The sequence below is a fragment of the Eschscholzia californica genome, unplaced genomic scaffold (genome assembly GCF_041429995.1).
Source record: "Eschscholzia californica isolate CP2 unplaced genomic scaffold, dmEscCali1.0.p SCAF_2, whole genome shotgun sequence".
Lineage (NCBI taxonomy): Eukaryota > Viridiplantae > Streptophyta > Magnoliopsida > Ranunculales > Papaveraceae > Eschscholzia > Eschscholzia californica.
The window spans coordinates 12,699,299-12,770,821 of NW_028238309.1; the positions used below are offsets into that span (position 1 = coordinate 12,699,299).

Sequence of the window (71,523 nt, forward strand, 5' to 3'; positions counted from 1 at the left end):
GTTTTGTACTTTTAAGTACAAAAATGGAGTATCCCTAATATCCAATTAAAAAAGGGGGTATCCCTAATTAGACATTAGAGATGAGGGGGTATCGCTAAATCGATTTTTTTTTACGAAAATCATTTCTTCTAGAGTATCGGGGTTTCCCTCAAAATCTTTATTTTTCCCATAATTCATCCTTTCCCAAAAAAAATTTCTCGCAACCTATTTTCCATCGAGAAATGTTTTTTTTCGTTTTTTCGATAAGCAAAATTTGTTGAAATTTTTCTCGGCGAAAATCGATTTATTTCCCCAAAACAGTTTTTTTCCTTGGAGAAACATTCTCCCCAAAATATAATTTTTCTCCCAAAACTGTTTTTTCTCGCAGACCTTTTTTCTCCGGAAACTCTTTCTTTTCCTTTAACCAAAATTTCATGAAAAACGCATTCCTAAAGCATCGTTTTTGTATTCCGATAACCAAAATTTCCTAAAAATCTTTTGTCTCATGTAGACAATTCTTTTTCTAAAATCCTTTGTTTGAAATGAGAAATGGTTTCAAAAAAAGAAAATCGTGAAAAAAGTAGTTTGCAGGAAATTTCAATTTTCAAAAGAATAATATTGTTTCAAGAAAAAGAACTTTCTAACAAAATTTTACATTTTTTATTACCTTTGTTGAACTAAAAACATGAATGTATTTTTTTAAACAATGGTCTACTCCATAACAAAAAGATAACTAGAAGGCACTAATAGTTAGGGAGCGTCTATAGGCGCCTCCAGAAAATGCTTTACGCGCCTCCCCTCTATAGGTGCATCATTACGCACAACACGCCCCCCACCCCACGCGCCCATTCTTTTCTTCTTCAGCTTCTTTCTCTCTCTACTTTTTCTCTCCATTTCGATCTTCAAATCTGAAAACCAAAAAACAGAGATTGAACAAAAAAAAATGCATTGATCTATCAAAAAGATTAAACCAAGAAGAAGAAATATCCAAATCTCTATATCTAAAATTTAAACGAAAAAAAAAGAGAAATGGTGAGTTTTGATTGATTTTAAAAGTAACATGATTGGTATTGAATCAAAATGCTTTCTGAGTTCTTAATGGTGGGTTACGAATTGAATCAAGATTCAATGAGTTCTTAAGATTTGTAAGAGTTTCAGTTACTTTACGACTAAGTTTCTGTATCTTTTTCGCCATTAATGAAGATTGAAGAAGATTCTTTTCCAACTCCATTCACGTGTTGCTGCCATTGTTGAACCAGCAAAAACAGAGAAGGAAGGAAGCTTCAAAAACTTCAGCGGTTAATGGTTTTTTTAGTGAGGTAGTAATGATAGTGTTAATGGTGATGGTTAGATTTGTTGTATTGTTGTGTATTTTCTAGAGAGAGATGGTGACAGTTAATATCAAGTTCTCAAAAACCAGTTGGTGGTGTTTTAGGTTTAATCTTCACTATCGGACTGGACAATCCGAAGCAAAGCTTTGGTCCTGGGATTGGTCAGTCCGAGTGGGGGGCGCCTACAGCTGTCGGGTGTTTACTATGGTCAAACAGCTACTTGGAGGCCCCTATAGCCATTTTGGCTGGCGCCTTTAGAGGCACCCTAATAGTTACACTAGTGACCCGTACTAGTGCACTATTAGGGGTGTCAACGGGTCGGTTCCGGTTCAGGTATTTAACTATCCAGAACCGGAACCTATAAATCGTAACGGTTTCGGTTCTTGACGGTTCCGGTACCGGTACCTCAATCAAAGGATCCAGAACCGGAACCTTTAAAATTCTCGGGTACCCATCGGGTATCGGGTACCCATTGGGTATTCACAAAAGTATATCAAATATTTCTTAAAGTAGAAGAATTTGCATGAATCTAGTGAAAAGAAATATCATAAACGACATAGATCCTTAAATAAGCAAATATCTCGGGTACAATAATTGATGAGTATAAGAGATTAGAGATTAGGGGAATCAAGAAAGAAGAAATGAACCTTTATGTTATATTAACTCGCTCACTTTTGTGTTTTATAAATTAGTTTTCAACCAAGGAAAAGAGGATTTGAGAAATTTCATAACTTGGTGAGTTGGTAACTTGGTGAGAAAAACCCTGACGTACAAGAATACTATATAATCTAGGGTATTTTTTCGTATTATCTCGGGTACCCATTACCCGTCGGGTACCCGGCGGATATACCCGATAAGGACCCGCCTCCTAGTCGGGTCCTTTCGGGTATACCCATTTAAGACCCGATTTCCTTAATGGATCTAAAACCTATACCCAGTACCTACCCATTAAGACTCGGGGTCGGTTCGGTTCTCGGGTAAACGGGTACCCATTGCCACCCCTATGCACTATATACATTCTATCATTTTGCAAAGACTCGCCTATATTAATAATCCTAAACCCACCATAAATGGTTTCCAATTACAAATAGTTTTATGCCAATTTGTGAAGTTTATCAAGATGCCTATATTGTCGAAGAAAAATCAATACTCAAGTATGTCCTCCGCTTATGTTTTTATGCAAGAAATCTTCATCCGTACTCTATATAAGTATCTATATAAATTCGGAAAAGAACTTTTACAAAAATTAATGCATGTTAAATAAAAAAGTCAAGTCCATGTTATTTGAATTATTTGCAACAAATAAAATGTTAGTACTTTTAATTAGGTTTATAAAGGGGATTTAGAGAGATAGTGGTGCCAGAAGTGTAAAGCTTTGGAATTTTTAGATTGAGCCACGAAGAAATATTTAACATTCTTAAAAATTTTGGGAATACCAAAGAACTTTTTAAAGTAAAACAACATTATTGTCTCTCTAGCCCTTTCTTCAAATTATCCTCCCTTCCCAAAAGGCATTAATGGTTCAGGTAAATCTACAACATTTCTTTGAAGGATAAAAATTCCGCTTTTATTCTACTCAATCAAGTTACTTTTCAGAAAAGACACATGTTTACTTAGTTAACTAAGTCTAATGAGAGTTGACTACTATGTACTAGTATCTATTTTCGACAAAAGAGATATAGTACATGTTCGACAAAAGCCAATGAGGTAGGTCACAGACATGTCAGCTCGAGAGACTAAGAGAGAGGTCTCAACTTGTCATTCCGAATGATCTCGTACTACACCCATCCGACACTTGTCTTCATCTGTCTTAGAAATTTTCGTTTTTTATCTTTCGATTTGTAATTTGATGAAATGTGTTGATATTTGTTATAAAGTCTAATCTTGATCCAAAGAGAGACAAAGTTGAGAGAAAGATCGATCTATCTTGAGATCTTTTAGGTTTCTTGAGGTCCTTGAAAGATGGGTAATCTTGATCGAACACTTCGCACGCAAGATTGATCTTTGAAGAGAACGATAATTTTCTGTGTAATCTTTATTGAGTGATCTTTAAATGAGGTAGATCTCAGAAATAGATTTAAGAACAAGAAAACGACTTTGAAAAATGAGAAAATTGAGAGAAAACGAATAAAGAGAGGGTGCTCGAGCAAGTTTTGAAGGACCGCCCTGAACGCGAAGTAACCTCGAAAACAAATTTATATTAAATACAGAGTAGAAAAAAAGTTATCTCTTCAAATAAAAGTTTAATTGTCTTAAAAAAATCAAATAAAAGTTTAAAGGAAACAAACTTCAAATAGTACATAGATAGCATTGTTATTTGAATAATGTTTAATCCAATATTGACTAAAAGCAAGCTAAAAAAATAGCACTCCACTACATTATAACCTTTTTTTTTTTTTTGTTGAAAGTAGATTCATATATTAAACGATAAAGTTATTACAGTACTTCTTAACCAACATAAAAGGTACATTCTTCCATAACTTAGAAGCTTTAGCCTTTCTTGCCCATTTAGCCAATTTGTCTGCACTAGAATTGCCGTCTCTTCTGGTATGCTTGAAAATTACTTCTTCAAATTCGTGAGTAGTATCTTGAATTTTCTTTATGTGCATCAGAGATTGCCAGTTTGTTGATTGATTCAAGTTGCGAAGGTGGTTAATGATATTGATGTTGTCGCATTCTATTATGATTTTTTTGAGATTGCTATTTTTTGCCCATTCTATACCTTGAAGTATTGCCATTGCCTCTCCTTCCTCGCTGTTTCTAGCTCTGGTGGATTTAACTTTAGCTGCTATGAATTTGGATTCTGCGTTATGAGCGATAAGACTGATACCAACATTGGCTGTGAGGTCAATAAAAGATGCATCAACATTAATTTTTATGAAATTTTGTGCCGGCGGCTGCCAAGTAGTGTTATGTTTGTGATGGTGATTTCCTTGTTTTTTCGTGTGTTTGGGGTAATTTTCTATCATTCTGATAACTGTTTTAACGTCATTGATCTCGTGTTGGAAGCAGTGATCACATCTAACTTTCCATAGGATCCAAAGAATGATCGCAAAGTGAATGTTCTCTATAGTGTAACAAGATTTTTCATTGGCCTCCCACGAGAAAATCCATTCGGCTACCGACTGGATGTTCTCGGAGATGATATTGTATTTAAACCAAATATTCTTGGCTAAAGCACAGTGAAGTAACGCATGTTCAATCGATTCTGTATTATTACAGTTCGGGCAAGAGATATTATTGTCAATGTATTTCCCAATTCTTGCTCTGACAGGCAAAGCTTTAGTGCAAATTTTCCACAGGAAGAGCTTTATTCGCGGGATAGCTTGAATAGACCAGATAAAGTTCCAGTTGTATTCTGAAGTTTCCATGTTCATCTGGTTAGAGCTGAGATAATGATACATAGAATTCACTGTGAATTTACCTGATTTTGTAAGTTTCCATCTACGTTGATCTTTCCCTTCGCCGTTAACTGGGATCGCATAAATGAGGTTTTGAGTATTAGTGTCAAAATTCGCTCTGATAATATCAGTGTTCCAGGTGTTATTAGTTATAAGTTGCGAAACTTTCGTAAGTTGTGATTGATTGTGGTTAGTGATGGTGCTGTTGATCCCAGGGATCCAATTATCCGTCCATATATTGATATCATCACCTGATTTCACTTCCCATTCAGTTAAGTTTTCAATGTGGTTATAATTTTTCCGGATGTTTTTCCAGATCCACGAATGTTGGGCTTTTGCGGGGTCCGGGGTACTGGAAAGGGGAAAATATTTGGCTTTAAGCAGTTTGACCCACATTGCATCTGGTTCTGTGTTAATGCGCCACGCCATCTTGGTGAGGAAAGCTGTATTGTCCAAATCCGGCATGTGAAGCCCTAGTACTCCTTGGTTTTTAGGTTTGCAAATGTCTGACCATGCTCTGGTACAAATGCCCTTTGACTTACCCCACCAGAAGTTCCGCTGAGCGGCCTTGATGCTTTTGCAAATTCCTTTAGGGATAGCAAAGCACTGCATCTGGTATCGGGGTACGGCCGCCGCTATGGCCGATATGACCACCGTTCGACCAGCTTGGGATAATAAGGAGTTGTTCCATTTACCTAGCTTCTCCTTGATTTGGTCTAGGATGTCTTTAAAGACTTTGGTTTTCTGAGCGCCAATGAATAGCTGGGCCCCAAGATATTTTTCTGAGGTAGAAGCGTACCTGACTTTGAGAGCCCTCATGATCATTCGTTTGAACTTGGGGTGCGAATTCTTGGAGTAGAAAATGTTAGACTTCGCATAATTAATCATCTGGCCAGATTGCTTGCAAAAGTCCTGAAGAATCTCCTTTAGGTTATGCACATTCTCCATTGTGTTCTTACCAAAGATAATACAATCATCTGCAAAAAGAAGGTGTGAAATCTCAAATTCCGCATGGTTAGTAGGAAATCCCATGAATCTGTCTTGATTATAGGTATTAGTAAGAATACGACTTAAACCCTCCATCGCTAAAGTAAATAGGAAAGGGGACAGCGGATCTCCTTGCCTAATACCTCTCGTCGGATGGAAAATATTACCCGGCCGACCATTAATCAGAACTGACATCGAGGAGGTGGAGATGCAAGTATAAATCATTTTTATCCAGTGGTCCGAATACCCCAGTCTCTTCATTATGTTAGTGAGGAAATTCCATTCAATCCTATCGAAAGCTTTAGACATGTCCAATTTTAGCCCAAAGTAGCCTGTGGAGCCTTTCGTATTCTTGAAGGAGTGGATAATTTCTTGACCCATGATTATGTTGTCTGTGATTTGTCTGCCCGGGATGTAAGCAGCTTGAAAGGGCGAGATGACCTGTTGTAAAGTATGTTTGAGTCTGTCCGCTAAAATTTTGGTTATGATCTTGTAGGTTGTATTTAGGAGACTAATGGGACGGAAGTCTGCTGGGGATTGGGGGACTGACGTCTTAGGGATGAGACAGATGTGTGTGTGATTTATATCAGGAGGAAGTTCAGCAGTGATGAAGAAGTTTTGCACCAGATTAAGAATATCTGCATTGACTGTCTCCCAGTTAGATTGAAAAAAGAATGGGGGGTATCCATCTGGGCCCGGGGCTGCTTCTGTCTTGAGATTATGGATAGCCAATTCAATTTCCTCTCGACCTGGAATAGAAAGCAAAACATTATTCTGATGCTGGGTAATAGTAGGATTAAAAAGGTTAAGAGTTTCCTGATTTTTATTCGGGTTGACGGAAGTGTTGATGGAGAGGAGATGAGCCGTGAAAATATCTTGAATAGTATTGGCGTCCTCTTGCCAGTCCCCATTCCTATCTTTAATCGCTGTAATTCTGTTGGAGCGATTTCGTTGTATAGCTTGAGCATGAAAGTACTTCGTGTTTTTGTCTCCTAGTGTGATGAAGTTATTTCTCGACTTCTCCTTCCATAGGCTCTCTTGCTGCCTATAGAGTTCTTCTAGTGCAAGGGAAAGACTTTGTTCCTCTTCTTTCGTGTTGCATTTCTTTATCCTATCTATGATATTGTTTATATTGTTCTCAATGTTGCCGAAGACCCTTTTGTTCCAGTTAGTCAGTTGTTTACTTAGCTTCTGGAGGTCCTGTTGAATGTGGTTTGAGTTCTGTTGTTTTTTGATGTTATGCCAATTGTCTTCAATGAATTTAAAGCAGTCCGGGTGCTTCATCCACGTACGGATAAACTTGAAAGGTTTGGGGGTGATTTGGCAAGGCTCTTTGTTGTCCAGAAATATAGGCGAGTGGTCCGATCCAACCGCTTCTAGATGATTGACCCCAAAAGAGTGAAATTGCTGAAGCCAGTTAAGATTCGCCAACGCCCTATCCAGCCGCTCCTGAATCAAGTGCTCCCCTAGCTGTTTATTACTCCAAGTAAAGGGATTACCTTGATAACCCAAGTCAGTGAGACCTAATTCATTAATTACTTCCATGATCCTAGGCGCCATAGAGTTGGAGGATTGGTTACCCCCGCTTTTCTCCTTAGCGTCGAGGATACAATTCAGATCTCCGATGAGAACCCAGGGGTTGTCTCTGTGGAGGTTAATTTGATGCAAAATTTTCCATGGTTTGTATTTGTTCTTGTGATATGGGGTGCCGTAAAAGCCTGTAATGGTGATGGGGGCCGGCCCACCAACACTATTTAAATCAGCCTGGATCAAGTTGCTGTCCGAATAGCTAATATTAATGTTAAGGTGGTGCTTCCAGTAAAGTGCCAGGCCCCCTGCTTTATTGATGGGTTCGACAAAGTGACTCGAATATGTTTTTCCTAAAGGTATCATTTTCTTCATGTTGTGAGAATTGTTCTTCGTTTCCGAGAGGAAGATAATATCCGGTTGTTTTTTCAAGATGATATTGACTATGTGCTTTTTGGTGATAAAGGAACCGGCGCCCCTCACATTCCAACTGAGTATCGATGGGCTGTCCATACTACGACCCAACAACTAACACTCACAAGCCTGGCAAGGGAAATAAATATGAAGGCACCACTCAAACCAGGCCCTATCGGGAAGGGACAGGCCAGGAACTAAAAACCCAGAAGGCACCCTCACAGGCACCCTCACAGGCTAAAGCTGCAGGCACCTCCGGGAACAAACTTTAACTAACTCAAAACAAAAAGGAAATGAACGAGAAGTATGGCTGACACCAATTGTTATTTACAAGTCTAAAGATTTTCTCTCAACAACAAAAGAGTTTAAGTTCAACAAAAAAAAAAACAACAAAAGAGTTCAATGATTTTTTCCATAAAAAAAAAGAAGATCAATAATTTCTTTTTATAATTTTGCTGTAAAAATACCCTTATTATATAGGATAAGGGAGTTTACACACCCTAAATTTTTTACTTTTGTTTCTTATTTTCTTTCTTTTTTTCGAAACTGCTTTCACCGTAACAACATTTTTCGTTTTTATTTTTCTTCCGAACTTATTTTCTTCAAATAAGATTTTTATGTAGTTCTCGCTTTGGTCATGACTTTTCTTGTTGTTAGGTCCTGATCGAAATAAAATTGTTATTTTTGTTATATCAGTAGTAACCATGGACCATGCATTATTTGTGTACATTATTAGCATTAAAAGTCGTTAACACTTTTAGAAGAAGAGAATATCTTGAATTTAATGTATTAAATTAATGGGTTATTTCTCAAATGACTCCCAACTTTGTGAACAGCTTCCTGCCTAGCCTCCTACTTTAGGTAAATACCCATGTGATCTCCTTTTTTCAGTTACTGTTGACTGTCCGTTACTCTCTCTCCTCTATCTCATCTCTTCTCTCTGCCACCTCATCTTCTCGCCACCTCATCATCTTCTCCAACAAAGGTCGCCGGCCGGTGACCTTCAAATAAAAATAAATAAATAAATAAATAATTATTTTCTCTCTCTTCTCTCTTTCTAAATTTTTTTTCTCTCTCCTTTCTTTCTCTCTCTTGATCTCGCTCTTCAAGAAACCAGATCACGACCTTCTTGAAGGTCTGTTTCAGACCTTCTTAAGGTCCAGATCTGGTTCTTGAAGAGCCAGATCTAGAGAGAGAAAGAAATGAGAGAGAAATTTTTTTTTAGAGAGAACATATAATACAGTTTAGACTCCCATAATCTTTAAATCTATATTCGCAAGTAGACCCAAATCCTTAATGAATTAAAATTCCATCACAACTTGTTATCGACTCTATCACACCTCCAATTGGTTTGAGATCCCTCGACTAATGTCGGTGTAGGCAATAACCTTCAACTATACTCTAAAACCACAAATCATTAAATAGGTTGTCACCATTTTCATATCTAATATGTCAGATCAAGGTTTTGTCAAAAATGACTATAGTCGATCTTTAAGATAGTCTGACACAATGGTCATGAAGTTTGAAATGATGTACTCTCCCAAAAATCTCCCTCCATACAATATTTCGCCTTTAGAAGTATATTCCAAGTAGGTCGTAAATACAAAAATCAATTGGAAGTTGAAAGAAAGATAACAAAAGTATAATGAAAAACCAATTAGAAGTTGTAGTCAATGCATAAAAGAAAATAACGGTATGCCTGACACCAGTCCCGGTTGAATTCCGACTGGCTGACGTGTCGGGTTTTCTCTCTCTAGATTCAGGCCACCCACGTAAGTCCGTCGGGATTCGGCCGAGACTGACGTTGGGCATAGCATCATGGCTGATACATAAAACATTTCACCCTTTTTCTTAGCCTTCCATCCCTTATGAATCTAGTCGAAGCACTCCGTTATAAATAATATGAAATGAGGGGTCGAAATGCAATTCATTATTAAATCATGAAAAAGACCGTCCAAAACTAACTCTCAACGTAGCACAAAAAATATTTTTTTGAAATAGGCCACAAAAATATTTGTCTTTGGGTCCACTGACCCGCAACCAGAACCTTCTAATATTTGTTGGTTTTGTTGGCATTTTAAAGAAAGCAAATAAGGGAAGGATCTGTTAGTTTGTCTTATTATGGAAAAGACAAACAAGAGACGTAGTAAAGGGAGATCTGAGAGAAAAAAGTTGTATTTTAGTTGTGGTTGAGTAGAGAAAACACTATAGTAGAAGTGATTTGGTTTCCAATGATTTTTTTTATTTTATTTTGCTCCAAAAAAACACTATAGTAGAAGTGATTTGGACTCCATTATGTAATTTCTGTTGTAAATTGTCGGTCTACTTTCTCCTTTGTGTCTTGATATTTGCATGCAACTTAATGGAATTAAGAGAAGGAGGAGAGATATAGGTAATGAGCTATACTAAAACAAAAGAGATAAACTTGAACCAAACTTTATTAGATGAATTCTTTCCAAACCTTTTCCATCTCTTACCAACTCATACAAACAATACACCAAGTACGTCTATTTATAGGGTGGGAGAAGTAATAGGAAGTTGACACATACCCCATGTGTTGTCACTTGCATGGTGTGTTGTCACCACCAAGACGACACTTTGCATATGGAGTTGTAGAATGGTGACACATAACCTCATGTGTTGTCACTTGCATGATGTGTTGTCATAACCAAGATGACACTTTGCATATGGAGCTCCCGTGTAGTGACACCACATATAGGTGGTTATATGAAAATGGTGGGCATCCATAGTATTTGTTTGGTAAGAGAAAGGTAATCTTAAAAGCACCCAAGACATATGCTTATATCAATACTTTTATGGGCATCCACATCCCTTATAACACTCCCCCTATGACCATCACTCGAAATAATTGTCTCATTAAAACCTTGTCAGAAAAATCCAGTGGGACAAAATTTGATGAAGGAAAAAGAGTACAAAGGATAGATCGAGTAACGACGGATACGCAAAATACTGCCTCGTTAAAACCTTGCCAGAAAAACCCATTGGAACAAAAACCGGACGAAAGAAAAAGAGTACAGAGCGTAGATAGCGATACATGAACCTGCACATGATAATAGACTCCCCCTGATGAATATCATATCTTGGACCGATGTAGTCTTACATCATCAGGCTATTCAAGCGTCGCATTCCGATGCCATCTACCAGTTTTCTGAACGTCGTAGTAGACAGAGACTTGGTGAACAAGTCAGCATAATTCTCACACGATTGTATCTTCTGGATATCAATCTCATTATTCTTCTGGAGATGATGTGAGTAAAACAACTTAGGGGATATGTGCTTAGTCCTATTGTCTTTGATGTATCCTAATCTGATCTGAGCGATGCAAGCCGAATTATCTTCGTGAATGACTGTGGGAGATTTTGTGAATGAATCAGGACCACTTGAGCTTCTAATGTGTGCAATAATGGATCTAAGCCATACACATTCTCTTGTTGCTTCATGGAGAGCAATAATTTCTGCATTGTTAGATGAGGTAGCGGGCATACTTTGTTTACTAGATCGCCATGAGAAAGTTGTACCTCCACTTGTGAATACATAACCTGTCTGAGAAATCCCTTTGTGCGGATCAGAAGGCATCTGTGTATCCTTTTACTTGAGAATCACCGGATAAGTTCTTTGAATAAAACAATCCCATGTCAGTTGTTCCTCTCAGTTGTTCCTCTCAGATGTGTTCCTCTCAGGTTATGTGTCACCTTTGTGCGGATCAGAAATATAACCGGCATCTGTGTATCCTTTTACTTGAGAACACGCTTCTGGCATGATATACTCGAGGTGATATATAAATATTCTTTATCATTCTCAGATCCAGTCTCGACGTGATACCCATTCAAACGAATGTCTTTGAAACTCAATAGATTCTTCAGGGATCTAGTCGAGTACAACGCATCCTCAATAATTATTTTCGTACCACGGGGCAATATTATAGTAGCTCTTCCGGAGCCTTCTATAAGCCTTGAAGAGCCAGCGATAGTAATCGCATTTGCCTCACATAATTTTAAGGTCGAGAAATATTTTGTATTTCGAAGTATCGAATTTGTGGTCCCACTGTCTGTTAGACAGCTATCTTCATCACCTTTAGATATGTTTCTTCTGGAATCCATACCTTTCATAATATAATATAAGATTCAAACCACAACTATTTATATTTATAACATAAACAAAACTATTACAGGTACATATAATATACTATCTAATATCTAATAGACAAAAGTTATTTTACATTATAATATAGCAGTATAATAGTTATAAAAGTTAGTACACTAAATATAAAACATATCATCAGTTTGATTTTCTCCTTCAGGGAGATAATCTCCAACACACAATGGTGGATCAAGTTCCATATGGTTCATCTCTGGTGCAGCTTTAGATTTCAGAGATGCTTGGTATAGGTCCACCAAATGTCTCGCCGTACGACAGGTACGGGACCAATGACCTTCCATACCACAACGGTAACAAGCTTCTTCACGAGATTTGGGAGGGGTATTATTTTTACCCTTTACTTTATCAGGCTTTCTCGCTGCATAAATCTTTAAATTTTCTCCCTTTTCCCACTTCCGGTGGTAAGGGGTTTGTCTGTTTCTCTCCCATTTGTTCGTGCGGGATCTATGTTGGTGGTTTCTTCCGGAACCACGTTTCCCTTTGTAATTTTGTTTCCTACCATGATCATTTGACAATATCGCATGTGCTTCAGGCACAGGTACGGACCCAGTGGGTCGAGATTCATGGTTATGCAATAACAACTGGTTATTCTGTTCATTGACCAAAAGACAAGTCAGTAACTGGGAGAATTTAGAGAAACGTCGCTCTCGGTATTGTGACTGCAGGACAATATCCGAGGCATGGAACGTACTCAATGTTTTATCTATCATTTGTTCATCAGTGATAATATCACCTCCCACTTTTAGTCTTGAAACAATTTTACAAAGGCTGGAATTATAAGCAGAAATGGAAGAAAAATCTTGTAGTCAAAGATTTATAAAATCATTTCGAGCTTTTGGAAGGATGACCATCTTCAGGTGATCATATCTATCTTTTAAGATATTCCATAAAGCCAAGGGATCTTCCACATACAAATACTCTAACTTAAGGTCATCATGTATGTGACGTCTCAAAAAGCTTAAAGCATGAGCCCGTAACATTTCATCTGCATTATTCCCTTCAACAATAGTGTTCAGGAGATTTTTGTATTTTAAAGTCAGTCGAGCTTCGACTGCCCATTCCATGTAATTCTTACCTGTTATATCTAGTGCTGCAAATTCAAGTCTAGCAAGGTTAGACATTATGAAAATATGAATGAAAATATTATACCTTTCACCAGACGGAGTAGCGGCTTAGTTTGTTCGATATTCCACCGATATTGACTTCGGCAACTGAGTAGAGTAACGGCTTCTTTCAACTGGCTAGAGACTCGTGCTGATAACGTGTTATATATTGTCGGTCTATTTTCTCCTTTGTGTCTTGATATTTGCATGCAACTTAATGGAATTAAGAGAAGGGGGAGAGATATAGGTAATGAGATATACTAAAACAAAAGAGATAAACTTGAGCCAAACTTTATTAGAGGAATTCTTTCCAAACCTTTTCCATCTCTTACCAACTCATCTCTTACAAACTCATACAAACAATACACCAAGTACATCTATTTATAGGGTGGGAGAAGTAATAGGAAGTTGACACATACGCCATGTGTTGTCACTTGCATGGTGTGTTGTCACTACCAAGACGACACTTTGCATATGGAGTTGTAGAATGGTGACACATAACCTCATGTGTTGTCACTTGCATGATGTGTTGTCATAACCAAGATGACACTTTGCATATGGAGCTCCCATGTAGTGACAACACATATAGGTGGTTATATGAAAATGGTGGGCATCCATAGTATTTGTTTGGTAAGAGAAAGGTATTCTTAAAAGCACCCAAGACATATGCTTATATCAATAATTTTATGGGCATCCACATCCCTTATAACAATTTCTACATTTTTTTGTATTGTTAGTATTTTCAAAATTTTTTCTTTTAACAAAAAAATATTTTCAAGAAATAAATGTAGAAAATATATAGAGTCTACTCTAAACCCCTTATACTATATAATAAGCAGGGTTTTTATCTAAAATTTTAGGGACATCACATCAAGCCCTAAGTGCAAAGTAGGACAAAAAGATATAAAAATAAAGGAAATTTTGTGTTAGTTCACTACTTAGGGCAAGTCCAATGTGGGGTTCGGGCTCCCAAATTTGGGAGCCCCTGAATTTTGGAGTCTCGGGGCTTTTCTCAATTCCAACGTCGGACTCCCATATCAAAATAATATATGTGTGCGAAGTACGTGTGCGAAATTTTGATTTTATATTTCGACTATAAATTATTAGATTTCGACTATGAATTAAAATGTGATATTATCCGAGAGAGATAATTTCAAAAAGATAAACACAAAAAAATAAAAAAAAAATAGAGAAAAATACTTAAAAAAGAAGTATTTAAAAAACTAGATTAAAAAAATTAGTTTTACAAAAAAATTTTACAAAATTAGTTTTATAAAATAAAGTGGGGTGGATCCCCTAAACCAACGGCCATATTTTGAGAGTTGGGAGCCCCCAGTCCGGGCTCCCGGCCCTACCGGGAGCCAAGCCCTGGGCTCCCGGGTAGGATGCAAGGGGCTTCCAAATTTGAATTGGGAGCCCCAACCCCCATCACATTGGACATACCTTAAGAACAAAGCTAGACACACTTGGTTGGAAATGATCTGAAATGAGGGAGGTTTAATAAAATTGCTAGAAAAATTGTTCCTCTGTGGACCCCACCACCAAGAAAGTGGTGGATGCCAGTAGAGAGAAAAGACAAGGAAGCTGACGGGCGTCAATAGAGAGAGGAAAAAAGACGAAAGTTGATGGAAGTGGCGTCGGTATTGTGAGAACAAGAGAAGGAGGGTAATGGACGTTGGTAGAAGAGAGAAAAATGGAAGGGGAAGTTGGAACGTGGAACAGACAGGTACGTTGTACCCACATGGAACAAAAAAAAATGATTCCCCTTATATCTCTCTTTACGACACCTCTTGATGTTTATTTATTTTATACTAGGTATGGCCCGTGCCTCCAGCACGACGAAATCCATTAAACATGTAATCCAGATGAATTTGCGTGACGGTAGAATATATTTTGATGGTCTATTTTCATGAATTTTAGTTGGCAACTAAACTTTAATTAACTTTGAACGTACAGAAACTTCTTTTTAGAAAGTAAAAAGTATGGTCTTAACAAAATTTTCAAATTTGTCTGATTAAATTTGTCAAAATTGAAGAACTTAGGGAGCGATATGGCGAGAGGTAAATTAAAGTAAGAGAGATTAAAATGATGATTAAGTTCAAAGATAATAGTCGAATCATTACAAATTAGATAGATAAAGAAATGCATCTAGTTCGATTAAACAAAAAATAAAAGAAAATTTATCTGAAATACAAAAGTCTAAGGGAGAAAAGGTTATAAAATTATTCATGTAAATATAACATCACACAATAAACAAGAATTAACTTCAAAAAATTCTTGTTACCACTTTATAACTTATTTGTTATTGGAGGAGTAAAGGAGATTTTAAAAACCATTAGAATTTTGTGAGAACACTTATGGGGGTTTATGGAGGAGAAGTTGTTAGCTGGAGTTCCATTATATTGAATAGGTTAAGGAATGGCATTAGTTGGGAGAATTATGGAATGCCATTACATCTAAGCAATTATGGGGGTTAAATACAAAGTGATGTTTGAGTGTTAAATACAAAGTATCATCTTCCAATCTAGTTGGTAAGTTTTCTTTTTGTTTTTGTCCTAGTCACAACCAATGTGTTTTGTAATATAGATAGAATAGATATATAAACAATAGCCTTGGATTAATCCCTTTTACAAACCCAGACTTCATATTTATCTTGAATTGTTTTGGTATATCAAACTATTAAGTTGGGTTTGGATATGATTTAAAGAGACTGGGTCTAACATGGATTGATCTGATTATGGTAGTTCTTTTTATTGTCACCGTGAGATTTCTAAATTAAAATTGTCATGCAATTATTTAACATGGTCTTTCTAAATCTCATTTAATGTAAAAAGAAAATCTTATGAATGCAACAATACCATCCACGTGGTCATGATTGATTAAATAGATACAATCCGGTTATGATAATTGTTAAGACATATTGTTTGGCAATTGATATATCATATGTTCGTATATAGACATGATATTGATGATGTGTCAAACTACATGAACATAAGGACTAGTTCATGGATGGATATAAATCGTCATTTAAAGTTGAACTTGTGACATAATTATGTGCAATTATTTATGGATGGTAAGTTGACATGTCATATATTTGGCTGAAGACATGATACTAAGGTATGCCAAATTGCACGAGAAATCGTTCACGAATATGGAAACATTGTCATTTATTTTGGACATTGCATGTTTTTTGAGTAGCCATAGCATCTTAAAACATGTAGATGTGCGATAATAAAATTTATTTATTCGTCGCATCAAGTTAATGACACTTCCAATTGCGATGTAATTTTTATAAATAATTACTTTGCCCCACAGGGAGGTAATTATTCTGTAAAGTTATATTGGAATAGGATAGAAGAATAAAATATTAGATGTGAATTTTCTATGCCCACATGTATGAAAATTTCATGGATTTAATATTTTATTTTTACTAGTCTTATTAATACAATATAGTAAATTCTTATGTGGTTGTAGCCTCTACCCACAGGAAGGTTAGAATTTACTACTAAATTGACGTTGCTTGATTTAGAATAAAGGTATATGTTTCATCGCTTTGAGTAAGCTCGTGATTTCTCTGATTAAAACAAAAATTACTCTTTACATCAAGGTGTATAAATTTGAATTCGACGTTTCATGCGGATATACCGCATGCCCCTATGAAATAAAGTACGCCTCAAGAAATGTTGGACTATGAGCGGTGGTAGTGATTTAATCGCCTAAGTTTGATGCTCATTTGATCCCGCGTGAACAAGAGTATTCGGGGTTCCATACCTGATTGTCCTCACGAAAAAGTATTTCTTAAGTAGTTGAGGAACAATTTGTTCGCTCAAATAAAACACAATCCAACACCGTAATGAAGAGTTTCTCCGGATGAATTTTTTTACCATACTAAGGCGTGCGTAAGCACATTATGGAAATCAGAGAACTTTTACTCAACATTTGTTGAGATTATGGAATTATTCTTGGTTTATTTGGTACTTAATCCTCTTCCAAAGGAATATGGATTTTTTCAAAATCTCCCACAACACACATAAGGAAAATTGGTCACCCTATGAACTTCTGACCATGTGTGTTCAAAAGGAAGAGAGTATAAAACGTGAGAAACTTGAAAGTACCCACTTTGTTTCTCATACTAAGGGAAGTACCAGGAAACACAACTATGTCAACTGTGAAGAAGGAAACAACTAAGCCAATAAAGTATCATGGCATTCAAGAATATTTCTTCTCCAAAAGGGTCGAACATCAAAAGAAAGATTGATTCTATCACTATTTTGTTTGCAAGCTCAAGAAATCTATGCATAAACTAAAATTTGCATCCGACTAATGGTATTAAAGTTTAATTTATATACCTTGAGGTTAGTGGGAGCAAGTATACATTATAGTCTTATATGTAGATGATATATACTTGCAAATAGTGATTTGAGTTTGCTACCTCATACGCTATGAAGCAATGACACAAGTAATACAGTTGAGAAGTTTCGTTTCTCGTCTCAAAATCGTCGATACTATAGAGAGACATTTATAGGTCCTTTGTGATGATTCTACTACGGTTTTCCTCTAATAAGGTGATAAGAGTGGGAATAGAAATAAATATATCGACATAAAGTATCTCTTGTCAAAGGAAAGTTAAAGAACATAAAGTGGCCACTAAGCATACAAGTAATAAGTTAATGATATTGCATTCCTATAACTAAGACATTGCCGGCACAATTGTTTTTAGATCATGTGGTGCAGAAGGATCTTAACTTATGTAATGCTTGACTATGTACTTTCTTTGACAATTTGAGATGTTTGGTTATTATGGACAGATCACCATATTTGTGCACGTGAAGAATAACCATCTCATATCCACTGTGATATTAAAGGAGGACCTGAGTAATTTTGTCAGAAATTACTCATTCAGAAGTTATGCTCATCAAGTGCTTAGTTAGAGAGCATATTACATTGTAACACATGGAAGGGAGCATTCACTTATCAAAATGTGACCGCTACGATTCGTGTGACATGTGGGCCAAGTGAGAGAATCTTGGACACGTCTCTTTTGGAGACTAAGGGTAGCCCACATTCCTAACTTCCCTCTGACTTGGTTTGACCAATTACTGATTTGAATTCAGTAATTCGTACATGTGTAGTGGGAATAATAATTTGGGAGATAAAGTTGGTTACAATAACCAACTCACTACCCCCTTCTTCGATGGAAAAGAAATGAGAGTAGTTACAATAACTGAAGGTCCCTAACCCCTCCTATTTTACTGCTTGTGTCTCTCCATCAAGGCATAGCAACAAATTTCCGGAGAGGATTGGGGTTAGAAGATCTTCAGTATCTTGCAGTTCCTATTTTTCTACTTAATCAACAATGGCTGAAGGTATGTAACTTCCGCACATATTAGAATTTAATTTTCTAACAGCAAAATGATAGGCAAATCAATATGTAAGAAAATGTTAACCTTTTGATGATTTCACCGAGGCACTTTTCGTAGAAGAGAGATTGATTCGTTTTGTAGAGGTAATATAAGGATTGAGGGATGTTTTTTTTTTAGGAAGGGAAAAGAGAGGAATACTGATTTTGGCCTCGAGGATTTAGGAATTTAAGATTACGTGTAACGTAACTTATCATTATGATTTAGGACTTTAGAAATATTGCCTTTGAGGTTATGGAGCATTCACCCTTGAGCATTTAGAACGACCAAGTAATTGTCATATTCTTCAACAAAAAAATGTTATAAGGGATGTGGCTGCCCATAAAATCATTGGTGATGCAAGGGACTTGGGTGCCTTTAATTTACCTTTTTCTTATCCAACTTATATCTATAGCAACCCACCATTTCTACCATACCACCTTGATGTGGTGTCACCTTATGGTAGCTCTATATGAGAAGTGTCACCTTATGGTAGCTCCATATGACAAGCGTTTGTGGTTAAGTGACACCACATCATGCAAGTGACAACACATGAGGTTATGTGTCACCATTCTACAACTCCATATGCAAAGTGTCATCTTGGTGGTGACAACACACCATGCAAGTGACAACACACCATGCAAGTGACAACACATAGGGTATGTGTCAACTTCCTATTACTTCTCCCACCCTATAAATAGATGTACTTGGTGTATTGTTTGTATGAGTTTGTAAGAGATGAGTTGGTAAGAGATGGAAAAGGTTTGGAAAGAATTCATCTAATAAAGTTTGGTTCAAGTTTATCTCTTTTATTTTAGTATAGCTCATTACCTATATCTCTTCCCCTTCTCTTAATTCCATTAAGTTGCATGCAAATATCGATACACATCGAAGTAAATAGACCGACAATTTACAACAAAAAAGTAATTGTCATATTAGTTCAACCAAAAAAAAAAATTTGTTATATTAGGCTACGGATGCACAAAGACTTCAGGCTATTGGCGCACCACAATGATTAGTGCTGAATATAAACGGTTAATATGCATTAATTCAACCTACTTAATGACTGATTTAGTGCTAAATCCAACGGTTGATATTAGTGTTGATCTGAGACGGACGGTCGGACTTGTCTCTTGGTTTGTCCTAGTCAGTATGTTTCAACCTGTTTTATTATATAGATATTTATCTATCTGTCTTTAAATCGACCGTGCTTTTGAACTAACTTTTCCATAAGAATAATCTACTAGGATGGATGACATCTATGGACCGGATGGAGTTTACTCAATTCTCATGCGCACCGACATTTTGAGAGACTATCTAGTGGTTATACATGAATGCTATTGAGTACTTTCCCGAAGGGGTAAGAGTCCAACTCAGGGCGTCTGATTCCTGCCCATGAATGTTTATAGTTTGAATTAAGTTTGCTACTTGGTGATTCAAAGTGTTATGCTATAGTTGAATGTCCCAAATCTTGATTTCCAATTAACCTGTCAAGTTTCTCTCATCTTCTTAAGTTCCATTTCAATAAAACATAAAAAGATTAGGAGACCTAGGACAAGGTCAAGATTTCATTATCAGTAATAGTTTTCAATGGTTTTTTCGTTTTACTTTGACTAAAAATCAGTTTATTTAACTATCAATTCTTCAATTAATTAATCAAAAACATTATCTAAGCATTTTTTGAACTTTAATCTAACTAATTACCATCACATTCTTGAGTCAATGAAAACAAACCACTAATGGTATTCAATTTTTTAGGATTATATTCATGTTTATTTGACTTATTTAAATGTTTATAAAAGTTGTTTACTTATAAGTTAAACCAATTGAGTAAGCAACCTTTGGTCATTCAAGAAGAACCTAGTCTTTTACTTTCATTTTCTTTTGATCAAGGTACAATTTTATTATAAGTTCGAAATAAAATAATGACCCGGTGATTCTTCAACCGTTAACAAGTGGACATCTATCGGGCATACATAAGCCTATCTTGAGGAGTCCATCTTGAGTTTGAATTTTGCCTAGACACGCCACCTACGAAAAGAAAATGAAAGTTTTAGGAATACTTTTTTCCATAAATCTTTCTAAGAAACGTTCGACAAATTTTTGTATTTTTAGTTTTCAACATTATAAATAACTTGGTGCCAAAAATTTAATCAAATATCTAGTATGTAAATTTTCGTAGCCATGACTTTCAACCAATCTGTTCTTCTTCCTCACCTTCTTGCAATACTTCCATTCTTCTTTCACTTTTACATATCCCATTGTTGTTATGAGTATGAAAGAACTAGTCTCTTGAGCTTTAAATCACTACTTAGTGATCCGTCAGGTCGTCTGTCGTCATGGCATGGCAGAAATTGTTGTTCTTGGCATGGAATCCATTGTTCTACTTCCTCTCATGTTGTTAAACTTGATCTTCGAAACCCATTTCCAGACACTTATATGAGAAACTACTACTCGGTAATCGTTAATATTTCCTCTAAATCAACTACACTTAATGGTACAATCTCTCCTTCGCTCTTTAATCTTACTCGTCTTGAATATCTTGATCTAAGCTACAACAATTTTCACTTCTCTGAAATCCCTCATAAGTTTTCCAATTTTAAGAGTCTAACTTATCTAAACCTTTCGAATTCAATATTTTCAGGCTCTGTTACAACACAATTTTCAAACCTTTCTTCATTAAGGTACCTCGATATTTCGTGTTCTATGCAAATAGTTGACTACTCATCTTTTTCCTATAACCTCAAAACTTTCCAAATTACACAATTATATACATTTTGTTATTTGTCTACTAGTAGTCTTTCTTCAAGAAATATAGATTGGGTAAGAGGGTTAGTCAATCTTAAGGTACTGTCTTTGGTTGGTGTTGATTTATCTCATTTGGTGTCTTCGACTTTGAAATGGGCTGCACCAATTTCTTCTCTTTCCGATCTTAGGGAGTTATACCTTTCTGATTGTCGTGTAACAAGTCTCATTCCTATAAATGAATTCCTTAACCTTTCACATTTATCTGTTCTTGCTATGGACTCTAACTTCCTAAACACCTCAATACCAATTCAACTTGCAAACTTTACTTCTCTTACATCCATTGACTTGAGCAATTCTCACTTGAAAGGTTCAATTCCTTATATTCCTCAACTTATGCGGCTTAACGTGAATTTCAACCCTGACCTCATTGTTGATCTTGCTCAAATGTTTGATCACCCATGGCCTAGACTCAAACATCTTTCCATATGTTCCACTCAAGTTATTGGACCAATTCCTAATTCTATTTTAAAAGCACCATTGTTGGTTTCTCTTTTGGCATCTAGTTGTTCAATACAAGGACCTTTACCTACTTCAATTACAAGTCTTTCACAATTGGAACATTTAGACCTCTCTCTCAACAACATAACAGGTTATCTTCCTTCTACAATCTCCAAACTACAAAATCTCAAAGTTCTTTATTTGCTGCAAAATAAGTTCCAAGGACCCATACCCAAATCGTTATGCGAAATTTTGTCTCTTCAAGTGCTTCTTTTAGGAAGTAATCGCTTAACAAAAACAATCCCAAGTTGCATCAATAAGCTTCGAAATCTCACTATGTTGGATGTTGCTGATAACTCTGTTGAAGGAACTTTCGAATTGAACTCTTTGATCAATGACTTAAACCTCCATTCCATAATGCTTAGTTCAAACAGGATAACTATAGATATAAACAGAAAGTGGCTTCCAACGAAATTTAAATTACAGACATTGGAGTTAGGATCTTGTAATATGACAGGAAATATCCCGTCTTTCATTTGTAACATGACTTCACTTACTAGATTACGGTTGTCTGGTAACAATCTAGTTGGATCTATCCCTCCCTGTCTCTTCAAACTACCAAATCTCTCTTATTTAGATCTCTCTAACAATAGCCTACAAGGTACGCTACCGCGTTCTCTTCACATTTCTATGTTTTATCCATCTCCAACACTTAATTTAGCAAACAACGACCTTGAAGGTCGTCTTCCTCTTCCCCCACAAAACATTGGAAGTTTTGATTTATCACAAAACAAATTTAGTGGTGGAATCTCAAATGAGGTAGGAGAAAGACTATCTAATGCTGGCTTCGTTTCATTATCTAGTAATGAACTTTCGGGTTCAATACCCTTCTCTTTGTGTTCAAAAGTAAATTTTTTGATGCATCTTGATCTCTCGAACAATACACTCTCGGAAACGATACCTTCTAGTCTACAACATTGCACTTCTTTGTTATCTTTAAACCTTGGCAAAAACAATCTCAATGGCAACGTTCCGAAAGCGTTGCAAAAATTGAGAAAACTCAAATATTTGCAACTAAACGAGAATAATTTCAGCGGTTCTTTTCCTAGTTTTGTAAAACAACTTCATGATCTGCAAGTTCTCAACCTTGAAAGCAACAATTTTGAGGGTAGTATACCAACTTTCATTTGCTCACATCAGAATCTTAAGATCATATCCTTGAGGTCAAACAAATTCAGTGGATCAATCCCATATGAGATTACTCATTTGCAAAACCTTCAAATCTTAGACTTGTCCATGAATAAACTCTCTGGTCTAATTCCTAAGAACATGGGAAATTTGAAGATGCTAACCAGTAGACCGAACACGAAATTCATTCTTGGAGATGTTGTCTCATTTATGTATTCAGGGGTGCAGCTCCAAATGGTAACCAAAGGAAACTTGCAACACTTTGAATCTGTACACAACTACAATTCGGGGATTGATCTTTCGTCCAACTATCTAGAAGGAAACATACCACAAGAGATGGGTTTATTGAAAGGACTAGCAATGCTAAACTTATCGCGTAATCATATTTCGGGTAAAATACCGACAAGTTTAGGAAACATGAGAGGCTTAGAGTCTTTAGATCTTAGCTTCAACAAATTAGATGGAGATATACCATTGTCTTTAACATCAATAGACTCTCTTGGTGCATTGAACTTATCTTATAATAACTTGAATGGTGTAGTTCCAAGAGGGCAACATTTTGATACGTTAAGTGTCGATGGTTCGGCTTACATTGGTAATCCACTCTTATGTGGGTACCCGACGAAGAAAATATGTGATAAGAGTAATGATTCTAATACGAATAATGAAGAAGAAGAAGATGATGATGAAGATTCAAGAGACAAATGGTTGTTTTATGGTGTTGTTGTTATAGGCTTTGGAGTTGGGTTTTGGGGCTTGTTCTTGGTTTTGCTTATAAGGAAAGAGAAATGGTGGTCTGGGTATTGGAGAGGGGTTGATAGTTTGTCATTAAGAATGTTTAGATGTATTTCAAAAAGAAATGGGAGAACCTAGGTCTTGTATAGGTATTGTTACCATTGTATTTTTGGCCATTCAATTAAATTTTTAGAGGCTCTTTTGTAGAATTTACTTGTTGTTAAAAAGAAAACATACACCAACGACTCCGTGGCCCAATGGATAAGGCGCTGGTCTACGAAACCAGAGATTCTGGGTTCGATCCCCAGCGGAGTCGCCTCTTTCGTATCATTTTTGGTCAATTTTTTGTGCTTTTCTGTATTGTGATCTTCTTGGTGTCTATGGTTTTGGGGTATCACGACAACATTATAACAAAACCTAACTCTTAAGTTAGATCACAAGTTTCATCTATATCTTATTGGTTCAGTCCTTAGTTTGGCGCAATTTTTAACTGAAAATTTAACTTTCTAATCATCAATTCATCGTTTATGAACAGTCAGATCACAAATTAGGTCAAGTTGGTGCACTAGATCTAATATAATCATACCCTACTTAGCTTGCTCATTCATTGCATTAACAACTAACTCAATAATTCATCAACATAATTTTTCTTTCCGTATTCATAGTAATTGTTGTCAGCTTGTCCAGATCGATTTTCATTGAATCCAAACTTAAGTTATAAACTCTCGAATGTACTTCCTTATGCCATTTTTTTTCAGATAATTGGAGTACATTTACTTATCTAATATTTCGAGATAATGACAATTTAATTACTAAAAATTTATATTCGATTTTCGAACATAATCACCCTTAAATTTTTTTTTTACATTTTTACACCCATCATTAATTCAAACTCACCAAAATCAACTTTTCCATCAAAATTCAAATCAACAGCTTGAATCATCTTCTCAAATTGACCCATATCCCATCCTTTAGCTAACCCTAAACATTCAAGAACTCTTTTAATTTCACTTGCTTCTATAAACCCATCTCCATCTTCATCAAAAACTGTAAAAGCATGTTTTAAAAGCTCAACTCTCTTTATCCCATCTTGATCATCCATTCCATCAACAATTTCTTCAACTTTAAGTTCTTGATCTTCTTCATTACTACCTGGAAGTTCAAATCCATTTCCATCTCTTGTAGTACCACCTATTAAACCTAAATTTTCGACCACTAGACGTGCCTTTTCTTTCTTTATTCTTCCCTCTGAATTCATTCCAAAAACAGTTGTTAATGCTTCAGCTGCTAAATCATCAAATTGTGTTGTGTTTAGTGGCTTGGAAGCCTGTTTTTTAGGTGACTCTTCGTAGTCAATCCTCGGTGATCTGAACGATTGTAGCGCACCACCGATAAACTGTGAGCACGCTCCGACGATACCAACCATTTTAGAAAGTACAACTAGATTAAAATTATGAAAAAAAATAAACAAGAGGAAATTAATGAAGACTAGCAAACAAGGAAAAGAAAAACTAGCTAGGTTTTTGTTTATGTTTGTAGTATTTTGAGCATTTATATAGATAAGGAGAAGACAATTTAAATATTGTATTATTAGGCCCAATAAGAAGATTTTATTTATATTTTTAATCATGTGGTTGTGCATGCATCGTGTACGTGTTTCCAAAATCTACAAAACGTAAAAATTGGAGTACTTGGATTAATTTAGCAGAATTCTGATGTGCAATAATTGCGTATGCCAACGACTGCTTGGCCAGTTAGTTGTGCATCTACTTCGAAAATCCGAAAGTCACAGGTTCAATAAAGGTAAGGTAGGAATGAACTTTCATGCTTCTAGATCAAATAGCCTTAAAGATCTTTACATGATTTTTAGGACCAAGATGTATTTCATGATAGTAATATCAGACTTATTCAATTCATGTATCTACTCCTGATGTGTATGTTCTATATTGAATGTAATGACTCTTCCTACAGAAAAATAATAATAACGGGTATTAGTAGTACATTTAACCACTAAACTAGTAAAATGTCCTTTTAGATAAACTAATGCAAAAGATGCTAGTTGCTCATACAATACTCAATATCAAGGCCCGAAAAATAAATATATTATTAGTTTTTATATCTTTTAAATCTTCAATTTGAATATATTAAATATAATTTTTCGGATCTGGTGTATGACATAACTTAATCTTGATGTGCGCAAGCCACTCACTAAAGTTATTTTTCTGCTCCACGATATTATTGGTCTAACTAAGACTAATTAAATTCCAATGACACTAGATCCCACTTTCTCAAGACAGCCTAGCTGTGGCTAGTATTATTGAACCAAGCAGCAATAACAATATGGTTCCTGGCAGATTCGTGATTCGGTGTTTATTTTGTACAGTGATAGAAATGTAATTTTGGTACTTTTTTTTATAAGATTGAGTAATTTACACATCGGTTTTGTCATTAGGGAAATTTGACCAAAACTCACTAAAAAATTTGAGTTTTGGTTAAAAAGGATTTATCAACTTTTTATAGGCTTCAGCTCCCTATGACATTTTTGTAAACAATCTAATATAGGGAAAAGACGAAACTGACCTTATTGCAAACCAGTTTGCAAACGAGATTGCAAACCAGTTTGCAAAGCTCTGCAAACCAGATTGCAAAGCTTTGCAAGACAAATCAAATTGCAAAGTAGTGCAAACTAGTTTGCAAAGCTCTGCAAACCAGATTGCAAAGTGTGTGCAAAGTCATTGCAAGGCAAACCAGATTGCAAAGCAAAGAAAACGGGATTGCAAAGCTCTGCACACCAGATTGCAAAGCAGTGCAAACCAGTTTGCAAAGCTCTGTAAACCAGATTGCAAAGCAGTGCAAACCAGTTTGCAAAGCTCTGTAAACCAGATTGCAAAAGCAGTGCAAACCAGTTTGCAAAGCTTCACAAGCTAAGATTCTAATGGCAATTTCAGAGTGCTTTTAGAATTGTCTTTCAAGACTATTTCCAAACTACATGTGGGGCCTAAAAAGACAAAAAAATAACTTGTCTTTCTGACAAAAAAAAACATGAAATTGGGCCTCCGGCCCAATTTCCTGTTGTCATTACAACGTAACTTTTTTAATACTATCCATTAAATTTTACAGATTTTAAATAGGTTTTGTGATACACCAATTTAATTAGTATTTAAATAATTAATATGAAAATATAATCTATATAAGATAGAATATAATGAAATTATCCATGAAATATAGCATAGAGTAGGGAGAAAGGGTCAAAGGGATACAAGATAAAGAGATGAGATAGAGGAAGAAGAGTAAGAGCGAGAGAAGAAAAAGACAAAAGAATAGAGAAAGGAAAAGAGAGGGAATAAAGAAACAAATGGAAACTTGAAAGAAAGAAAGAGATAGAGAGAGAAAGGGGGAGAAAGAGAGATAAGGGAAAGAAGGATGAAGAAAGAGGAGAAAAACTAATTATGTTGTAATGTGTGATATTCGACGTTCGAACCCGAACATTAGTTAGCTTTGACCAGTCAAAAAGTCAACAGATTGACATGAGCAACACGTATTGGCCTCATCAGCATGTACAACAGACAAGCCTTTAATAAAGTAAACAGAGAGGTGGATCCAATCAAGCTCTACCACCTGATCTCTAATCTAACCGGGGATATCATAGGGGCCCAATACGAGTGTCCTGGGCATTTGAAATCTGACAAAGAATGAAGACAAATAGAGAGGTGGATATGAGTAATGCATGTGCCTGCTTTGACCAAAGAGACGAAGCAGTAGGTTTGTAGAAGTAAGCTTGGCACCTTGAGCTTCGCTCCAAAAAAATACGGTTGCGCAAAAGACCAGATCACACCAAATATATACTTTCGAAATTGGAATTGTTACTGACAAATATACGACTGTGCCACATGGTTATCCGTTGATTGTGAATTGATGTCGTCTTACAAACCTATAAGTATAACACAACTTTGCTTTGAAAATTGAGTTGAATTCAATCTGAACAATTTCATTAATATTGTGCCTGCACAGTACTGAAATGACTTGAGCATCGGCGTGTCCTTGCAGGTATCCCCATCCGAAGTCTCCATAAGTGGACGAATAAGTAATCAATCAAGAATTATCTGGTTATATTTTTTATGTGATATCCGAAAAACTACTTTTCTACATCACTAATACATATTGTTTTATCTAACTCCAATGAACCTATTAGTAGTTTAATGGTAGATTAAAGAGTTATTTAGTCCATACATCTGCAAAAAAGTATTTTTGAGATAACACAAATTACAACCCCAGTAGACCTCATGAGTTTGCTATTACCCTCTTTAGTAAGAATCTTATTCCTCTTCAAATGTGACCCATAAGAATCACATTGGATTCTTGTGTGCCAAATCCAAGGGGCACTTCATAAATTGGGGGGCCATATTCATATAGAATTCATGTGGCTTGTCCAATTTTTATGGTGGAAGGGGCACTAAATACTTAAGTATTAGTGCATGGTATCCATCAATTACAATAATACAATTAAGCTTACTACAGAGAATATACAGGATGTGAGGACATATCCTGCAAATACCAGCTATATTAATTTGGTATTTTTCAATTATTAAATAATAATATATTTAATTTAATGCAATTAATATGGAATAATATGCTTGATCCAACCCTACATTATTGCCCACTTGACCATTTATGCCGTTTTCCTTTTAATTTTACCAAGATAGACAATATAGATCGGTAATAATGAAAATCCATCAGTCAAAAGGTTAATCTAGAAGTTGGTGTATTACTATATTAAAAAATACCGCATTTTAGTTTTATGTGTTTTTATTTTGGTTCTAACGGGATATACATACATGATTTCAGACAAAAAAAAACTATTTGTACAACAAATTATAATATAATTACACAAAAAGATTGTATTTCCAAAAATAGTACTTTTCTAGTAATTTTATTCATTGTTTTAGTAAGTTATAAACCATTTTACATATCTGTGATTATTTTAATAAGGGAAATGATAAAATTACAAAAGATTTTGACAAAAAAAGGTTCCCAACTGATGTGGCGGGTGTGGTTTCAAACTTTGACCAAATCTAGGCCGTTGATAGATGAAAATCACAACCGCCACATCAGCTGGGAACTTTTTTTTGTCAAAATCTTTTGTGATTCTAGCATCTCTCTTTTAATAATATTTGTTGTATAACAGTGTGAGTTTATTGGGTCACACCTGAATACTCTTTCTTTTTTGTCGTAAGAAATATACTATTGAAAACCGGATTACAAGTGAGCATTGTTTGGGCTATCATGAACTAAGTCTTTCCATAATACGGATTTTGTAGCTCTATTAGCTAGGATACGTGCTTTCTCGTTATACTTTTGTTACAATAAGATAATTCTAAGTTAGTAAATGTTTTCTATGATTCTTCTATTCTCTTCAAGGTAGCTTGAGATATCCAATGACGGGTGGTTCCTTTACGTTATAAGTAGTATATGAGTGTTTGATTGTCGCCTTTTGTAATAATGTGATTATTGTTAGAGAGTTCCCTCCATTGTAAACTTGTAAAGATTACCTAGTTGATGAGTTTGGCGGTCAATGTCTTTTCAAGTATTAAGAATCACAAATTAAACATGTCAATTTAATTCGAGCTACTAAAAAGTGTGATTAATATATCATTAACAAAAAAAGAAAAGTGTGATTAATATAAAAATTCACAATGTCTACTTTTATGTCCTAACGCCTACCAACTCCACTAGCTAAACCAGCGGGTGGTAATATTTGTATATGGTCAAAGTCGGCCAGATAGTTAATGCCCTTCTGGCCTTCCAAGGTTGTGTTCAAGGACTCAAGGAGTCCTTTCATCAAAAAAAAAAGGACTCAAGGAGGGAGATGCATAGTTGCCTAGTTGGTGAGTTTGGTAGTTTAGGTCTTTTAGGGTTTAGGATGTGGGACGTGGGCGTTTTAGGGTAATCTTGGTGGTTTAGAGGGTGGGGGACACAATTGGTGCCTTGCTGTTTAGAGTTTAAGGTGGGACACATAATGCCTCACTGGTTTACGATTTTTGGTGAGGGCCACGTACTTGTGATTTAGGGCTCTTTTGAGATTCAATATTAGGGCATTCGTGTAGTTTTTTTTTTCGGGAAAGGCATTTGGGTAATCTATCAACTTTTTTATGTTATTTAATTTAAGATTATGAACATAATTTTGGAAAGAATTTAGAATAAACAATTGTCGTTGTTAATGATCTGAGAAGTTATTTTGAGAATAAAGGTAACTATGAAAAAAAAATTCTAAGAGTTAAAGTTAGCTGACAATTTAAGAAAGGGAATTAATTTTGAATTTACGAAAAATATGGGGTCAAAAATAGCTTGTCAACAAATTAGAGGGTCAAAAAAAGATAATCCAAACTAAAAATTAAGGAACTTCTTAAAAATATGACTCCTTGGCCCTTGCAATGGGGGAGTGCGGGGGTAACAACTCGCACACTCCACTTTTTATTTGAAATATTCAACGAGTAATAGGGTCCGACCGACCCATTACAAAGGAGTCAAACAATGGCAATAAAGAATAAACTAATCAAGCAAACAATGTCAAAGAAATAGCAAAATCTAAATACTACTAGCGCCGGATTCTGAGTACGGCTCTCTTGTCTTCCTGTAAAATCTTTGCCAATTCTGTCGGTATCGACTTCGGTAGTAACTCTAGAAAACCCGTACTAGATTTCAATTTTGAGAGGAAACCTGCCGCCTGATTTAACTCCAACATTACTGCGGGCTAACAAAAAGATAGAACGGTGTGGTTCTAGATCAAAGTCAAAGGTTGATCCCCATGTATCTAGTGTCTGTGAAATAGTACCAAGATAACCATCAGGTATGATTGACCTTTACATCTTTGCAATATTGTTTTTTGGAAGAGACAAAGAGTAGTTCATCAAGTGAACAAAAGACAATTGTTTCCTGAGAAAGCGATCCAAAACTTTACAAATACAAGATCAGTATTGCTGAGCCAAATGTCATTCAGCTTTGATCAATATAGAAGTTAACATATTATCTTAAGCTACAAAAGTTGATACCCACGTGCAAAAAGAACAAACCCTTGATAGACCATCAAAGGAGTGGATTGGACATAGTTCTACCACCTTACCCCAACTCTAATCAAAGAGATTGGTGGGATGTCCAATAATAATTAGAATAATGGAGACCACCGACGGGTCAGTTTCTCAAAATAAACGTAGATGCATCTTTCACCTCTATTGATACTAACATTAGAATGGGTTTTTTTTTTTTTTGTTGAACTACATTAGAATGGGTTTGATTGTGCATAATGCTGAATCAAAATTTATATAAGCTACTGCTAGAGCTAGAAAACAGTGAAGAAAGTGAAGCTATAACTATCCTTAATGGCCTTCTCTGGGCTGAGGAGCACCATTACCAGTCTATAATCATAGAAAGTGACAATATCAACATCATAAAGAATATCTAGAACAAGAGGCATGCAGTCCACTGGGAATCTCTGACTCATATTAGAAGAATTCGAGAAATCAGAAACCGTCTTCCTAACTTCCAATTCAGTTAGACTAAAAGACAGTTGAACTCACATGCAGACAAGTTAGCAAAATGGGCTCGAAAGAAAAATAAAACCAAGACGTAGAAGAATGTACCTTATCTTTTTGTAAACAAGTATTGTAATAACGTTCTAGTTAATTAATGTTATGAACAGTTTCAACAAAAAATAATAATAATTAGAATAATTAAAAAAGGTGACAATTAGTGACCTCTCTAAAAAAATATTAAAATGTCGCCTTGAGGAGGTGGAGACACTTTCTGCCACTGTTTTTACATTACTTTGTTTGGATCGTGCCATTAAAAATTAAAATAAGTCCTAGCAACACTTCCAAACTCTTAACAAAAAAAAAAAAAATAGCAACACTTCCAAACCACTACCTACCATATAAAAAATGAATGAAGGAATATTTACTTAATCTTTATATGTAAACAATGGACAACAACAGTCGACTAGCTACTTATAGGACAAATTCAGTCCATATATTGAATAGAATTTAAAGTGGAATGTGAAGATCTCTCTAATTTATTGTGGGTAGAGATTGTCATTTATTAGGAGGATCATAACACCTTTAGAAAAGAGAGGAGCATATCAATTTTGGAATACGTAGAAAACGCGTTTGTTTGGTTGTTAAAGGAGAACCTGTGCATATTATATTACAAGGATAGATCTGATGATCCCACCATCACATGACAGCTGTCGTTAGTTGATTTGTCGTCGATAGTTGTTGAAATGTTTATACATAGCCGTGTTTGATTAAAAAAAATGCACTACCAAAAAAGATCGGTCATGGAGCCACTACGAAAATCATGCTGCAACTGGCAAAAATTACTGAAATTCCCGTGTTATGAAAAGAACTTTACATAAATTCTCATGTTTCTTTTATAACTACATATATCTCCATTTTCTGTTATATTTGACGAAAAAACGCCGTTAGGGATAGTGAAATTACATGTTAGTCCATTTGCTAAATAACCAAGGAGTCTGAAACCAAAAAAGTTGGGGCGCCTTCGGTAGGATGCAAAGGCACTTATAACACCAACCCTTCTTCTCCTTTACTCACTCGATGAACCCAGGCTGAAGGATATATGTCCTTAAGGTCTAAAGGTATATCCTTCCGAAGGAATGTCCTTCGACCAAGATGACAATGCGTACGATTTGGCTCATAGGATAATGATGACCTTATTTAGAAGATTAATCAATCCGGTTCAATTAGGAGTCGTAATGCTTAGCTAGAAATCGCTTACGACTGTCGGATCACTTCAGTTATCCGCGACTAACATATACCGGATCCTACAATGGGTTACACATAAGAATGGTAACTTGAACAACGAGAACGAGAACTAGCATATAGATGGATATGATCCAGTCTGATAGTGCTTAAAAGATAGAAAAGAATCGGGCTCGAAAGGGAAGCCCAAAAGGAGCAAAACCCGCTTTCGACCCAATTAAGGAAATCCCTTAAAGCGAGATCCATGGCCGGCCAAACGAGGGGTATTGGGCCGGACAAGACTAAGCCCAAAGGGTTAGTCTGGTCGGCCAAAGCTAAGGGAAACCCTAATAGGACTTTGGTCTTAATAGGGATTCCCAGTTAGATAAGACTCTAACTAAAGCTTATTTTTTCTGAGGGACTTTTAGGAATCCTTATTTGAGTAGAACTCTAATAAGGTATTGCCTATATAAGGACCAACTTAGAGTTCAGAAAAGGTGTGGAATTTTCTCAGAAGAAAGTCATCTCTCTCATACATCTCAGAGAAAGAAGAAGATTTTAGAGAAAAGGTTCCCATTCTATCGATCACGTCTAGAAGAAGGAGTTCTTCACCTCAACCTACAAGAAGGTCCTAGCTGACTGAAAGGAGGGAGTTTAAGTTATACATTCGGTGTCTCAAGTAGAGGAGCTACACTTGAAGCTCTTTATCTTTCGAATATTGGTCGAGATTTAGTTCGTGGAAAATCGAATAGAGGTATTCTTCTTCCTTTCTAGTTCATAGTTAGTTCATGTATATGATCCTGAATAACTTAGTGTTAAACATTAGATGTTTGAGATTCTGCTACCAACACTAGTTAGATGATTAGGGTAGTCTTAGAGACATACGAAACCCAACTGTGGCATCACGAGCCGTTTGCATGAAACTATCTTTGGCTAGAACGAATTAGATTCAAAACTTGAAATTGATAGATAGATTTGTTTGAATAGAGATTCAGACATATTCTTGATTAGTTTGAATTAGATTTAGACGTAATCAAACACGTATTTGAAAGAGTTTCAATGCATCGAATCATTAGATTTTGATGTTTTTTAGAAGGGTTTTCGAAAACGAATCTAATGGATTATAGATTTTGAAAAACGGGTTTCAAAATCATGAATTTTGGGTGTTGAGTAGTGAAAAACATCAATTTTTCACCATGAAAACAGTAGGTTGGAAGAAGAAGAAGCAGCTCGGGTTGGCAGTTTCCAAAAATTTGAAAACTGCACATGTGCTGTGAAGGAGTTGAAGGAGATGTCCTTCGACCAAGGTGACAATGCGAACAATTTTTCGGATAGGACAATTGATGTGGAAGATCATCAAGTCCGATTGATTTAGGGATCGTAGAGTTGTAGCTAGAGACCAACTACGATCGTCGAATTACGAAGTAATTCGCGGCTAACTTCGATCGGATCCTACAACGGGTTACACATAAGAGTGACAAATTGATCTAGGATATGACTAGTGGGAGTGAGATATAATCATGGGAGTGTCCCATAAACATATCTCATAGGCCTAAAAAGGAATTAGGCAAAGATAGTACAAAAAGGCCAAAAACAGGGTTTTTGGGCCTAGACCGGTTCGGGTACTTCTAGGACTCGGATTGGGCTGAATTTTGGAGGGTTAGTTGCTGATATAATAAACATTATATCTGCCAATTTTCGTGGTGTTTGGACACCTCCTCCTTAGGGAATTGAGAAAATACCAATAGTTGCTATTTTCGACTATTTCCCTAAATCTTATTCTAAAGGGTGTTTTAGGAAACCTAAAAGGAGGTGGATTCTTATTAGGGTTCTATATAAACACTCTTAGGGCAGAGAATAAGGTGTGGAATTTCTCTCTAAGCTTTCTTACTCTACCACATCAAGTAGAGAGGAGAAAGTGAGCTAATTCCCATTAACTATCAATCTAGTCAAAGAAGAAGGTGTTCTTCTTTTCCAACCACCATTGGTGTACTAGCTATACAACAAGGTGGGAGATCAAATTGATTGCTCGTGTCCCAAGTAGAGGAGCTACACTTGAAGCTCTTGGTCTTCTTCAATCAATTCAACTAGTTCGAGGGAAAAGCGATTAAGGTAATCTACTATCTCCATTAGATTAATTACTAGTTTTGCATGTGATCCTGGGAATACTAGTGTAGACATTAGATGTCATATTTCCGCTATAAACACTAGTAGAAGGGTGTAAATCCCTACAGTGGCGTCAGAGCCTCTTGCTATTAACTAGTTTTTGCTAAGAATCGAACTAATTCATATGCTTGATAGTTTGAAAATTGAGTTTATAAAAGTATTTAAAAGGTGTTTTAAAAGGTATTTTTAACTCATAATTTGATAGGATTCAATAAATTTTCAAATTGAGAATCACATTGATGATTAAAAGTGTTTTAAGAGTCTCAATTTGATTGAATTTCAAACTAATCCATGCTTGATTAAATTGATAGTTATGTTTAAAAAGATTTTAAAACATAAAATTTGATTAATTTTGAATTGGATTCAAAGATTTTTCAAAATTGATTTCAAAATTGTTCTTTGAAAAATTTCAAAAACCTAGATTTTGATCCAAAATTGGTTTGATTAAGAGTTGTTTTTAAGTTTTGGAAACTTTTGAAAAACAAAATTTTGGAATTTTAGAATTTTAGAAGTGTTCTAAAAAGAGTAGTTTTGACTTTAGGAAGCTCTCAAAACAAATTTGGAAAAATTTAAAAGTTTCTAAAAGTTTTAAAAAAAATTTAGAAGTGTTCTAAAAGGAATTTCAAAAATTTAAGAAAAGTTTTAAAATTGGAAAATAGCAACTTAGAGTTGCATAAGAAAAAAAAAAAAAAAAAAATTTCTTTTTGGAAACTAGGGTTTTGAAAAACCCTAGTGTCCGGCCAGGAAGCTTCCTGGCCGGACCAGAAGCTTCCTGGCCGGACCAGAAGCTCCTGGATGCGTCCTCTGGACGCGTCCAGAGCAGCTGCTGAGACGCGTCTTGAAGACGCGACCAGCAGCTGCGACAGAAGCTTCTGGACGCATCTTTGAGACGCGTCCAGAGCAGCTACTAAGGACGCGTCTTGAAGACGCGTCCAGGTCGCGTCTTGAAGACGCGACCAGCAGCTGCGAAGGAGCTTCCTGGACGCGTCTAGGACGCGTCCAGAGCACTCGACCAGACGCGTCTTGGAGACGCGTCTGGGAGGTTCTGGGTGTCTCGGACTAGTCCGAGACACCTAGTGCTGGTCCGGTCCAGTACCAGACACGTCTAGGACGCGTCTGGTACATGGACTAGCGTCCTGGCTCCGGCCAGGACGAGACCAGGCCTTGATAGGCCTCGGCCAGGACATGCCGGCCCTATGGGCCGTGCTATGTCCGGACCTTGTCCGAGCCCTTTTTGGGCTTGGGCCGGGACTTGTCTAGGACTTGTCCCGGGCTTTTTCGAGGCTTTTCGGACCACGAAAAGGGACCATCATTCGAGTGGGAGTTTTTGCCAAAAATTTTTCCGATTCCAACCAAATAATTCCAAAATCAATCCGGGCCATCCAATAGCCCAAAACGGATTTCTCTTTAAATTGATTTATGAAATCATTAAGAATCGAACCAATATTTTTTCCGAAATTGACCCGGGCTTTCTCGAGCCCAAAACGGAGTTTTTCTTAAAGATGATTTTAGAAATCATAAAAGATAAAACCGGAAAGCACCACTAGTAGAATTCTTCGAATTTAGACTTAAGGTCCGTAATGTGACATGTGATGTCAACAAAAGTATCTCCCAAGATAATCATGCATATATAATTCTTAGCCTTGATATATTATATGATTGCATGTGATGTGAATGCGGGAAACTAGTATGGCCATAGATTTATTTCTTTATTCTTGTTTTAAGCACGGATAGGTGCATGCTTTGTAATTAATTTTAATTTCAAGTTTACACGATCTGCGAATCGTTAGAGTCTTGTAATTAGAGTTTAGGGTCTATGAGTCCATTGAAGAAACTCGAGGATGAAATCCAAAGGCGAGTGGGAGAAATCAATGGAGGTTCAAAGATGGTGATCTAAGACGAACCAAAAGGCGAAACAAGAAGAAAACCAAGTGTGATTAGATCTTCTAGGTTAGGGGCCATACTAGGATCCATGTCTGCTTGATTTACTTTCTCGCGCGCATTTACTTACTTATTTACGCTTTATGTCGTGGATGTTAGTTAGGCTAAATAGTTCACTATAACAAACGCCAGACTAGCGTAAAAGTCCCCAAAAGTAATCTTGAGTAATCGCCTATCCAGATTAAGACACTCGTTGCGCCCTTGTTCGAGGAAGGTGGGTCGGCCTTCGCAGAGTACCTCCTCTACCTTGGGACAATGCGGGTAGGTCTATAGAAGAGGCCTACACGTCTAAATGGTTCTACTCAACGAGATCAGCAAGAGAGTCTTGGATAATCGAGGCAAAAGGATAGATTAGTCATTCATTAATGAAATCTATCAACCAAGAGTCATAAGGTATGATCAGTGAAGTAGTTCGCTCACCCGGAACGACGGAGTCAAAGGGTAGGGCCTTCGTCCGCTTTACTTCGAAGAACTGGGGTCTTGGAATCACTTATTCAATCGGGGACGATTTTATATTGGATAATGTGGGAAAACTAATGTTTTTCAAAAATGATAACGAGTTTTAAAACTTTGCCATTACTTTATGTAGTTTTAAAAATGACACAAGGAAACAAGTTCGACCTTGGAACATACCTAAGGAAGGTGTTAAACGAAAACATCCATGAAGGAAGGAATCGGGAGATACTTCAAATATTGGATGGAGAGTTTAAAAACAAGCTAAATGTCTCAGACTATCCATTTTTGGATTTTTTGACTGCTAAGGAAATAGAGCATCAAGAGGATGATCAAAAGAGGGCAGAACCAGAATCAATGACTTCTCGATTGTTATCAGCCATGGAGGCTACTCTTAACGACAAACCTCTGAACATGGAAGTCCCCTCCATCACTCCGAAAACTGAGGATTCAATCCGAAGCAAAGCGAGAGTGGAGAGGTTTGATACAACCAGTAAATTATTGCGTCTGCGCCTCGAGAAAGGAAAACCAGTAGGTCCTCATGTTCGGCAAATGATAGAACTCTTTGCTAAACTAGAAGAGCTGGGTTCTCCTGTTAGCCAATCGGCGGCTAATGACATGGTCCTCTATTCACTTCATGAAGGGGTCAATCTATTTAAGATGGAATATGCGATGAATGGATGGAACAAGCCTTTAGAGGAACTTGATGCAATGCTTCAGGCAGCAGAACGACTAACAATGGACTTGGAGCCAAAGAATAAGATTCTTGTGGCTCAAGAGAACAAGAGGCAGAAGAAGAAACCCGCGTTAAAAGGAAAAGGCAAACGTATTGCTAAACCTCAAAACAAAGGTATTCAATCTACGTCAAGATGTTTCTACTGCAGTGGCATAGGCCACTGGAAAAGAAACTGCCCCAAGTTCTTGGAGGACAAAAAGAATGAAACAGTGGCTTCCAATTCAGGTATAAACAGTTAACTTATCAAATACTGAAAATTCTCAAACCTTGGTATATGATACCTAAAATTGCCCTTTCATTGTGAATGTACAGGCGCAGCTGGGAACTGAGTATTTGGCTAAGGAAGACAAGATCCAAGAGGGAGCAGAAGCCTCGACTGCTAAGGATGCTGAAAGGGATCGAAGTCTACTTTAGGCACTATTCTAGATTAATCGTTTTCTAGTTTTTTAACATCATCTCTGTACTAAGTATTATGGAGAATCAATAAAGAACTTTATTTCTAAATTGAGATGTTAATAAGTGCTAAATTTAACAAACTATACCAAAAGATTCTAAAATTGGTCAAAAACCTATAAGATAGGTTCATCCCAATCGGAAAGGGATGAGGACAACAAGTCCACTATAACCAGAACATGAATCAAACTGACAAGAAAGAAAGCCTTGAGTCAAAAACAGAGATTGATCTTCAAACGTACTTCTAACCTATCCATATTTGGAGTGTCCAAAAGGATTAAGATGAAGAACACAAATCAAACTCTATCCTCCAAAATCCATTTAGTCTAGACATAGCTTCTCACAAAACTACCAAAATTCCGTCTAACAGCTAAGCTTGTAAAAGCATTACAAAAACTAGCTAATATCTGACGCAATTTCTTTTGAAAGAAATTTGGGCTTCTTCCACAACCAATCAAGAGAACAAAGTGTTTGTTGCTCATGATAGTATTCTTCTAATAATTAGCACACCTGGTCGTCTGGGAGAAAAACACTAATTATTACAAGAATAAGTGGGAGAAAAGTACAAGTCGATTTAATTCGATCATGAGAAAAATCATGGAGGGTCATGAAGAACAATCATGAAACTTGTACAAGACGATTAAAGTCGACCAAGAGCAACAAACTGCGGCTCCTCGGAAAAGGAAAGGTTAAAGACATGATCTTATAAACCCACCGCACAAAAGCGAATGTCATTTGCCGGAGAACTCTCAAAACAAGTGAAAGTGTCTCTAAAGGAATATCTTAAAGTAATTGAGAAAATTCCAAATTGTTGTTCAAAAGCCCTAAAAGGTCAAATCTCAAAGACACGGAAAATAAAGGTTATTTCTGAAGAGATAAAAGACCTGCGCAGAAACGGAAACTGACTCTAGATTTTGGCTAGAACCCAAAATCATCGTGGAATCCATATCTCGTCAAGACATGAAGCTTGATAATTTAAGTCAACAAAAGACCTAAATTGGTTTTCCAAAATAGAAAACTGAGAAGGATGGAAACATTCGTGTTTCCCGAAACGAGACAAGAAGAATAAAGATTCTTCCAATCAAGTTATGTCCACAAGCATGCTTCAGAAATCTATCGACGGATTAAAAGCACGCAAGAGTTAGAATCTTCGATTCAAAAGGCAATCAGAGAAATTTGATTCCTGGAGAATGAAGAAAATCTTAAATCACGAGTTTCAAGAAGGTAAGTGGGAGTAAACAAACCTTCCGGGTCCGTATGCAGAGTACATACAAAAGATTGAGTACGACATAAGGTGTTGTATAACAGTAACGAACTGACTCAATAAAGGACCACACGCAAAAGGATAAAATGCCATTTTGGGCATCTGAAGATCTATAAGCATAGATCAAAAGGATGATAGGATTAGAGAGACTCAGTACGCTGAGATGCTTGAGATCCGAAACAGAAAATCTAAGACTCGAAAAGTCTAAAAGAATTTCGACCCAAAAACTCATGACAGAGGGCGTTGCAAAACTCGGAGTCTAAAAGACACCGATGAGCTAGCACGCATGAGAGAGACATTTATGTTCGAAAACATAAAGTCAATCATGTTGGACATGATTAGCATTTAAACATCCGAATTCGGATTGGAAAACCGAAACACTACTTAGTACATCCTAGAAGGCTAAAGGATGAAGTAGTACAAAGTTGAACATGTCATCGTAGCAAACTTCCAGACATGGAAGGAAAGTAGGCTAAAAGTGTTTTAAGCTGGGACCTGTTGCAAATACTACACAAAGAATTAAAGGCCTTAACTCTAGTAAAGATTACTAGATATTATCAAGGTTGAAGATAGTAATCTTCAAATTAATTGATAATAAGCAAAGTTTAAAACCGACTACCACGGTAGTCAAACTAAACTGTCACCTAAGACATAGTATGAGATTCATACACAGTCTAAGGCATGAGGTATAAATTTTAAACCTCGACAAGTAAAACTGAGTGGGTAAAAGGAGTTTTACGGAAGAGGCTCAGATTTACAACTCTCGTTATCAGAAATAATAAGAATTATTTTACCAGTCGTCTAAACTTGGTTTAGTGTTTAAACGACAGTCCATCGATAATAAAACGTTCCGAATAGGTTTGTCAGATACGTGATCTGATGAATGAAACCCTATTAAGTGAACTTGGAATATTTATTATCAAAAATCCCTGGTCCAGGTCATTGCATGGACAACAATGACTCACGAAGACTAGCACGGGAGTCGATGGGTTAGCGCAGTTTCATGGGCTATAGGAATAGTATATTCTATTCGACTACGTGGGTGTATAAAAGGTTTATACACTGGATAACCCTCAAATGAGAAGTACATCATTCGTGATGAACGTCAATACTTCTCATAAAGACAATTGGAGAGATTCCTCAAAACATGAGTGCTCCACTCATCTTATGTAAGGAATGCCCGACTTTGGTTCCGTTAAACGCCGCACCGTAAAAGGAGGTTATAAAGACGGATACTGGGAAGGACAGGATAGACATGAAGTTAAGTGGGAGCGCAAGAATGGATTGTGTCACCCTAATCACATTAGGTACAAAGTGTCTCAAGGCCACTTGATGAGTAGCAACTGAAAATGCGTGGCCGCGCTCAAACGGATTAAAAGTTAATCGTTTGTCTTTCACAGTTGTACTCGGATATCAAGAAAGTCTGAATGATGTGACGTATCAGATGGGATACTAAATTGACACGGGAATCGAGGCATTGCACTTGTTCTAAGTCCAAGTGGGAGTCTGAAGGAGTTGAAGGAAATGTCCTTCGACCAAGGTGACAATGCGAACAATTTGTCGGATAGGACAATTGATGTGGAAGATCATCAAGTCCGATTGATTTAGGGATCGTAGAGTTGTAGCTAGAGACCAACTACGATCGTCGAATTACGAAGTAATTCGCGGCTAACTTCGATCGGATCCTACAACGGGTTACACATAAGAGTGACAAATTGATCTAGGATATGACTAGTGGGAGTGAGATATAATCATGGGAGTGTCCCATAAACATATCTCATAGGCCTAAAAAGGAATTAGGCAAAGATAGTACAAAAAGGCCAAAAACAGGGTTTTTGGGCCTAGACCGGTTCGGGTACTTCTAGGACTCGGATTGGGCTGAATTTTGGAGGGTTAGTTGCTGATATAATAAACATTATATCTGCCAATTTTCGTGGTGTTTGGACACCTCCTCCTTAGGGAATTGAGAAAATACCAATAGTTGCTATTTTCGACTATTTCCCTAAATCTTATTCTAAAGGGTGTTTTAGGAAACCTAAAAGGAGGTGGATTCTTATTAGGGTTCTATATAAACACTCTTAGGGCAGAGAATAAGGTGTGGAATTTCTCTCTAAGCTTTCTTACTCTACCACATCAAGTAGAGAGGAGAAAGTGAGCTAATTCCCATTAACTATCAATCTAGTCAAAGAAGAAGGTGTTCTTCTTTTCCAACCACCATTGGTGTGCTAGCTATACAACAAGGTGGGATCAAATTGATTGCTCGTGTCCCAAGTAGAGGAGCTACACTTGAAGCTCTTGGTCTTCTTCAATCAATTCAACTAGTTCGAGGGAAAAGCGATTAAGGTAATCTACTATCTCCATTAGATTAATTACTAGTTTTGCATGTGATCCTGGGAATACTAGTGTAGACATTAGATGTCATATTTCCGCTATAAACACTAGTAGAAGGGTGTAAATCCCTACATGCTGCCCGTCCAAGATGATCTCCACCTGAGAGATGGTCAGACGCGTCTAGGCGCGTTTTTCTCCATCGAGACGCGTCTTAGACGCGCCTGAGTCTACGAGATGCATCAGGGATGCGTCTTCCAGACGCATTTGTGGGACAGAGACGGATCCTGCCTGAGCAGGATGCATCTGGGCCGAGGGCAACAACACGTTTTGGAACGTGCTGTCCACTAGTCCGAAAGGTACCAAACCACTGTCTATGAGCCCAATTGAGCTTAACTGCGACTGGCTCATAGATGGTTGACCAGGTTTGACTTCGGTCTTCCGGTTTTTTGACTCATGCTCTTAATGGGCCTCGACTCAAGTGAGAGTTTTCCAATCTTCTTCGAATTCCAGTTGTATCATCCGAAATAGACCCAGACCATCTGAGGGCCCAAAACGGAGTTTTTCCAAAATTGATTTTAGAAATCATTAAGAAAGAAACAAAACATGCTATTAGTCTGGATTTTTCGAAATAGACTTAAAAGCCCATAAGACATATAGATGTCACTATTTCCCACTAATAGCTATATGGAACATAACGAACCAAGAAACGAATCTAGGACACATACTTTATCATATGATTTTCATATTTTGTATGTATGTATATGTGAATGCGTATAATAGTATTGCCTTTAGATAAGTTATCGATTCTTGTTTCTAAGCACAAACGAGTATGTGCCCGAATAATACTTAGAGTATAGGGTCAATAGTAACCATTGATGAATCGAATGATGATATCATGATTCGAGTAGGAGTAGTCAATGGTGGTTCAAGGATTATGATTCAAACGAACCATTATGCGAACAAGAAATAACCTAAAAGATTAGATATTTAAGAGGCCATACTAGGGTTCAGTTGTAACCTTACAATAATTCACATAAAACACTTACGTATAGGTCACGAATGGTTATGATAGAGTTCACAGTAACGCAAACTTGATAAAATACGTAATAATCCCTAAAAGAATTTTGAGTATAAGTCTACCCAGCATAAGACACCTGTTGAGCCCTTGTTCATCGATGAAGGGTCTGCCTCCGCAGGGTGCCATCTTTTACCTCAGGACGATACGGGTATATCTATGAAGAGGTTTATGCGTCTAACTGGTTATTCTCAACGAGTCAGCAAAAGGGTTTTGGACTTTGAGGCAAAGGATTAGTTTGACACTCAAGTGTGAAACTAATCAACCAAGAGTCACAAGAGTATGATCAGTAAAGATGTTACTCACCCAGGACGACGGAGTTAAGGGCAGTGCCCTAGTACGCTTAACTTCGAAAAATTGGGATCTTGGAATCGTATTATTAAAATAGGGAAAAAAATTCTTGAATAATATGGCAGAATTAAGATTTTTCTAGGATAACAAGTTTAAGTCACTTTGCATTCTTTACATGTAGTTTAATTATGACAAACAAAGAAACCATCAACATCCGTTAGCTCCTTGAGAAGGAGAAGCTAAATGAAGACAACTTTATAGTATGGAAACAAAATCTAGGGCTCGTGCACAGATCCGAAAACAATACAGCTGTCTTAGACACTCCTATTCCAATAATCACAGAGGATTAGACTAACGAGGAAAAGGAGCAAGAAAAGAGACTTCAGAGGAAATCCGAACCCGTAACGTGCTTAATGTTAGCAACTATGGAACCTAATCTTCAGGATAAGTTCATACACTTGGATGCTTACACCATGATGGGACAACTTAGGGAATTGTTCCAAAGGAAGTCAAGAATGGAAAAGTACGAGACATCAAGGGCAATACTAAATTGTCACCTTCAAAAAGGTAAGCCTGTAGGGTCACATGTTTTCAAAATGACCAGTCTTTTTGAGAAACTAGCACGACTTGGAGTCGGTCATGGCCGGGACTTTGCCACTGATATAATCCTACATTCACTTCATAATGGGTTCAATCAATTTACAATGCACTACAATATGAATGGATGGGATAAATCATTGGAAGAACTACACGCAATGCTCTAGACAGCCGAAGAGAATATCGTAATAGTAGAACCTAAGAAGGAGATTCTGATGGTTCAAAAGGACAAGGGATTCAAAAGGAACAGAAAACAGAAGAGCAAAAGGAAAATGGGCAAAGGAAAAGGCAAGCTAATTGTCAAAATCAAGAATTCCTCTTCCGATTCTAAGTGTTTCTATTGTGATGGCATGGGCCATTGGAAGAGAAATTGTCCCAAATTCCTAGAAGACAAGAAAAACGTAACCGTGGTTTCCGCAAAAGGTAAAAATGTTAAAGGTTGACTCAATTAAATACATTCCCTTGAAGGTACTGGATACCTAATGCTCGTCTCATTGTGAATGACATGAACAAGTGAGAGCTAAGTATTTAACTGGAGTGGAGGCGAACCTGTCAAGAGCAAAGGAAGCAAGAGTTGTTGAGAAGGATCTCAGTCTCCTATAGGCATTACTTTAATTAGATTTTAGTATTTTCCTTTTGAACATCATCTCTAGAATTGGATTTATGAGAAAATAAAGTATTTAGTTTCAATATTTTATGATGTTTTTAGAAATGTGCCTATTTCAACTTAACAAATATCAATACCAAACGATTCAATTAGTTATTCTAATCTAGTCAGACAACTAGGATGAACATGGTTTAAACTAACTAGTCTGACAAGATCTCTTATGACAAAACATGGGTCAATTAATCACCAATACTTATGTCTCATCTGAATTTCTTAACTTAGGCTATAGAAAATAAAAGAATGTCATATGACGAGACATGAAAATGGCTCATCTGAATTTCTTAACTTAGGCTAGTTAGTGTATTTCGAGCAGTTACTCTGATGAATTCTTCGTTTATCTTTCTCAGGTGTCTTTTTCGGAGTTTAGTGCGAAAACGGTTAAAATCGGCAGAAAGGCATGCTAAGAGCATTTTGGTCATCTGTTGACTCTGGTAATTCTGGTAAACATTAGTGCTCGAATGAAAGTAGAGCCCAAGACGGATTCATAGACGAAAACGGAAGTCAAATCGGAGCCCGGATGAGCAAAGTAGAGCGGGGAAAAGTTTGGGTCAAAAGCAAATCTTTCTGTAACACGTGGCATGCAATCCGACGGTTACTTGAATTATTTCGGTACTCTGGTGGGCGCTAGTGGTACATTCGGGACTATTCTAACGGCCATAAAAAAACAAAGCCGTTACAAGTAGGGCCACTTATAACGGGGAAGAGACCGTTATAATTAACCAAACTTTTTTATAACGGCTACGTCAAACTACGCCGTTATAACAAGTCTCGGTTATAACGGTAAGGCACCCGTTACAATAAAATGATAAAAAGGCAGACGCGGGAAAGAAATTGGCGCCATCAAAAAAGAAATTGGCGCTAGATCGCTTATTTGTAACGGCTACCCGAAACTGAAGCCGTTACAAAAGAGCTAAGATTTATAACGGGTGGCTGTAAGCCGTGATAACTGTTTCATTTGTAACGGCTTACAGGAAAGCCGTTACAATAAGTCGTTACAAATACGACGGATTTTGGTAGTGAGAGACAATATCGCACTACCAACTGTGATTCCAATTGTTGGCAACCTCTTTTTTTGAAATGACATGATACTTTAAGGGGGTATGACTCAGTGTCTCGAACTGAAAACCAACTTGGCAATCACTCAATCCAAAGGTTATTGACAAACCCTTTCAATAATGGAAGAGCATCTCCAATGCTAAACTTAATTTCAGAAATTTGGAGTGTTACCTATGATTTTTGGAGTGTCTTCATATTTTCTAAAATAGCTAAATATAGTTTTACAAAAATAATCATGCCACATAAGTAAAACAACAAGTTTAGAGTTTTGCATTGGAGATATACAAGAATTGAGGATCTCTATTTTCGTTAAATAGAAATGAGAATCTCCATTGGAACTTGACAAATAAGACTAATTGAGATTTTTTTGTTTTGCATTCGAGATTATTTAAGTTTACACCTCCTAAGAGCATCTCCAATGGGACACTCTAAGAAAAACTCTAAAAATCCTAGTTGTCAAGTGTGAATTAAGATTTTTTTTCCTCAATATTAAAATAGAGACACTCTAAATTTTTTTATCTCCAATGGAGATTTTTAAAATACATCTCTCGAATACACTGTCACACTTAAATTCAATAGGAAAAAGTAGTTGAGAAACAAGAGTTTGTATTGGTTTAAAGTTGTAGGTGTCACTTAGAAAACTCAAGAAGACTCTCAATAATGAATGCATCCACCTTATAATAGAGTGTTTAACAAAGTGTCCTATCGGAGAAGATTTTTTAACAAAAACTCCAAAAAATCATATGTGGTACTCTAAGAGCATCTCCGATTCAACACTCAACTAGAAAAACTCAATTTGACACATAGGATTACTTGAGTTTTTAACCCAAAACACTTTCCAATGCAACAATCAACTAGAATCTCAATATGATGTGGCAACAATAAATGTTGGGATACTCAAAAGAAAACTCAATTTTCTTTTGAATATCTCAACGTTTGTTGTTGTATCTAAATTAGTCTACATCAACATTTTATATGTTAAAATAATAAATAAGAGTAAATGGTGAGTTTTTTTTAGTGTTGCAATGGAGAAGCATTTTGAATTGAGGATCTCAATAGTGCCACCTATAAAAGAGAATCTCAATTAATACTTGACACATTGGATTACTTGAGTTTTTGTTGAGTGTTGCATTGGAGATGCTATAAGTGTTACAGTTTGAGTGTTCCATTAGAGATGCTCTGAATTTATCTCAAAGAATTGAAATTACATACTCGATAGAACTCTACGCGTCCTAAATTTATCTCCAAAAATTAAAATTATCCATTTGATAGAATTTTATCCCTCTTAAATTTATCTCCAGATTAGCCATTTGATAGAATTTTTCGGGGTTCCACTCCAACATTCTAACCACTTAAATTTTTGCCAAAACAACACTTGACTTCGAGCAGTAGGAGGTTAGTCTTTCATAGGGGTGGGAATATTGCCCATGAGCCTGAACCCACCCACGGGCCCCCGAGCCCAACGAGGACCATAAACGTCCGCGCTTGTCTCAGGCACAACTCACCCAGCCCGTCAAGTTTTGGTAGGCGGGCATGGGTTAAAACCTCTACCCGCGCACCCGCCCATGCCCGCACCCACTTGACGTCACCCAATGATAACCAACTAAATTACATCAACTTTTTGGATTGATGAAGCCCAACAGTCAACGTTGCTAGCCCTAGTCGAGCATTCCTAGTAAGTTACTAAAGTAGTGTTTGACTTTGAGGGAGCACTGAGGGAGATAAGTTTATATTATATCTCATGAGAATTCTTCATTAGTTTTTAGTGTGAGATTAAATTCCTAAGGTTGTGTTTGATATCAGGGAAATAATTCCATAGAAATAAAAGAGTTCCATGGAATGTCTTCCACAAAATTTATTCCGTGAAAATAAAGGTTCTTTCGTTTGATAGTCATTTAATATACCGTGGAATTACGAACTCTATTATTTGATCGACAACTAACTTCTACGAATATAATATTCAATTAAGAGTTTTTATTTACTCCTTATGTAGTCAAAACTACATTTTTTTCGTTTATGTTGCCAAAATTATATTTTCATCCTTATGTTGTCTAAATACATTTTTTCCCTTATGTTTTCAAAATTATATTTTTACTACTATGTTGTAAAATTATTTAGCCTTGTGTCATTTCAATGTAAAAGTGTAGACATGTCATTTTTACAGGATAAACGTAAGAATGTCATTCAGACCACATGAGGGTAAAAATGTCATTTTCATTTATACGAGGGTAAAAATGTCATTTGACGACACAAGGGTAAGATGTCAATTTGATATTATAGAATATTAAAAATGTAATTTTGGTTATATAAAGCAAAAAATGTCGTTTTTAACAACTTTGTAAACATGTCATTTGGGAAGAACGACAAAAATGTCATTTGCCCAATGTATAAGTAAAAGTTTATTTTGCTAAATTTTATGGGTAAAATGTCATTTAGAACATATAGGGAGATAAATATTAGGTTTCAAGTACCTGAATATATTAAAATATTTTTATTTTGATTTTTGACTTTTCACGGAAACTACTTCCTAGGGTGGAGCAAGGAATTAAAAGTGAGTTATTTCATGGAAATAGATTCCCTAGGGAACTAAAGTCATAGAATTATACTTCGTATCAAATGGTGGAAATACCTAATTCCATGAAAAATCTTTTATTTCCATAGAAATAGGAGATATCAAACACACCCTAAAAGGAAGAACACAAATAACGTCTAGTTTTTGTCTCACGTTGTCTCTTTAGAATCAGGAAAGGTGTTTGGAGACTTTATAAAAGGAGAGGAAGAAGTGAGTTTTTTCAAGTCATAAACTTACCCGCTACTCGTCCGTCCATACCTGAATTACCCGAGCTCTTGATGGGCTTGGGCAGGTAACGGGTAAGGCGAAATTTAAAATTGCCCGCCCGATGCTTGGCGCCGGATGGTTCAGGTGCCCATGGACGCCCATACATTAGCAATTCCCACCCCTAGTCTTCCCCGGTCTAGGTCCCATACAAAATAAAAGATAGAACTTTCCGGGGCTAGTGGGCACCGGTTATACCTTCCTGCTGACTGCGGTAATAAAAACGATACGTTGAGAAAGCTCTCTGTCTCTCTCTCTCTAGAATTAGGTTTCCGTTGTCTGTATCGAAGCCAGAGATTCAGTAGAAGACGGGTTTTCGAGGTAAGTACCAAAGTCATTCTCTTTTGTTTCCGAAGGTGCCTTTCCGTAAACCCTAGACTCAATATTAAATCTGAATTCGTTCTACTGATTTTAGTTTACTTGTAAGAACATTAGTTTTGCTGGTAATTAGGGTTTGTATGATAGAAGTTTGATTTCGTTTTCTTGTCGGATTTGATCCTGTTAATCCGAAAAAGCCTTTCACAGATTTTGTAACTTCACGGATCTATACGAATGCATTACGATAAATCATCGGAAGTTTGGGCAAAAGCTAACTTAATTTCAATATAAGGGAAAATTTTGGTCCATTGATAACTAGGGCTTTGGTTGTGGTGATTGTGGGTGGGGTAAGGCCATTTTTAAGAAGATCTGGTAATGATAATGGTGTGGATATAGATAGATTATCACATGATTCTGATGGAAGTGATGGTGTTTGAGGACTAAATTTATGAGTTAGGGTTAAACTTTAAAGCAAAAAAAGTATACTTACCTATTTGTGCTTAGAAGCTCTAAGGAACCCTATGTTGATGTTAAGCGAAAATATTGTGTTTTTCGTTTTTAATTGTTTTTTTTTTTCTGACATCCGAGTCTAAGAGTCATTACATTCAATATAGTATGGATACGTCATGAATAAATACATGAATTGAGTAAGCTCGATAACTATTGTCTTTAAAGACATCTTGAGCCCTAAAGGCCATCTAAAGACCTTAAGGCCATCCTAGGACCTAGGGGCATGAAAGCGCGTTCCTACTTTTACTTTATCTATAACCCTTTAACACATGCCAATAAATGATTTTAGAATAAGTCTGAACCACGTCTCTAGCATAATAGAAGATGGCGTGTCCTGTGGGTTCTTAACTAGAGTCTGTAATTGTGTTTCCCGAGCTTAGGAAATCCCTCAAATTGAACCAAGGTGCTCCATAGTGGTGCGATGGCATATCGGCTTTTTCCACCACTCTATCTACGATTGAATGATTTGATTTTGTGGTTTATTTTCTGTGATGAAGTATATAATCATCTTGTTATTGCTTCTCATGTGTTTTATAACATTATTTTACAGAAAAAGTGATATGGGCCAACATCTATAAAAAAAAGTGGCTTTCTTATGCAATTTTTTTTAACTCTTTTATGTTAATCCAATTCTTGAACACATCATAGTAATTGTTAGTTTTGAACTGCCTGGTTTTTCAGAGTGTACGAAGTGCAAAGCATGTCTGCATATGAAAACGTCGTTGGTGGAAAGTTGAAGCTGAAAGGAAAAGCCCTGAATGTAAAATCAGCTGGAATTAAGAAGAAAAAGAAAAACAAGAAGCAGTATGACCGAATTTCAGAACTTAAAGAAAATGAATTATCCACAGGTATTATTAACTCTATTACTATAATTTTGAAATATGTCTAGTTATAATTGCATATAAATACACACTCAATTAGTCTGTTATAATTAAGAGATCCATTATATTATTGCATTCAGAAAGGCACTAAATTAGGAAGATGAAGTTAAGAATAAAGCCTTTTAGAGTCGTGATGAAGCAACTGCAATATGTCCTTCAACATACTTTAGCAGCACTATTAGAAGTTAAACACATCGAGGGCTGGAGGCCAAAAGAGATATTATTAGTCAAGTTCGGGTTGTTAATATGAACATCGACGCTTGTGATTTATTAATAGAAATAATAGATTAGAGGGTTAATAACATTCATTGGATCAAATTTTTGTTTGCAAGTAGTCTAGACATTCATGTAGAATTATCTTTTGTTCTTAGTTATATTATTATATACGCATTTGAAACTCGTGAAATGGTGTTTTCTTTCTTTCGGTTGCTTTTCCTTAACCCAAGTTTTCTGGTTGTTAGGTGGAAGCACTGAACTAGCAATAGATTCCACCGAGGACGACACAAATGAGAACAACAACTTAGGTGAGAAAGAGCGTCCCGCTTCTATCGATGATCATCTGACACCGGCTGAGAGACGCTATATCGAGCAGAGAGAGAGGATTGATGTTCGTAGACTTGCAAAGACTTCAAACAAATCACATCGTGACCGTATTCAAGATTTCAATCAATACTTGGCCAATATGAGCGAACACTACGACATTCCTAAAGTTGGTCCAGGTTAATTCTGCAAAACATTCAGTGTACACTCTAGTAACGATGAAACATTTGTTTTATTAGAAGTTCAGTGTTCCATTTTCATTCGGAGTGGTATACTAAGTTTGTATATTGCTGCTGATCTTGAGTTTATCTGTTTAGAAGTTACCTACATGAAAATTTCCAATCCAGAAACTTCGATAATTTTTTTTTGTATACATCTGTTATTTTTTTTCAATTTTTTTCTAGCTTCATAGTCCCACGTGCTTGCGAAAACCATTATTACTACTACATTTGATATCTGTCTCATAGGTCATTTTCTTATTCCCTTTTGCTTGGAGAAAACCATTTTGTGACTTGCTAGGTTTGACTTGTGAAAACCATTATTAAATGTAAATTCCTCTAATTTTCATTGTCTGGTTGTAAACATTGGAATTCCTAGTACTACTAACAAGATCTAGAAACTTTGGTCGTTCAAGGTTTACACGTTAAGATCCCGAAATCAATAATTCATTTCTTGATGAGAATGAAAGTTATCTCCATTTTCAACTGAACCTTCTTGGTAAGAAGTTTGTTGTTATTAATAGGGTTATTTCCCTAATGGCCCCCAACTTTGTGACTAGCTTCCCGCCTGGCCCCTTACTTTACGAGAAATACCCATATGACCCCCTATTACCGTTAACTTTAACTTCCAGTCACTCCATCTCTTTTTCTCTCTCTGCCATGTCACGCCACCTCATCTGTTGGGCCACCTCATCACCTTCTCCGGCAGAGGTCGCCGGCAGTAGGGGGCCAGGCGGGAAGCTGGTCACAAAGTTGGGGGCCATTAGGGAAATAACCCTTATTAATAGCCCTAGTTGTGTCTCCAATCCTTATTTGCACCAAGTTTTTCTTCGATATACAAATTGTTGTCAAATTGTGGTTTCGTCGGTAGAGAGATGAACATGTTCCGTGGTCCAAATCTTCTTTACTGTATGTCATTCTTGTGTTGTAGTAGATCGAAGTTTAATCTAAGCGACTAAGCCATTTCCATCTCAAAAGGAGAAATTTCTACTTTTCCTTGAATGATAAATGTTAGATAGCAAATATGGTAAAATTTAATGTTGGTGATGGTACATTCCCACAATCTTATTATTCTTCATAAATCTCAAAAAATTGTCATGGTTTTTTTCATTTATCAATCTTCAGCTGTGAGATGTATGGAGTAATGATCAAAACGAATATGACTCTAAGATTAGAGAAGAAGAATAACAAGTTCTCTGCAATCAGAATTTTGTAACATTGAGTTTTCCTGCTTTACAAAATGAAAAATCACAATACACTTGAACCGAAACCCCAAAATTTTTTGTTTCAAATGTAAAAAATTTAACATCAAAAGCTGAAAAACCAAGAAGAAATTAGCAGATAGACAAAGTTAAATTATCCCTTAAGAGGAAGACCCATTAAATTAGCAAAGGTGGTGCAGGGTAAGATTCTCAAAACCCTCGGAATCGAGAAGAATACTGGTCTGCAAGAAATTACTACCAACTTTAACCCCAAAAGAACCGAGAGATCAGTCAAAAAAAACTTCGTTTTTTGAGCAAATCTATATTTGGCTTTTGGTAGTGATCTAATATTTTCTACAGAGAAGCCGAGGTAGGTGAGTGACGGTTGAAAGTCGGTTGTTAGTCCGCCCAAAGAATAATAATCAACAGAGGGGTACCTTGAGCTCATATTCTCGTATAATTGGAGAAATAATGCATCAAATTGTCCAGAGTTTCTGGGTAGAATTTTCTTCCGAATAAATAACACGGTCTCTTCATCCCATTCCACATGCAAGGCTTTCGCATTGCTAACTTCTGCAGAACCAACCAAATAAAAGTGAAGAACTGCTTTTGAGGCTTGCCGAAAAGCACTGTAAGATTTATACGAGTTGAGAAATTCAACGTGGAAATTTTGATCGCTTTGATATAATATACGTACCTGTTCATCACTTGTTACGTGCAAACTCTCATCAAAGGACTGTTTTAAGTACATAACATCAGATTTAGATCCATATACTTATAAGAATATGTTACCGTTAGTATTTAAACGAACTGCTTTGGAAAAAAGAAATAGAGAATATGAATTGTACCGTAATGTTTTTCAGAAGCTCGTAGGTAACATCTTGAGCTCGGTAGGCCTTCGGATGCCACTTTCCTTCTGACCAATCAACATGGGTCACAGACCAATTTGCTATACCTCCAGGATCAATCATCTGAAGCACAAGCCGTAAGGAAAACAAAAATCAGTTGATAAGGAGGGATCATCTATATATATATATATATATATATATATATGTATAAATTCTGTCAAAAGATTTGCAACTTCAAACAGGTTAAAGGTCAAGTATTCTGACATAGAAAAGGGTTGGCAAGTAATGCTCGTCAGCATAGCAATTGCGACCCTCCATACCTGGCTGTGAAAATGAAACAAATTTGAATCAGTAAAGTTTCAGAATAGTTCTGTGATAGGCTAAATGTGATCTGAACATCCAACAACCATTAAACATGCGATGTTTCAACAAAAAAAGGAAGAAGATACCCTGCAGTAAAGCTTGAATTTTGTGTAGTAAAGATAGTCAGACAGAACTATCATGGCATGCTGCCGCTTCATTGTGAACCACTGTAATACAAGGATGAATTAGAACTCTAGTAAAATAGAACTGAAAAATGATCGATCTACCATTTTGATGTTGTCTCTAAAAAGAAGTATAAATTAAAAAAAAATCACCTTATGTAATATGAATCTATAATTAAGAGTTAGAGGATTATCTTCGAACATATAATATACAGATGTTTTATTTCGAAGATCTGGATGCCCAAAATCGATTCGGCGCTATGGAGACATGGACGGTTTTCTTCACCAATTAACAAGTAACACGAACACACTTATCTACCCCCTTTTTTAATCCGAACCCACAATTGGAGAGATTCTAACTGTGAAATAGAAAATAGGTTCAAGATAAAGTTCAATAGTGAAACAGGGCACCGGGGTCCTCATAATCGCATGTTAAAAGAGGCAATGATGATTGCACTTTACTCAAGATTTCAAGCACATTTAACAGGATAGAGGCATCCATTTGCAGAAAATCAAGGTTTGAGAAATTAAATTGCACAGTCAATCTTAATAAGAAAGAAACTCCTAATTTTCCATGTTAAATACCTGTGCACCTTTCCTAAAATCCTTCTTCTCAACTTCAGGTAACATATGCTCCGAATACCTGCCAGATCCATGTGGGCCAGGATCTTCAAAGCTGAAAAGAAGAAGAAACGAAATAAGCTCTCATCAACGATAGTTAAACAATATTAAGCTCCTTCAACTTCGAGTATTACAAGAACGATAAAGAAGTTGGAGTCGTTTTGGTGTTTTACTGATTGCCAAATAAAGCTCAGTTCGAAAACAGCTAGCTTACCAGTCAACAAAGCTCACATTTGTATCGATCAAGTAGTTATAGACATAATCGAAGTTATGCAATGGTACACAACTGAAACACAAGAAAAAGGTTACTGAATAACTGATCATAGGACAAACTTAGACGTACAATCATATGCACGAAGGGAAAAGGCAACTTTATAGGCTACTTACCTGTCTGAAAGCAGTACAAACTGCTGGTTATCAGGGTCCTGGAAGGCGCTTCCCAGAAGTCTCCTCTCTGCCTCAACCATAGATATTTTTCCCCAGACCACCTACATTTATTTGCACTACGATAAATTAAAAAGATGGTTCTGTCAAAGATTAGCCAGAAAATGGCTGTCCTACTTGTGCTAACAAATCGACTAACATTGATTTCTAATATAGCCTATCAGCAACAATAAAAATAAAACCGTGTCGAAATCGTAACTAATAACTGATACACCTAAAGACCAAGCCATATGGATATATGAAATTTAGTTACATCGAAATGCAAGAGAAAGAAGAAGTAGCCCCGAGCAAATTTAACTGAAAGGGGGACTTATTAGCAGAATAAGTTTCATGTACCTTCTCACTGTGGATGTCTCGGTTCATAAAATGTCTGCTCAAATGCACTGGTTTTTCCCTAGATGCGTGTACATAAACGGAAAATCTTCCTTCGTGGCCCTAATAGAACAGATCAACAAGATGTTTTAGTTCAACACCAGCACAGGGTGGATATTATCACAGCTGAAAGCAGAAATGTTATGAATTAACAATCAGAAATATGTGCACAGATTGTTTCTTCAAAGAGTGGATTGACATGTTGAATAATCATCTAGAAAAAATAAAAGCACAAAGGAAATATGTGGCAAGATAATAGTGGGGAATTTTGGGTAGGTCCTGCGAAGTTACTCGATATCAGTCGAATTATTACGAGTTAAGTATTTGGGCCAAATGCAAATAGTGTTTACTTTATTCACTGACCCATGTATGAAATACTTGAGAGTACAAGTTCACTTAAGAAGTAGTTAAGTTAAGATAAAGTCATGCAAATGTGCAGAAGAGAAGCCTCATTCTTAGTAGGTCATGTATAATAAATACTACTCCTGAACTAATGGAATAAAAGAAAACTACCAGAAACCAAAACGTTCTTCCATCTCTAACAGACTTGAGCAGGTCATGGATAATAAATACTAGTATAATGAACTAATGGAATAAAAGATAGGAAGAAAAAGAAACCCATTGTGGGGAGGCTAATAATGAGGAAAGCAACCATACCTCGAAGAACTGATCCCACAGCCTTTCAAAAGGTAATGTGCCCGGAGTCAAGAACATGAAGGCAATTTTAGGATTCTTTGACTGAATTGGAGGCGCCTTCAAGATTTCTCTAAAGACACCACGAGCTGCAACTTCATCGTCCGTAAACTCCCTTACAGGACTAGGTGGAAGCCAGTCTGGTCCATTACAACTACTCGAAGAAAATATATAACAGGCTGCATTGCCTTGAGGCGGATAAATATAAGCACCAAATAACAACAGACTCACTACAGAAACCAAAAGAATGACCCACACTGGTCCCTTCAAAGGAGACCGTTGACGAGAATCCCCAAAGCCTGACCGATAATTCTGAGATTGCTTCATTTATTACAATTGCATCAGAGTACTAACTACATTGATCTTCCTTTCATAAGATTTGAGTCCATGACAAACTTAACTTGGGTAAAGTTAATTTATTAACAGCAAGTAAGAAAATGACTTCAATCATCAATTAATGCACAAAAAAATCTGCAAAAAAAACAACAAAATCATCAAATGGGACTGGTTAAAATTGAGCATCCAAAACCTAAGTAGCAAAATACACAAGCACTCGCATTTCGAATTTGAAGACTAACATGAAATACGTAGACAAATATATTTCACTGTTGAAAATTGAATTTTGAACCAATGCATAATCTTGAAAAGAAATTTGTTTATCAAGATTTATAAAAAGCCTATTTGAGATCATAATTTCCATTAGAAAAAAGATCTGTTTTTTTTCCGAAAAAACACTCTTAAAGCGGATCTTTTAGGAAAAAAGTTAGTAATATATTGCTTATCTGACTCAGATTTCCGGAGAAAAAAAAAAGAGCAATGAAGATAACTAGAGAACTTTCTAAAAGAAAAAAGAAAATTAGGATCCTAAGTTAAAATGCCAAATATGAATCCAGCATTAACTGAATTCAAAGAGAAAAGAAAATCTCCGATTTTATTGGCATGGTTAGCTCAGGAATCAAATTATCAAGATTAATCAAACAAAACCAGATTGAATGTCTTTTCCAGCTAGCATTACATAAGTTTAATTCACAGAATGGAAGAAAAAGAGAAGGAGAAGAAACAATGTAGATGGAGTACCTTGGAAATGGAGCTGAATGAGCTCAGAGAAGGATCTCTGTCTCTTGAACTCGAGTATAGGATTTGAAGATCTAGAGAGAGAGAGAGAATTGGATTAATAGATCTGAGTTTTGATAACTGGTTTCGAGATCTAGGGCGCAAAAAAGAAAGAATCAAGAGAAAAATGAAAAGAAACAAAATGAAGGGGAATGGGTCTCTCTCTCCTCTAGTTTTTTTTTATGGGAAAACTTTTTTCTCTCTCTAGTTTTCTCTCTGACAGTCCAAGTAAGCGTCGTTTGTTCTGTTCACCAAACAACAGTTTAGCCCGCCACTAACACCATACCTGAATATGATGTATGTGCCCCACTATTAATGAAAGTATATGAATTTATTAGAAATGGGCAAATGGTCCAAGAAACAACTCCTTAATAAGAAATATACCTTTGTCACATAAAACAATGGTGGAAGTGACAATCAATATTATTAAAACATTCTCAACAAAAAATATTATTAAAACAGTAAATTATCATTCTTTTTTTCTTTTCTTCCTTTTTGTTAAACTAACCCTCTCATTCTTTGCCTATTACATTTTTTTTTTGTGATAAAAATTTAGTCGTAAGTTGATGTTGAAAATACTCAAGATAGGTTTTTGGGCTTTCCTACTTATAATGCAGACTTTGAGATCTCCCACCTCCTTTTTGCGGACGATTGCATCATTTTTGGTAAAAACACTATAGACAACATCCACATCCTCAAGAAGATTCTTCAGGACTTTTGTGTTAGCTCGGGACAACTGATTAATTATGCTAAGTCCAACATATTCTACTCTTAGAATTCACTCCCCAAGTTCAAAAGACTGATCATGCGCACTCTGAAAGTTAAATATGCCTCCGCATCAGAGAAATATCTGGGAGCCCAGCTGTTCATCGGAGCACAGAAAATCACTGTATTCAAAGATATCCTGGAGCAGATCAAGAATAAGCTCAACAAGTGGAACCACTCGTTCCTATCCCAAGCTGGTCGCACTGTGGTCATATCAGCCATAGCGGCGGCCGTACTCCGATACCAGATGTAGTGCTTTGCAATTCCTAAAGGAATAAGCAAAAGCATCAAGGCCGTTCAACGGAACTTCTGGTGGGGTAAGTCGAAAGGTATTTGCACCAAAGCATGGTCTTATATCTGCACTCCTAAAAAACTTGGAGGGCTAGGCCTTCATCTGCCAGATCTGGATAATACTACTCTCCTCTCTAAGATGGCATGGCGTCTCAAGACTGAATCAGAAGCAATATGGGTCAAACTCCTTAAAGCCAAGTACTTCCCGTACTCCAACACCCCAGGCCCTGCTAAAGCTCATCACTCCTGGAATCGGAACACGATCAGAAAGCACTACAGCCTTCTTGACGATCTATCAACTTGGGAAATGCAACCGGGTAACGACATTAATATCTGGACTGACAATTGGATTCCTGAAATCAATGGCACTATTCCGAACAACAATCAATCCGATCTTACTAAAGTATCTCAGCTTATCTCGAATAACACCTGGAATAATGAAGTGCTCAGAGCTAATTTCGACATTAACATTCAGAATCTGATAAAGACTATCCTGGTGAACAGCGAAGGTAAGTACCAGCTCAAATGGAAGCTCACCAAATCGGGTAAATTCACGGTTGCCTCAATGTACCAGCACCTCAGCAATAATAACAGTAATCACAACTCTAACAACCAAAACTGGAATTTCATCTGGTCTCTCCCGACTGTTCCGCGCATCAAAATGTTCATCTGGAAAATCTGCACCAAAGCTCTCCCAGTTAGGGAAAGAATCGGTAAATATATCGACAATAATAATACTTGTCCCAACTGCACTAGTATAGAATCTATTGAGCATGCTCTCTTACACTACGCTTTGGCTAAAAACATCTGGTTTAACTACAATATCATATCTGAAAATATTACATCCATATCTGACTGGATCTTCTCATGGGAAAATCATAGTCATCTCTGCTACACCAGAGAAAATATTCACTTTGCAACCATTTTATGGATTTTATGGAAAGTGAGGTGTGACCACTGCTTTCAATATGAAATCAATGACCTTAGCAAAATTATCAGAATGATCGAAAACTTTCCAAAAATCAATATTAAATAGGAGAAAATCAAACATACTACTAGTGAAAAATGGCAACCCCCGCCCCATAATTTTATTAAAGTGAATGTAGTTGCATCATTTACTAATGTAACATCCAATGTGGGAATTAGCTTGATTGTTCACAATGCAGAATCAAAATTCATAGAAGCGAAAGTAAAATCCACTAGAACCAGAAACAGTGAAGAAGGAGAGGCGATGGCAATCTTACTCGGCCTCGAATGGGCGAAAGCTAATCAACTCAAGAATATAATCGTAGAAAGTGACAATATCAATCTCATCAAACATCTCCACAATAAACATCACACGGTACACTGGCAATCTTTAATCCACATCCGCAAAATTCGTGAAAGCAGAAAAGAATTCGAAGTGGTGAAATTCAAGTATACAAAAAAAGAACTCAATTCCAGTGCAGACAGATTAGCTAAATGGGCAAGGAAGAAAAACACGAGCAAAATTTGGAAGAATGTACCTTGTATTTTAGTTAAAAAATATTGTAATAACGCTGTTATTTAATATATGAAAGCTAGTTCAATAAAAAAAAAATTAGTTCTGCATTATGTATTTTTTATATTGCATAAGATAATTTTAAGCGTCTTTGCATGACATTCAAAGTGACTTTAGCCGTGGCGGATATCCTTAAAAAAAAAAAGAAGACTTTAGCAGTGGCGGATCTATGTTAGGGTTAGGGGGGCCTCTCAAGTTTTATAAAATAATGTATCACATTTAAATATATTTATTTTAAAAAGAAAAAAACAACAACTTCTATAGTATAGGTAAATGAAATTGCTTTCTTGATTAATAGATGATGTTGGCCTAATGGGCAAGACTGTTGCTTATTTGTAGTAGTGGTCGTGAGTGAGTTCTACTCCCTTTGTTTACATTTTGTGTCGCTTTTAATATGCTTTAAATTAGTATAAGTAAGACAACATAATTCTTAGCTAATTGGTTAGAGCACTTGTTCGAGATTCAATGGAAGTAGTCACGGGTTCAATCCAATTTCTAATTCTGGAAAGAGTAACATATCACAATTAAGGTGCTGTTTGTTTTTTTTTTAATGTCTGAATCTGAATTGGCTGAACTGAATTAGCTGAATCTGAATTAGCTGAATTTTTTGTAAGTTAGTATGTTTGTTTTCTACATCTAAATAATTAGGTCTGAATAATAATTTTGGCATATATACCCTTACTAGTCTTTCTAACAAAAAAACCCTAATTTTTTCCCACATCTAGAAACAAAGAAAACCCTAATTACTTTTACTCCTTCCCATTCCTTACTTTTACTCCTTCCCATTCCTGCTCTCTCTCTCTCTACATCTCTCTACGTCTCTCTACATCTCTGTATTTACTATTGAAGATCAGGTTCTACTAAGAAGCTTGAACCTGTGATTCATCCACTATCTACACAATCAAAATCTTCAATTTCATCATTATTAACACAATCACAACAGCAACGGGTAAGCATAAAGAGTTCCTCATCCAGATATTCTAATGGAGAGTTGGATCCAAAAAATGTTCTCTGGTTAGCTATGTTTCTCAGGAATTTCATCTTGGCTTGGTTCTTATGTTTGTTAGGGTAAAGAGGAAAAGGAGAAAGTGAGGGTCGGATAGAGAGAGAATGAAGAAGGTGGTGGTGGGAGAAAGTGAGCGTCGGATAGAGAGAGAAGGAAGAAGGTGGTGGTGGTGGTGGTGGTTCTGTACGGTGGTGGTTCTGTTTGTTAGTGGTTCTGGTCGGTGATGGTGTGGTGGTGGTTCCGGTAGGTTGTGTAAAAAGATGGAAGAAAAGATTTCCAATTTTCGCAGGGGTATTCTCGTCATTTGGTTGATTTCAAATGTTGGTCTCTCATTTCAGACTTGTTTTAAAGTTTGAAATGAGTGGGCATCTATTCAGCCTTTTCAGATGTAAAAATAATTCAGTCAAAATTTCAGATTTTTGTAAACAAAAAAACAAACATCTGAAATCTGAATTGGACTCCAATTCAGATTTCAGATCTGAAAAATCAAAAAAACAAACAACACCTAATTCTCAAATCTATGTTCTTTTTTTCAACATAAAGTTATTTCATAAATCGTAATTACTTAATAAAATGATTAAAATCATAAAAGATCACATCTCTATTAAATTTAATTATTTTTTATTTTCTTAAATACAATTTCTAATTTGGAAAAGAGTTTTTCATAGTATAGTATATCACATCTAATTCTCGAATCCATGATTTCTTTTTTCAACATAAAATTATTCCATAAATCGTAACTGCTTACTGAAATTATTCAAATCATAAAGAGACCACATTTTTATTAAATTTAATTTATTTTTCTTTCTCTCGATACAAAAGTACCAACAAGATTGAGAGACTTCAACAACTTAGTCACCAATAATTCAACTTTATATTCTTTTTCACCTCTTCGAATGTGATATAAAATCACAAGGACAAAGTTTGTATAGATTATTTCTTCTCTAATTTATGTATATACCTTATTTGATTCTACATTTGTTTGAATATAAATTTACTTATCACTTTTCTGAATGGACGATTAGACATAGTAATATTTTAGACTTCGCTGAAAGTAAATCCTGGATACGCCACTGAACTTTAGTGATGATAGTTATTGAGCTCCTATAAATTTTTATGTATCTTTTCTATATATATTCATGATGAAACTACGTTATGCAATAGGTAGATTAACGTCCTACACATGTAGCAATATTTTTTCTTGTAAAAATAAAGAAAGATAGGTTTTAGTAAAATATAAGGAGGGGAGAATAAATACAGGGAAAAAAAATAAAGGAGTTAATAGTTTAAATCTCATTTGGAGTGGGCTTTAGGCCATTGTATTGTTGGGCTATAGGCCTGGTCTCGTTTCAGTTTGAGTGGGCAGTTATTGAGCGTATCACATCTTTGATGTATCAATGCCAAATGTAACGATATACGTAGATCATAGTCGACTTCCAAAAAAAAAAAATCTCATTTGGAGATAAATGATCGGTTATCAAGAAAAAAATTAAAAAAAAAAAAAGATATATTTGGAAACGAAAATTTTTTGTAACTACATCCTTTTTCCCTCTTATGATTTTGAATGACAAACACCATCTGCTTGTTTCCAATAACTAGTTACAAACTTCCAAGTTTATAAAATCCTCCTCTGTTAGATTTAATATTTACGAAACTCCAAAAAATTAGACCGTCTGACTTATCTTCCATATAACCGACCGAGTTGTTTTTATATATAGGACGACTCTTACAATCGCGTGAAAAGAAATAATTTTATATATTCATTGGATCGTTGAGTTACTATGCCTTATTCGCCTCTGTCTATTATTATTTTTTGTTGTTAAAGTAGTCTCTGTTTGATTAAGTGATTTATTAGTTTCTTTTAGTTCAGTTTGAAGATAATATAGATGAAAAAATATAATTTCTTGCAAAATTTTAAAAAAACTTTTGGCCCTTAATCGTTAGATCACCTTGAGTTTGAAGGAAATGAAGAAAAAAGAAAAACAAAAGATACTACATGAAATTTGAACATAAAACAGAACAATTATAAAACTTAGAAAAAGAAAAATATGAGCATTCACTAAAAATAAGGGGTCAAACAAAAAGCCATAAGAACATTGTTAGGAAATAAAGTAGGAGAAATACGGGCACGCTTTTGTACCACTTTATCCAAGAATTTTTTGTAGTTTTTAGGGTTGTTTCCCAAATAGCCCCCAACTTTGCGACTGGTTTCCTGCCTAGCCTCCTACTTTGTCAAAATATCCAGATGACCCCCTTTTTGAGTTACCGTTATGACACCGTTAACCAGTCATCAATGCTCTCTCCTCCATCTCATCATCCTCTCTGCCACCTCATATTCTCGGCACCTCATTGTCTTCACCGACGAAGGTCGCCGGTCGGAAAATTGGCCGACCGGCGACCTTCGCCGGTGAAGACGATGAGGTGGCGAGAATATGAGGTGGCAGAGAGAGATGATGAGATGAAGGAGAGAGAATTGATACCGGTTAACGGTGTTATAACGGTAACTCAAAAAGGGAGTCATCTTGTGACAAAGTAGGGGGCTAGGCAAGAAACCGGTCACAAAGTTGAGGACTATTTGGGAAATAACCTTAGTTTTTTACTCTAAAAAAGTTTTCTTTTTCTTTTTCTTTTTAATATTCCCTTTTTTTTTTTTACTTTTTATGTTTTACCATATCTTTGGGGGCACTTTGCTTGTTTAGTTGATTTACCAACCAATCCTACTCTCAAGAACATTACCAATTCGACATGTGTTATGTTTCGTTATCAATTAAAATTGTCCAAAAAATATTAAAATTGTCCCAGCCTAGTATACGTTGGAAACGGATAGGTTTTGGCTCGATCCAACTCGTCAAACTCAGAAAAACAGAGCGTCATTGTGTTTGTCTCTTCTGGCTCTTCAATTTAGACTTAAGAATCACTCGGATCCAATTCCGAATGAATGAAAAATTCGAGTTTAAAGTTTGGACAAATTTTAATTAAGTTAGGACTAAAAAGCAATGCGGTCTATTTGTCGAATAGGACAAATGATGAAAATCATCGAGTCCGATTGTTTTAAAGATTGTAATGGTTAGTTGAAACCAACTATTTGTGGCTTATTCAGATGGTTTGCAGCTAACGACGATCAAATCCTACAACGAGTTACATAGAAGAGTGTCAACTGATCGAAAGATTTGACTCGAGGGAACGCTATATGAACAACATATTAAATCTGGCCGAAAGATATCCGAAAAAGGTCGGCTAGGAGTCGGGCCAAGATTGCAAAATGATCGGGACAAATGTCAGGGCAAAAGGATGGTTAGACGCATGACCAGGCCAAGGGATATAGGTTGTCAACCAGCCAAGTCCTATTATAGATGGGACTTATGGCAGGCCAGGCCTTAAAAGAATCCAAGATGGGATTAATTCCCCATATAAGAATTAGGACTGGTTTTCTACCGAAATTTTATTTCTCATCCTTTTACGAAACTTAACTCGATTGAGATTCTGACTTTAAAAGTCTCTGTAGAAGAACATGAATAAAACATAAATATGTAGAAATTTTTCAGAAGTTTTTTCTCTCAAATTTTACTGGCAGAAGACAGAAAAGAAAATCAATTCCCAAATTATCTGTCTAGTTAAAAGAGAGAATTCTCCATCTTCAACGCTAAGGAATTATAAAGAAGGATTTCGATTCAATTCTAGCTAACCTAAAGGGCGGAAGATCAAATTGATTGCTCAGGTATCTCAAGTAGATGAGCTGCACAAGTGGAACTCTAGACCTTCGAAAAATGTTCGGGAAAGGTGTGAGAACATTAAAATAAATTATATTCTTAATTAACTATATAACTATACCCCAGTTTGTTATAGTTAATGACAAATATACACATCATTTCGCCTTGTCACCTTCTATTTTATTGGACACAAACAACTAAAACATGTGCAAAAACTTTAACTTTGTTTTATCACTCTTCAAACGGCATTATTATATTAATCTTGAAAGGGAAACTAGTCCTTCCATCTCTATAAACACAGCTCACCCTTTGGAATCTTCTCAACTTCCTAGTAAAAATGCTGGAAACCTGATCTTTTTGAACTATAACGAATCTTTGTTTTGACACTATTGAATTTGAAATCCCCCAAAACATAGCAATCCAACAAGGCTATCTTTGTTTTGACCCTTATTGAAATCCCCCCAAACATAGCAATCCAACAAGGCTAACTTAGCAATCCACTAAGACTTTCACGGGCTAAATGAATTGAATCCTGGGGTTTTTCCGTCATCCCACATGAATCATCAACATTCGTTTTCAATAGAAATTTCTGCAATCACATGTTCCGTCGTTCCCGTCACTTCTTGATTAATTTCTAGGACTACAAATATACAATTTACTCTATTTGTGTACTTCTTTTTGTTCTCGGGTATAAATCTTAAATTCACAAAAGCAAAAAGTAAAATTATGGGAAGTCTATGGCCACAAAGTTAGGATCTTTCTGGGTACAAACTCCTTCAAATGTGGTGACTAGTTAAAGAAGGGTCAATGCTATTTACAGAGCTACTAAGTGTTATTTACGAGTCAGGCTATTTGTAGATCTACTTTTTACTATTTATAAATCTTTTGACTTTATAACAACTTATTAGTTATTTAGAATAAAGCCCCTATTTTAGAGACAGGTCCTTCCTCTTCATCTAAAAAGCTGAAAAAATAAACATCAAACCGACCGAAAATATTGAAAAGTTAAACATCAAATTGACCGAAAATGTTGAAAAATTAAACATCAAAATAACCGAAACGTTAAGAAAAAAATTAAACATCAAAAATCAAGTTTCTTCACAAAAGTAACTTCACAAAAAATTTCTTCACACAAAATTTTGTCACCGAAATTGTTTGGTAAAAACGTCACCGAAATTTGTTGGTAAAAACGTCACCGAAAATGTTCATCGTTCTAAGCGTTATTTCACTGGAAATTTGGATCGTTCACTTACAATGTTTGACCTAGAAATCTGAGTTCTTTTTTAGAATAATCACCACAAATTAGTTTATCTTACCTCTAAAGTTATGTCTTCACTTAGAATGTTGTTATATAAGTCCGATGAAGAGCTATAGTTGAGTTCTTCAATATCAAACTTTTCCATTAATAAAGCCTCTTGACCACCAAGCTCGTCCATTAATGTACCTTCCTCATTGTTAGGTTCTTCCATTACTAATGTTTCTAGTAGGTGATTGTGAGTTGATTGTTAATAATTGTGGTAGTGATTGTTGGGGTGGTGGAAGATGTTGATAGTGGGGGTTAGGAATGAAGGAAATAAAATATCTTATCAAAATTTGATTTTAGTCGCTACGTGCTCTGTAAATAGCAAAACCTTATTTACAGAGAAAGTAAAAAGATTACAACTTTTGGCCTTTGTAAATAGCCAAAGATGCTCTGTAAATAGTTTTGACCTATAGAAGTGTTGTACGATCTTGTCCAAATTTTGTTGGATCAATAGTTTTCTAATCGATTTTATTATTTTTCATGTATATCTAAAGGATAAGTCAAAAAAATAGTTATCTTTGTGACACTTGCACATAAAATTCATTGTAGATACCACATACGTTCCGCAACTACGTCTAATCTGATCGCTCATGTACATTTTAACGTTATATTTATGTACACCAGACACATTCGCAAAAGAATATTTGACCCATGAACCCTAATGAGCAGAAAAATGATGCAACATAAGGCAAATAAGAGAGGGAAAATGATGCAACATAAATACATCATATCCTTCGACCGAAAAATGATGCACAGAAGGCAAATCAGAGAGCACCATTAAATGAGCTGCCAATGATATGGAATAATGGAATCCCTCACATTACATACCAAAGTAATTTGGATTATCTAATAGAAATATAATCCAGAGTTTTTATTCTCTACTAATAATAAACATAATTAATTTACTCAGTTCGTTTCTTTTATTTGATAATGAACTCAGAACGATCAAAGACAAATGAAAAACAAAAAAAATATTAGGGCACGACCTCAACTACAAACCGAAAGGGGTAACCATCACAAAATAAGTTAAACATGGCATGAACCCTAGCCCAGCAGTGTTTGCTCCAACACATATAATCAACAGATAAACAAAAAAACGAAGAAATACTTGGAAAAAACCTGGGTGGTTCTGCATGATGAACAATTTTCTGCTTATCGAGTTTCGTCTTCTAGGTTTCTGAAACCAGTAGTCAGATCCTCGTGGAGTTTGGTGAACTTGGCTACCAGAGCTGCCTCTCCTTCTGCTGGATCTTCGAATTTCTGAGACCTGTTTTTTATCATGAAGATAATCCGAAATTTTCATTATATACATAAAAATACTATCTGTTTAAAACTAGAGCTACAATATTTGAACAAAGATTAAGGAAAGGCGTTGGATTTGATTAATGGTTTTCCAGAATGCTCCTTGGGCCCAATGAGAAGTGATAAGATGGTATACGGGCCTAAATTCTATGCAAGACTGATATCCTTAGTGATTAGGGGATCATCCTTACAAAGAATCAGCCCGTAAATCATCTCATTTGGGCCACAAGGCCCAGTTTACAGAGGAAAAGCGACGAATATCCCTACCCCATAAATAATTCCGAATTTATAAGGCCCAAGTAAAAAGAAGAAATCTAGTTTGGATTTTTACAACCGAAATTTTTTCATTGAGATTTCCCATTCTCACTGTCATGACTCTTCTAATATTATTTCACTTACACTAATCGGTAGAAGAGATCTCCCATCCGCTGCTTGATAACAGAGTATGTTATCTTCTGGCCGTCTGATCCGGATCCTCGCTCCACTGTCTGCAAATTAGAACCCCAGTAGAAGTGTTAAAAGTAGAACCTACATATTTCACAACTGTGGGAGTTTGATGTGGTAAATATTCTTCAGCAAATTCAACTTTACTTTATCCAACTTCGTGGTCGATGAAATTTCAAGTTTTTACAAAATGACGAGGCAAAAGAAGTGGATATTGAAGGATTTACCTGATTGGCCAAATTGTAGAAATGTATAATGTTCCTCATCATCCAAACAGATTTATAGAAGGGACAGAACTTATCGTATCTGTGGAAGTCAAACAAAAATATATAATGGAACACGTCCAATAGACACGACTAAGAGAAAAAGCTAGAATTCAGTTGATATGTAACCATATGAATACTTACGGGGTAAATGCGTTTTGAGCAAGGTAATCTTCCCTTAGAAGTTTAGCTGTCTCCAGAATAATCTTATCAGTTTCTGCTAAAGCATCTTTTCCGACAAGCTACAATGTTAAAAGTTCGTGTTAGCGTGTTAATGGTGGGTAGTTAGGGTTTGCTGGAGGTACAATGACAGCACAGAAATGAAAATTTAAGACGGAGCCAATTTTAGAAAGATGTTAACATACTTGGACGATTTCATTCAGATCATCTTCTCTTTGAAGCACTTCACGAGCTTTGGTCCTGATGTCAATGAAGTCTGAATCGAATTGTTCGTAGAAAGACTCCAAAGCCTGAAAAGTGAGAAATAGTATCCCGAAAATGTTCATGATCAAATTTATTATAAAAAGTTGTAGAAAAGTTTTTGGGCAGGGAATCCAGTATGCTTTTAATACATACCGTTGAGTACTTCGAGTAGGAAATAAGCCAGTTCACTGAAGGGAAATGCTTTCTTTGAGCAAGTTTCTTGTCCAGACCCCAGAAAACCTACACAATGATAATTTGATTAAATAATTAAAACTGATAACGGTCTGCATAGATAGATTACAAAAGGACATAAATTGACCTAGTTATTTGTCCATGGTCAACTGAGATCTGGACTCTAGCCTGACCACTTGCCCGTTATGGTTGATTAGGTATTTGATTAGAGGTTCATGCCAAAAAGAACATAAAACCAACATTGATAGACTACAATTAGATATTCATTATCTTCCATTGGCACCACCCTATTTGAACTTTGGGACACGGGTCCGTTAACTTTTTCTCGTCTTCGAGTATTACTAAAAGATTATGCAGTATTTGATTTTAAATTGTACGTACAACCCTAACAAGGCTTATGAAATAGGTCAAAAACCTGGATCTCGGTGAGACCCACTTCATTCTTCAGTGGAGCAACACAGTTGTTTATGGGTTCAAACTTCAAACTTACAGACCTTGTGTAGTTCCAAAAAACAATTATAATTCATAACCATCTGAACTATTTTTGTTTGCAGTTCACACCATAAACTATGAAAAAGAGATGAAAATTGTCATAACTTCGGTAGTAGTTAGTAGTTAGTAGTTAGTAAGGGATATGTAGATTACTTGGAATTTGGAAAACATGGAAAATGGAGGGTTACAATAATTCTTACCTGGACAATACTGAGGGTTGCAGAGGTAACGGGATCAGAGAAATCTCCTCCAGGAGGAGAAACTGCACCGACAATTGTGACACTACCAGTTCGCTCTGGGCCACCAAGACATTTCACTTTACCAGCACGCTCGTAGAAAGAAGCTAGACGTGCCGCCAGATAAGCAGGATAACCACTATCTGCAGGCATTTCGGCCTGCATTTTCAAAATTTATTCAACCATCGGTTAATTCTATTCCATCACATTCAAAACTCTTGCACTTTGAAATTGCACTAAAACTGAAAGTAGTTAACAACTAAAAAAGCAGAAGGTGCTGCCAGATAGCAAAAAAAACAAAACAAAGTAGAAGCAGTAAAGCAGAAACATCTTCTTTTGGTTAAACAGATGAAGAATCAAAATAAAACAAAAGTCGTTATAAACATATGGTAGCAAGATGAAAATTACCAAACGTCCTGAAATTTCACGCAAAGCTTCTGCCCAACGAGATGTGGAATCAGCCATCATACTGACATTGTAACCCATATCTCTGAAATATTCAGCAATTGTAATACCTGAATATATCATATTCAAATATAGTATTAGTAAATATGATTCTGTTTTTATCATACAACTTGGTTGATCTATAATCTGATTAACATAAAATTGGTGAATAGGACCAAGATATTACCGGTATAGATGGAGGCCTCTCGAGCAGCCACAGGCATGTTAGAAGTGTTAGCTACAAGAGTTGTACGTTTCATGACAGATTCTTCACGACCATCGGGCAATGTCATTGTCAATTGAGGAAAATCCATAAGAACCTGCAGAACTTAGTGTTACATAATTTATCATCTTAAATGAGAAACAACCCGATCTTTTTATTAATAAACAAAGTTTTACACACCTCCGCCATCTCATTTCCTCTTTCTCCACAACCAACATAAACGACGGTATCGGAGTTGGAATACTGCAAATGAACACGTAATCGCCTTAGAAGTAAGAACTTACGAATTGGAATCGAATCTTCACCATCACAGTTACCATTTAATAATCCAAGTATACAACAAAGTCACCTTAGAAAGAGCTTGACTAATGACTGTCTTTCCACAACCAAAAGCTCCAGGAATGGCACAAGTCCCTCCAAGCACAGAGGGGAAAAGGGCATCAAGAACTCGCTGCATAAGTAATATAAAAATTGGTCAACAAAATGTTATGTGAAGCAGTCAAAGACTCCTGGAAAATCCAACATGATTGTAGGCTTTATGTTACCTGCCCAGTTAGAAGAGGTGTATCAGCGGCAAGCTTCGATGCAACAGGCCTTGGCGTACGGACAGGCCAAGTCTGCAGAGCACAAACTCAAGTCAGAAACTAGCAGTACTGCAAAAAGCAAGTTAAGGCGTAATTTAAAATAACAACCAGATAAAAACAACAATCACCTGAAGCATGGTAAACTGTTTCTTTACACCTTGGAACTCAAGCTCTAGCACAGTGTCCTGCATATGTCGGAAAATGTCAAAACAGGCAAAGCTGTAATAACTAACAAATTTTGGTTGCCATAATTTATCAAAGATTATGTAAGAAGAAAAACTTTAACAATTTTATATTTCCCTTTTAGGACTTACATAACAAAATAGAGGATGGCGAAGAAGAAAAAGGTTAACTAAACAAACCTGCAGTGAGTATTGACCAGCTGGGGCAACATAGGTGATCTTTCCCATGGCATCAGGAGGAAGTGCAATATGATGTTGCATCAAACTATTCTCAAAGACAGTCTGCACCAAAATATTATCGAGATAATGAGTTAGAATAAGAAATAACTTAGAGCATAAATACTAAAGGTTTCCAAGAAGCAGCTTCAACTTTGTATTAACTTACAGCATATAAGTCTCCACCAGTTAGAAGATCGCCCTCACCTGCAACCGGAAAGAAGAAAATTTGTAACAAACTAAAAGATACCACTCATATAATCTACCTAAATTCCGTGTTTACAGTATCATTGTTAGTCTCAGATATTACCTAATTTCTTAGGTTGGAATTCCCACAGAATATCTTTATCAAGAGCAGGAACAGCAACACCACGGGGAATGTAGACATCACCAGATAGCTTTGCAATAGTTTTTAGAGGCCTCTGTATTAAAAATTGATAAAATGCCATATAAGTTAATGCTGAATTGATAATGTGGAAACTTTCATTTGCATAAGAATATTAAGAAAGCTCGTGTATCATCAAAATGAAAAGTGTGATTCCGAGGGTCGGGCGGCAGTTTATTAGAATGTTACAATGTGGGCATTGCCACATTGTTGCGGCTGATTTTTTATTTATTTTTCTTCTTTTCTTGAGCGGTGAAGAATATTTCATTTACCAAGAAAGAAAATAAGTAAATAATGAAGCTTCAGGCAGCATGAAACATAGGAAGTACCTGAATACCATCAAAAATATTTCCCAAGATTCCAGGTCCCAACTCCACAGAGAGAGGCTGCAGCGACAATCGAACAATTCATAAGATGAAGCAGAGAATACACTCACTCTGTTGGAGAAAGTAGAGTGTAGAAGCAAGCATACCTTGTGGGTTCGTAAAACAGGGTCATTCACAGTCAAACCAGCGGTTTCTTCGTATACTGAATAATGAGAGTAAAGATTGTTGAGAGTAAATGCCATATTCCAACAAAATAAGAACAAGGATAAAAAGGAAGTTTTGAAGTGCTGAATGAGATGGACTTAAGAAAACACTACACACTGAAAGAACGAATATTATAGTACATATTGGATATGCCAAAGTTCACCAAATTTATACCTTGAATGGTAGCAGAATCTCCTTCCAGACGGATAATTTCTCCAATAAGATTGTCATTACCGACACGTACAAGTTCATACATAGCGGCCCCTGCCATTCCATCTGCAACGACGACGGGCCCTGAAACCTGTTAGCACACGAGAAATGTGCATAGTGTGAGAGTCAATATCAAATGATATCTTAACATTTAGAGGTTTCCCCGTTTCCAAGTTCAGCTGCTCGAGCTATATCAAATTGGAATCTTTACATTTCAAGACAACAGGAAGTCCATTCCAGACATGAGAGTTTCACAATTAGATTATTAAAACTCAATCAGAAAGCAATACAGAACTGTATCCTAGATATCAGAATACTCAACATCCCTGACCTCAAAAATTCAAAAGCCATTAAGCTAATATGAGTACACGCATTAACCTCAGTCTGAGAAGCACTACAAATTTTCAACCTCTATTCAAGTCCAACAGAAAG

General features: G+C 36.2%; 6 protein-coding genes and 1 non-coding gene across 7 annotated transcripts in view; 3 read left to right on the plus strand and 4 right to left on the minus strand.

Moving 5' to 3' along the window:
• Nucleotides 1-3,730: 3,730 nt before the first annotated feature.
• Nucleotides 3,731-7,243, minus strand: LOC147556303 (uncharacterized). Its single transcript, XM_086658608.1, has one exon. It carries the CDS (start codon nt 7,241-7,243, stop codon nt 3,731-3,733), a length of 3,513 nt encoding a protein of 1,170 aa, XP_086514734.1.
• A 9,871-nt stretch (nt 7,244-17,114) lies between these two features.
• LOC147556304 (uncharacterized) lies at nt 17,115-23,698 on the plus strand. Its single transcript, XM_086663130.1, has one exon. It carries the CDS (start codon nt 20,505-20,507, stop codon nt 23,625-23,627), a length of 3,123 nt encoding a protein of 1,040 aa, XP_086519256.1. The 5' UTR covers nt 17,115-20,504; the 3' UTR covers nt 23,628-23,698.
• Nucleotides 23,699-23,732: 34 nt separating this feature from the next.
• TRNAR-ACG (transfer RNA arginine (anticodon ACG)) lies at nt 23,733-23,805 on the plus strand. Its single transcript has one exon. It is a non-coding gene; the product is annotated as a tRNA-Arg (tRNA).
• Nucleotides 23,806-24,199: 394 nt separating this feature from the next.
• On the minus strand, nt 24,200-25,012 carry LOC147556306 (calmodulin-like protein 2). The gene has a single exon (XM_086663140.1). It carries the CDS (start codon nt 24,913-24,915, stop codon nt 24,352-24,354), a length of 564 nt encoding a protein of 187 aa, XP_086519266.1. The 5' UTR covers nt 24,916-25,012; the 3' UTR covers nt 24,200-24,351.
• A 23,020-nt stretch (nt 25,013-48,032) lies between these two features.
• On the plus strand, nt 48,033-50,725 carry LOC147556307 (7-dehydrocholesterol reductase-like protein). The gene is made up of 3 exons (XM_086664151.1): nt 48,033-48,426; nt 49,615-49,781; nt 50,276-50,725. The coding sequence occupies exons 2-3, from the start codon at nt 49,634-49,636 to the stop codon at nt 50,536-50,538; spliced, it is 411 nt and encodes a 136-aa protein (XP_086520277.1). The 5' UTR covers nt 48,033-48,426; nt 49,615-49,633; the 3' UTR covers nt 50,539-50,725.
• Nucleotides 50,726-51,743: 1,018 nt separating this feature from the next.
• LOC147556308 (glycosyltransferase BC10-like) lies at nt 51,744-56,644 on the minus strand. Its single transcript, XM_086664160.1, has 11 exons — nt 56,315-56,644; nt 55,202-55,708; nt 54,509-54,607; nt 54,116-54,216; nt 53,943-54,014; nt 53,693-53,783; nt 53,072-53,152; nt 52,887-52,946; nt 52,623-52,745; nt 52,472-52,510; nt 51,744-52,347 (listed from the first exon to the last, which is right to left on the minus strand). The coding sequence occupies exons 2-11, from the start codon at nt 55,562-55,564 to the stop codon at nt 52,219-52,221; spliced, it is 1,158 nt and encodes a 385-aa protein (XP_086520286.1). The 5' UTR covers nt 55,565-55,708; nt 56,315-56,644; the 3' UTR covers nt 51,744-52,218.
• Nucleotides 56,645-65,817: 9,173 nt separating this feature from the next.
• Nucleotides 65,818-71,523, minus strand: part of LOC147556309 (V-type proton ATPase catalytic subunit A-like) — a 7,146-nt gene continuing 1,440 nt past the window's right edge. The window contains exons 2-20 of the mRNA XM_086664161.1: nt 71,056-71,182; nt 70,824-70,879; nt 70,681-70,737; nt 70,277-70,388; nt 70,136-70,173; nt 69,931-70,032; nt 69,697-69,753; nt 69,530-69,601; nt 69,334-69,435; nt 69,165-69,227; nt 68,949-69,081; nt 68,726-68,832; nt 68,282-68,476; nt 67,551-67,637; nt 67,340-67,444; nt 67,119-67,216; nt 66,939-67,017; nt 66,667-66,755; nt 65,818-66,232 (exon numbers count right to left, since the gene is read on the minus strand). Coding sequence (XP_086520287.1) covers nt 66,118-66,232; nt 66,667-66,755; nt 66,939-67,017; nt 67,119-67,216; nt 67,340-67,444; nt 67,551-67,637; nt 68,282-68,476; nt 68,726-68,832; nt 68,949-69,081; nt 69,165-69,227; nt 69,334-69,435; nt 69,530-69,601; nt 69,697-69,753; nt 69,931-70,032; nt 70,136-70,173; nt 70,277-70,388; nt 70,681-70,737; nt 70,824-70,879; nt 71,056-71,182 — 1,794 coding nt within the window. The 3' untranslated portion in view covers nt 65,818-66,117. The remainder of the gene's footprint in view (nt 66,233-66,666; nt 66,756-66,938; nt 67,018-67,118; nt 67,217-67,339; nt 67,445-67,550; nt 67,638-68,281; nt 68,477-68,725; nt 68,833-68,948; nt 69,082-69,164; nt 69,228-69,333; nt 69,436-69,529; nt 69,602-69,696; nt 69,754-69,930; nt 70,033-70,135; nt 70,174-70,276; nt 70,389-70,680; nt 70,738-70,823; nt 70,880-71,055; nt 71,183-71,523) is intronic.

What these genes read in the sequence shown, in the direction of transcription:
- LOC147556308 (XM_086664160.1), bottom strand. Translation starts at nt 55,564, where the DNA reads ATGAAGCAATCTCAGAATTATCGGTCAGGCTTTGGGGATTCTCGTCAA. An exon ending in AATGTGAGCTTTGTTGACTG is followed by an intron (nt 53,784 to 53,942) that starts GTAAGCTAGCTG and finishes TCTTCTTTTCAG; the next exon opens with CTTTGAAGATCCTGGCCCAC. An exon ending in ACTTGCCAACCCTTTTCTAT is followed by an intron (nt 52,746 to 52,886) that starts GTCAGAATACTT and finishes CTTGTGCTTCAG; the next exon opens with ATGATTGATCCTGGAGGTAT.
- LOC147556306 (XM_086663140.1), bottom strand. Translation starts at nt 24,915, where the DNA reads ATGGTTGGTATCGTCGGAGCGTGCTCACAGTTTATCGGTGGTGCGCTA.
- LOC147556307 (XM_086664151.1), top strand. Translation starts at nt 49,634, where the DNA reads ATGTCTGCATATGAAAACGTCGTTGGTGGAAAGTTGAAGCTGAAAGGA. An exon ending in AGAAAATGAATTATCCACAG is followed by an intron (nt 49,782 to 50,275) that starts GTATTATTAACT and finishes TCTGGTTGTTAG; the next exon opens with GTGGAAGCACTGAACTAGCA.
- LOC147556303 (XM_086658608.1), bottom strand. Translation starts at nt 7,243, where the DNA reads ATGGAAGTAATTAATGAATTAGGTCTCACTGACTTGGGTTATCAAGGT.
- LOC147556304 (XM_086663130.1), top strand. Translation starts at nt 20,505, where the DNA reads ATGACTTTCAACCAATCTGTTCTTCTTCCTCACCTTCTTGCAATACTT.